A 72,089-nucleotide genomic window follows, 5' to 3' on the forward strand; every position below is an offset into this window, starting at 1 on the left:
TTGACTAGGAGCTATGAGCATCACTGAGCATTCGTGCCTCACGCCTCCGTGACATCACCGGTTCCTAGCAAATTGATAGGCGCCAGGTGCTCTTAAATGAATAATTTCATTATAGAGATTTATTTATCACTTTCATTATATAACAGTCCAAATGATGCTGTAGAATAATGTTATTTTGCAGTACCGATCACCTCTTCCCTTCAATCGCCTCCCAGCGTGGTCGTATCCCATGACACGGCAGCAGTTACCTCATTATCACATCAATACTGTGTTGTTTAAAACACTTGGATGAAGAGCTGACTCTCTAGGCGATGTGGGGCCGTCGCTCTCACTCTACTTATTCTACTCTGCGGTCTTCATGTTAGCATTTCCTACACTCCCTCTCCCAACTCGTTCCCAACAACATTTAGAATATGGACCAACATTGGGGCAAGGGGCGTGGCCACATTGCGATGGGGTGTGTGGTCACTCCCCAGAGGGCTGCCTATAGGCTCCTCGGGTCCCGCCACAGCCCTCCTGCCCCGCCCCTATACAGGGAGTTTAATGTATTTAAATATAAAATACAAATTCTGTTTTGTGGAGTATATAGCTATTCTGTAAACTAAATACATTATGTGATGAAGATGGCCGAAGCCAGTGAATAATACAGATTTTGGATGCCCTTGATCTGTAACTGGTAAATAGATTCTTTTTGCCTTAAGCTTATGTATATAACCCCGTAGACACATCAGACTAGTTTATGCTACAAAATTAGTTTTGTGTCACAAAACATTCCTTTTTTCATTTTGTAGAATCATGTTTATTTGACGCATCTGATTCAGCGGCTGCGACGTTGATTTCGCCACGTGATTTATCGCTAAGTTATGACATAAATCGGCAAAGCTGATTCTGTGGTTATAACATAACTGCAAGCTCACCACTGAGACAGAGAAGGAACCAAGTTCAGTGTCCGTCTAGGACCGACTCAGACGCTGACGCATAGACGCGTTCACCCAACTGAAAAACGTAATAAATGGAAAACATGCTAGAAAAAGTGCCACCTATCTCTCCCTACTTACTGATATATAACACAACACGCCATTTTGGAGGGTGGGAGGGGGCGGGGCGAGGCGAATCGCGTCATATTGGCCCCGCCCCCCGTGATGCAAATTACGTTTTCGGGAGTTGGCAAGTATGGTTAAAGAACTGTGATTGAACTTCTTACCAGGTCACATACAGGAATCTAGTCTTGACTAATGGTAACTGCATTATTTGTCTCCCGGTTTTATGGCCAACACCAGTCCAATGCCCCTAGTGCTAAGCCCAGGAAAAAGTGTACAATAACAATCACCCACCACTTCCTCCTACAGTCAGTTTAAGGAGCACTGTGATTGGGCAGCACGGTTGGTGGTTAGCACTTCTGCCTCACAGCACTGGGGTCATGACCTTATTTGTGTGGAGTTTGGATGTTCTCCCCGTGTTTCCTCCGGTTTCCTCCCACACTCCAAAAACATACTGGTAGGTTAATTAGCTGCTATCAAATTGATAGTATGTCTGTCTGTCTGTGTGTGTGTGTTAGGGAATTTAGACTGTAAGCTCCAATGGGGCAGGGACTGATGTCAGTGAGTTCTCTGTACAGCGCTGCGGAATTAGTGGCGCTATATAAATAAATTATGATGATTGGCTATGTATGTTTTTAATAAAAAAATTAATCATCTTGCCATCCTCACTATATTCCCCCTGGGGCCAAGGTGTTCTCCTTCCCTTGTGTCAAAAATGCCCTGGCACACAGGGCTAAACCAGCATGGAAAACGCTGCAAGTACAGGCGGCTGACTTGTGGACTGGTTGGGTGGCGAATCTTCAAATAAATCTACAGCTTTATTTATTTTATTTTAAATGTTAATAATACTAAGCAATAAATTATAGATAAGATTACGACACATGTTAAACATAAATGTACCGTATGATTCACAAAATGCACAAATAAACCTGTAGGAGCTGGTAGATTATCCGGATCACTCAGCGTTTACACCGTGCCAATTAATTAATGGTAAGTCGTCACTTTATTACATTTGTGCTATGTAAGTATGACACGTTGAGACATTTTCCAATGATGTAAGCTTGCGGAGGAAGTGAAATCTATTGCTGATCTGTATACATATATATTTGTTGCATATATCTCTATGTTAAAAAGCTTTTAAGCCTCTAGGGGAGTTGTGTCATTTTACTTTTGCAGCGATGCAGACTTCACTTTATAGGAGCCTATATTATGATGTATTATGTATCGTAGCTCTCTTGATTTTCTACAGTACAATGTCATACCTCCCGACTGTTTGGTTAGGCAGCATCGCAACGTTGTACAAACAACTCTGCCTTTTGAGGGAGCCCTTTCAACCGTCCCATTGCTTACACAGGGAATATATTGTTGCAGCATTATAAGGTGCCATTGATCTACACTGTGTTTTGTCCACAAGATCAGTTATTGTCGCAGGCAGCACAATGCATTTTGTACATTTTGATCAATACTTTTTTTCAATTAGGTCTACACAAAACAATTTTGTAGCACATAATCCATTTCGTTCTGCAAAATAGAATCATGTTGTAACACAAAATCAATTGTGTATTTACAAAATTGATATTTATGTCACGAGCCGCGGCGGTGGTGGTACGCCACATCCTGGCGTGAACTAGCAGCCGGACGTGTGCTTTGGTTTCTGTGCTCTGTTATTATCCTTGTGACATAGATGTTAGAGGGTGTAGGGACATCCTCCAACACCAGGGGGAGCTCTCATATGATTTAAACTGGTTCACTTATATTTTTATACATGCTTCCTGGTTATGTTATTACCTATGCTAGTTCTAGCCAGTAAATTAATTAGCTGCCTCCTGAGGCTGATTGTCAGCCCTACCCTCCTCTGTGTTGATTGGCTCTTTGTACTATTTAAGGCAGTGAGCTCTGAGCCTCACTGCTGGTTATAGCTGCCTGTTTTTAGTTCTGCTGCCTGCTACCTTGTTCCTGTGTTGGTGTTACTACCTCTGATTGATTACCCGTGTATGACCCTTGCCTGTTCCTGGACTCTGAACCTGTGCTTCTGACCCTGATCTATTGCCTGGACTCTTACGCTGCTGTTTTGCCTCTGACCTCGGCTTGTTTACTGGTTTCGCTGTCTGCTGCCGGCCCTCGACCCTTGCTTGCATTCACTCTGCTGTTTGCTCCTACACGCTATCACTGGGTTCTCCCCAGTCAGTGCACATCTCACGACCCTCTGTTTGTCTGCGGCCAAGTCTGTCCCCACCACTAGGGGCTCCAGTGAACACCAGACTTTCAGAGCAGACTCTGTGTTTTGTTGCACTGGCTGGAGGGTTTCCTAACAATTTAGCCTCAAAATGTTGTCAATTTATGACATAACATAATGGGGGGCAAAATCAATTTTGTTGCCACCTTATCAAATGAGCCAAATAAATGTAATCCTACAAAAGTAGATGTGTTGTAACAATTTATTTTGTGACATAAGATAATCTGTTATGTCTACAAAATAAATTATAAAGACATGTTTAAGCCAGTTGCAGATCAATGGCATCCAAAATCAATATTATTCACTGGTTTCTGCCGTATATCATCACATGAACAAGTGAATACATCAAATTATCAGGGATGTCTACATAATGGATTTGATTTGCAGAATAGCTATATAAAATAGAGATGAGCGGGCTCGGATATCTGAAATCCGAGCCCACCCGAACGTTGCCGATCTGAGCCGGATCCAAGACAGATCCGGGTATTCCCGCCAATTGCAAAACTGAAACTGAGGCTCTGAGTCATAATCCCGCTGTCGGATCTCGCGATACTCGGATCCTATAAATTTCCCGCTAGTCGCCGCCATCTTCACTCGGGCATTGATCAGGGTAGAGGGAGGTTGTGTTAGGTGGTCCTCTGTCCTGCTATATCTCGTGCTGTGCTGTGCTGTTCTGTGTCCTGTGCTCTGTCCTTCTGAGTTCAGTGGTGCTGCTGGGTCCTGTGCTGTGTCCTGTTCAGTCCAGTGGTGCTGTGTCCTGTGCTCTGTCCTTCTAAGGGCATAGTTATTTCCCCATTATTCCCAAATTATAAAAAATTTCAAAAAAAGTTATAAAAAAAATTACAAAAAAAGTAATTATAAAAAAAAATAAAAAAAATATCCCGAAACAATCCTGCAGTATAAGTCCATTGGTACTGCTATATTACAAAGTTCACTGATTCAGCAGTATAAGTCCAGTGGTACTGATATATTACAAAGTTCACTGATTCAGCAGTATAAGTCCAGTGGTACTGATATATTACAAAGTTCACTGATTCAGCAGTATAAGTCCAGTGGTACTGATATATTACAAAGTTCACTGATTCAGCAGTATAAGTCCAGTGGTACTGATATATTACAAAGTTCACTGATTCAGCAGTATAAGTCCAGTGGTACTGATATATTACAAAGTTCACTGATTCAGCAGTATAAGTCCAGTGGTACTGATATATTACAAAGTTCACTGATTCAGCAGTATAAGTCCAGTGGTACTGATATATTACAAAGTTCACTGATTCAGCAGTATAAGTCCAGTGGTACTGATATATTACAAAGTTCACTGATTCAGCAGTATAAGTCCAGTGGTACTGATATATTACAAAGTTCACTGATTCAGCAGTATAAGTCCAGTGGTACTGATATATTACAAAGTTCACTGATTCAGCAGTATAAGTCCAGTGGTACTGATATATTACAAAGTTCACTGATTCAGCAGTATAAGTCCAGTGGTACTGATATATTACAAAGTTCACTGATTCAGCAGTATAAGTCCAGTGGTACTGCTATTACAAAGTTCACTGATTCAGCAGTATAAGTCAAGTGGTACTGATATATTACAAAGTTCACTGATTCAGCAGTATAAGTCCAGTGGTACTGATATATTACAAAGTTCACTGATTCAGCAGTATAAGTCCAGTGGTACTGATATATTACAAAGTTCACTGATTCAGCAGTATAAGTCCAGTGGTACTGATATATTACAAAGTTCACTGATTCAGCAGTATAAGTCCAGTGGTACTGTTATTACAAAGTTCACTGATTCAGCAGTATAAGTCCAGTGGTACTGATATATTACAAAGTTCACTGATTCAGCAGTATAAGTCCAGTGGTACTGATATATTACAAAGTTCACTGATTCAGCAGTATAAGTCCAGTGGTACTGCTATTACAAAGTTCACTGATTCAGCAGTATAAGTCCAGTGGTACTGATATATTACAAAGTTCACTGATTCAGCAGTATAAGTCCAGTGGTACTGATATATTACAAAGTTCACTGATTTAGCAGTATAAGTCCAGTGGTACTGCTATTACAAAGTTCACTGATTTAGCAGTATAAGTCCAGTGGTACTGCTATATATTACAAAGTTCACTGATTCAGCAGTATAAGTCCAGTGGTACTGATATATTACGGAGTTCACTGATTCAGCAGTATAAGTCCAGTGGTTCTGCTATATTACAAAGTTCACTGATTCAGCAGTATAAGTCCAGTGGTACTGATATATTACAAAGTTCACTGATTCAGCAGTATAAGTCCAGTGGTACTGATATATTACAAAGTTCACTGATTCAGCAGTATAAGTCCAGTGGTTCTGCTATATTACAAAGTTCACTGATTCAGCAGTATAAGTCCAGTGGTACTGATATATTACAAAGTTCACTGATTCAGGAGTATAAGTCCAGTGGTACTGATATATCACAAAGTTCACTGATTCAGCAGTATAAGTCCAGTTGTACTGATATATTACAAAGTTCACTGATTCAGCAGTATAAGTCCAGTTGTACTGATATATTACAAAGTTCACTGATTCAGCAGTATAAGTCCAGTGGTACTGATATATTACAAAGTTCACTGATTCAGCAGTATAAGTCCAGTGGTAGTGATATATTACAAAGTTCACTGATTCAGCAGTATAAGTCCAGTGGTATTGATATACAAAGTTCACTGATTCAGCAGTATAAGTGCAGTGGTACTCTCCTGTGCCGCATATAATTTTTAAAGGCTTTGCCGAGTGTATGTGGCTTAGGGGTACGCTCTCTTGTGCTACATATAATGGAAAACCAAAATTTGGATTATAAAGTAGGGAAAGATCAAGACCCACTTCCTCCTAATGCTGAAGCTGCTGCCACTAGTCATGACATAGACGATGAAATGCCATCAACGTCGTCTGGCAAGCCCGATGCCTAATCTCCTAGTACAGGGCATGTAAAATCCAAAAAGCCCAAGTTCTCAAAAAGTAGCAAAAAGAGAAACTTAAAATCCTCTGAGGAGAAACGTAAAGTTGGCAATATGCCATTAACGACACGTAGTGGCAAGGAACGGCTTAGGCCCTGGCCCGTGTTCATGACTAGTGGTCCAGCTTCACCCAAGGATCTAAGCCCTCCTCCTCCCCCTCCTACAAAAATTTTTAAAGAGTTATGCTGTCAGCAACAACAACAAAACAGCAAAGAACTCTGCCTTCTAAACAGATGACATCACAAATCCCCACGGCGAGTCCAAGGGTGTTGGTGGTTGTGAAGCCTGACCTTCCCATCACTGTACGGGAAGAGGTGACTCCATCCAGCATTTGCAGCACGCCCTCTGCATATGCTGGAAGGATCACCCACAGTCCAGTTACAGATTTGGCTAATGAAGGTGTGAATGTTGTACACCGGGAGGAGGATATTGATGTAGCTGGCGCTGAGGATGTTGATGATTATGATGCAGACAGATACCAAATTGCCTTTCTCAATTTCTATTTATATTCTAGATTATATAACGGCTGAATAGTTTTCTATTTTACTCCTAGTGGAGAGGGGATCTGATGCAGACAGATGCCAAACTGCCTTTGTCCATTTCTTTGTATATTTGAATTTCTAGTTCTACAGTCTATGCAGGCTGCTTTTTTTATATTCAACTACAAATGTAGGGCGGGGGGGGGGGCATAGATAGCCACCAAAGTAACGTGGTCCATTTAATTTCACTTTCTAGCTCCACAGTCTGTGCAGCCTGCTTTTTTTTATCTTCAAAGTATTTACAAGCCTTGCAATCTAAATTAACTAGAGGTAGTGACGTGCTAGAACTCCACCCTCTATATGCTGCAGAGGATGGAGGAGCATCAAAAGGCCATTCAAGCCTACACAGCCACCTACGACATAGGAAAAGGAGTGGGGATGCGCCTGAGTCAAGCACACTGGAGAATGATTTCCGTGTTGTGCAAGGTTCTGCAGCCATTTGAACTTGCCACACGAGAAGTCAGTTCCGACACTGCCAGCTTGAGTCAGGTGATTCCCCTGATCAGGCTTTTGCAGAATCAGCTGGAGAAAGTGAGGGAGGAGCTGGTACACCATTGCGATTCCACTAAGCATGTAGCTCTTGTGGATGAAGCCCTTCGTACGCTTTGCCAGGATCCGAGGGTGGTCAGTCTTTTAAAGTCAGAGGAATACATTCTGGCCACCGTTCTCGATCCTCGGTTTAAAGCGTATGTTGTGTCTCTGTTTCCGGCGGACACAAGTCTACAGCGGTGCAAAGACCTGCTGGTCAGGAGATTGTCCTCTGAAGAGGACCGTGACATGCCACCAGCTCCACCTTCATTTTCATCACTACTTGTGCAGTTCCAAAAAAGAGGAACTGCCATTTTTATTGCTGCCTTCTTTCTTTCTATATTTAAAACAAAAAAAACCTGTCATTTCTATTACTACGTTAATTGTTTGTGCAGTCACAAAAAAGAGGAACTGCGCCCTTAACTGCTATGTTGGTTTTAGACGTCCATCCGGTGTCCGCCATCTGTTCCCTGAAATTCAGACCAGTTGAGTTTTTTTTTTATTATATTGTGGCCCCGGTATGAATTTGGGTACCGGGGCCACTCCACTACGCAGTCCAGATACTTGTTTGGTGGAATTCAGACCAGTTGAGTTTTTTTTTATTATATTGTGGGGACCACTCCGTCCACTACGCAGTCCAGATACTTGTTTGGTAGAATTCAGACCAGTTGAGGGTTTTTTTATTATATTGTGGGAACCACTCCACTACGCAGTCCAGATACTTGCTTGGTGGAATTGAGACCAGTTGAGGTTTTTTTTTATTATATTGTGGGGACCACTCCGTCCACTACGCAGTCCAGATACTTGTTTGGTGGAATTCAGACCAGTTGAGGTTTTTTTTTATTATATTGTGGGGACCACTCCACTACGCAGTCCGGATACTTGTTTGGTGGAATTGAGACCAGTTGAGGTTTTTTTTATTATATTGTGGGGACAACTCCACTATGCAGTCCAGATACATTTTTGGTGGAATTGAGACCAGTTGAGGGTGATATATTGTGGCCCCGGTATCAAATTGGGTACCGGGGCCACTCCACTACGCAGTCCAGATACTTGTTTGGTGGAATTCAGACCAGTTGAGGGTTTTTTTTATTATATTGTGGGGACCACTCCACTACGCAGTCCAGATACTTTTTTGGTGGAATTCAGACCAGTTGAGGGTTTTTTTATTATATTGTGGGGACCACTCCACTACGCAGTCCAGATACTTTTTTGGTGGAATTGAGACCAGTTGAGGGTGATATATTGTGGCCCCGGTACCAAATTGTGTAGCGGGACCACTGCACTATGCAGTCCAGAAAGCTTCCTCGGTGAAACGTTTTGGACTAAAAACAATATTGTGAGGTGTGAGGTGTTCAGAATAGACTGGGAATTAGTGGAAATGATTGCTAATGAATGTTATTGAGGTTAATAATAGCGTAGGAGTGAAAATAAACCCCAACAACTTGATTTTAACACTTTTTATGTTTTTTTCAAAATAAATCCGAATCCAAAACCTTAAATCCGAACCAAAACCTTTCGTCAGGTGTTTTGCGAAACAAATCCGAACCCAAAACCTCAAGCAAATCCGAATCCAAAACATAAAACACGAGACACCAAAAGGTGGCTGGTGCACATTCCTAATATAAAACAGAATTTCTGCAAAGTGTTTGTCAATCAATCTAAGCAACCAATCAAAAACTAAGTGGTGATCATCTAGAAAGCTTGCTGTCCCTCTCCTGGTTTGCTATTGGTTCCTACAATCTGTCACTCACATGCTCCTCCAGTCTATGAGAAATGACATTAATAGTCCCATTACTGTCTGCTGCATTATGTACTGCTGAATAAACTGGGATAAATACATGAAAGTGAAGTGAAACTGGAGATAAAAGTTGTGATAATTGAGCATATTCTGCAGATACATTGGTATAATTCCTCCCTAACTTAATTTTTTTTCTTCTGTATTTCACTTTCATAAATGGGAGCTTCAGATTCTGCATAGAATTCGGATTGCCAGGTCGTATGTGTATGTACATATCATCTATTACGATGCAAACATGTAGCATTTATGTAAACCAATTGCACAGTAACCATTTACCCCTGTGTAACTGATATGTGCCAGGATTTACAAAAAACAATATTTTGTAACTACCATGAATATCTTTTTGTGATACAAAATAACTTTTGTTGCACGCAAAATCATTCTTCGCCGCCCGCAAAAATGCTTTTGTGCCTCGACATAATTTTGCTGTATAAAATCTAGTTCATACCGGCAGAATCTGTATTTTGTACACCTGCAATAATTTTTGTTACAAAATAGATATATAATGGAGAAATTTATTTTGTGGCACGTCATCTGCGTTTACTCAGATACACTCTTAATTATGCAGACAAAATGATTGATTGACAAACGTTATCCCATAATGCAACAGTTCTACAAAGGGACATGGTGTCAGGGGCAAACGCAGGACTTGTAGAGGGGGGGTTTCCACACCATGTCGCCAGTGGGCGTGACCAGCATGCATGGGGGTGTGGCTATAATATTAGACAGTGCTTGGCTGCTCTCCAACTCTTCCTATCCCCATATTATACATGGGCAATGCTGCGTGCACTACTGTTAGGTGCACACAGCTCTCCCTTTTCAAGCAGAGCCATGTGAAGCGGGGGCAGGGTCTTGAAACCCCCCCTCGGTTTGCCTATGGGTGTCAGTCACTGACACTGCTGTGGGTTCATTGAAACTGTGGCACTGTCACGGCACTGGGCAGAATGTATTTACGTTTCCTATAAGAGTTTATGTTGTGCGCTATTTATTAAGCTCTCTTCAGGCATGACTAGTTGACCTGTACACTTGAGCTGCCTGGCAGTGTGAATTCTGTTCAGGGTTGTTTAGAGCGATCACGGGCCAGGGGATAGACGACTTCCAGAGGACCCTCTCCTTAATCATCTGTCACATCCCTCCTCTTAATCATCGATCCAGTTGGGGCAACATGGTGGCTTAGTAATTAGCACTTCTGCCTCACAGCACTGAGGTCATGGATTCGATTCCAAAACAAGGCCTTATCTGTGTGGAGTTTGTATGTTCTCCCCGTGTTTGCGTGGGTTTACTCCAGGTGCTATGGTTTCCTCCCACACTCCAAAAATGTACTACTAGGTTAATTGGCCCCTATCAAAATTGACCCTAATCTATGTGTGTGTGTGTGTTAGGGAATTTTGACTGTAAGCTCCGATGGGGCAGGGACCCTCTGAGTTCTTTGTACAGCGCTGTGGAATCAGTGGCACTATATAAATAGATGATGGTGATGAATATTCAGTGGTCGGCCCACCAAATGTTCCATGTTTGGTTACATGACTATTGATCTTGTGACATGGTCAACTTTAGCACATTTTTACTCTTGCTAGTTTACTGAAGGATAATTCTGCATCTGACACAATCCTTGGATGTTTCTTTTCTGAATAACTGGGGCTCACAGGTAACCCCAGAGTCCCTGCATCTACAATCCCCCTTTTGTCAGACCTGGTTACAGTGTATCTACAGGAACGGATACTTGACCTGAAAAAGAGAGTACGTAGTCTTTATGGGGAGTACAGAGTGTCTGAATGATGTCCCTGGTTCCTAGTGATTTGATAGGCTACATTCTAATGATTATTGATGCAGTCCAAAAAATTGCTGCCCCCACCGTGTATAGAAGATGGATCCATTTTAGATGTTTTGAAAAAACATCGAGTCAATTCCTCTAATCATAAATACTGTGCCTTAAAAAAAGCTAAAAGCCTCTAACTTGTGCTTGATAGACAGCTTCCCCTTGACCCTATAACCATATTTTTCTATTGGGGTTGATTGAAGATCCGGAGAGATCAACATTTTCATATCCCTTATTAACTCACACAATGCTTTGTATGTGACTACTGATTACACAATGACGACTGCCAGCCAACCAATGGAAGACACAAGTGTAGAAGGAATAATCTTTCCATAACGAGATTGCTTGGGAGCCATGGACACAAAGCCAGCACACAGTATAATAATACTTTAAATTTGCTCTAGTTAGAAGTAAATACCATGTCATGCTGCTGTAATTTGTACTTTATTTCACTATTTCGATCTCCATTGTATGTCATGGTAATTTGTACCATATTTCATTACTTCACTCTCATTTATACCTCATTTCATTATTTCATTTTTCTTTGTACCTAATGATGATTGAGTCCTTAGTTGCTTGTTTCATTATTCATTTCATTCATATGTCAATGTTCAATTGACTCACAAAACTTATTAGATATTTTTGTTAAAAGCAAACTGTAGAGCAGTGGTTGAAGTGGGCCGTTATTCATCGACTAACCGGAACCTAGCTCTAAAGCTCAGCTTAAACTTGTAGTCTAGTGAGACCTGGGAGACCAAGTCAACCTTCCAATTTGTCCCCCAGTCCAGATACCTGTCCCACAGAAGGACTCCACACTGGTGAAGAAGTTGGTTGGTCACCAGTTGGCGCAGAGGAGCCACCATCCAACCTCCATACACAGTAAGCCCCCCTGCCACTGATGCACACCACTACCGACCTGCCTGGTATCGCTGCCAGAAACCCCACATCCATCTGGAAACCCATTTTTTGGGGTGATGGTTCCCAACATATCAGACATGAAACCATCCAGGAAAAGTAGTAAAACACCTCACCAAGGGAGAACTCCCAATTAACATTTTACTGGGGACCTGGGGGACAATATCACACTAGGACCCCAAATCTGAAGCAATATTCAGAGAGGACACCTAGGGCTACCACTGGGGCAAACAAACTAGATGACACAAGCTGCTCCGCCCTAAACATACCCCCATTTTCACCTTACACCTACCTAAGGTGGGAGCAACACAGACAGTCTGGGGGTCATGTATTTAGAAGCACCAGGGGAACGGTATCTCAAAACTGAGCAAGGAACAGACGACGAGGGACAAAGGAGAGCAGGTGGGGAGTGAGAGAGGGGGGTAACCTGAGAAGAGATACATGGGGAGTGTGGACAGACAAAGGAAACAGAATAGGGAATGCATACGGAAGGCATAAAGAACAGGTGGATAAACACAGGGGAGACATTAGAGAGATATAGGCACACAGAAAAGGTAACGTGACATGGGAATAGGTGGGGGGCACCGGGCAGACAGCCTTACATCATGTAATAGGTTTTATATTATACTATACAGTGTTTAAAAGCATCTAAAACAAATTTCAGAGACTCAAAAATCCCTACAGCTTATGGGGGCCCGGACAGCCCCCAGGACCCCGGGCGAGCTCTTCACATTTCCACACCAGCGCTTTGCACTAAATTTGCACATTCGCACATTGACCACAGAACAAGAGCCTGTATCTATAAAACTCTAAGTTTAGGTTTTTATAAAAACTAATAAGCACCACTTTGAAATTATATAATGCACTCTACAATACATTGACTGACACTTACTTACAAAGGCAGGAAGGGCTGATGTTATTTATTTAGGGATGAATTCACACGTGTTTTTATTTTTCTCTTAAACATGCGTCAGTCTTCTCCCGATAGAAGGGTTTAATACAAACTATGGATATTTGAGTGTAATGTTTGAAAGGCGAAGATGGATGATCTGCTGGTAACAGGCAGTGAGGCTGTTTCTGCACATACCTGGAATGTTTTGTAGATATATTTTTGCAGATATATATTTTTTTTTTAGCTTTTATTTTTTAATTTTTATTTATTTAAGCCTTCACAATCTCCAAGTTCTGCGTTTGTTTTGCTTTTCCATGAAACGGCGTTCTGCAGTATATCTGTAAATCTGGGGTGATGATGGTGTCAGTTGATTCTGCTCCGTGATAGGTTAGGCAGGGAGATAGCAATCCATCGCTGACCCCCATAGCAAAATTTAAGGAGGGGGGGGGCAAAGCCAATTCATCTTCCTGAGATCTGTTCCGAGCAAACCCAAGGCCGGCAAATGAACAGTGAAGCCGCATTTAGCCTTCAGGTTGCCAAAATGGTTGTTTCTCAAGGGTGTTTTACCAACAGGAGTCTGTCTGGCTGAAGGGGAATTGCCCATCGGTAGTTGACATCCGCCAGTTCAGAGCTGATTCAATGGTCACAGTCTTTTGCTGGGTAGAAGTGGCTGTTTGCCCCTCTGCATAGGAAGGTCCATCCCTAAAAATGCATCCCTTTAATGCTTCTACCTACATCCTGTTCAGAGCCTCATTAAGGGTTCGGGACGCCCTAGGCTAATAAGCTTCTGCGCCAGGTTAATACGCGGTAGGTAAAAACGAAGTCATCCTTAATTTAAATCTGGCATCTTTCACCAATGTATATGTTGCTGCGTTTTTCCAAACACGGCTCTTTGATAAAGGACCATGGCAATCTTTGTCACAGAACGGTGCCACTAAAGACGCGCTACTGGGGGTGAAGATGTGAAGGGGGAGGGGATGGAGGATGTCGTACCTCCGCCTGTCGCAATCTTTGTCTCTCCCTCTCGCTGAACCTCAAGCGCCCGCCCAAGGATGACTCATTGTCTTCAGCCTTTACTATGCGAAAACGCCAGAATTAAACCTTAGTACGTTTTTCTTTTATGTTTTCTTTTTGCTTTGTAAAACAACCATCCTCTTATATTTTAAAATTAATTTCCGTTTATACTTCTCCGTCATCATTTTGTAACTCGTCAAAATTTGGCTCCCTCCCAAAAGCCTTTGCGGCCTAAGCTGCAGCCTAGCCAGCCTATTGGATAATCAGGCTCTAATCCTGTCCCCCAACATGAAGTTTCATTTTTGCTCTACTCCGCAAAACTTGCTGCACCAGAGCGTCTACTTACTTACTTAGCAAAGAGCACGTCACTCCGCCTGACCCCTCCCTTCTGCCTGTGCAAAATTCTGGTCCTCTGCAAACGTTAAAAGGAAATTGTTGCACGCCTGTAGAATTCGAGGCTTATGGTATCATAACAGAGGATCTCGCGCTTAGTAAATGAGGCTTGGTGTATCCGAGTCGAATGTCAGGTCTTGTATAGTGCAGTCCTGCTTCCCTCTGCAATAGATAGCTGCAATAGTTAAATGTGTGAGTGTAGGCGGAGAGGTGTGATACCTCAAGACAATGTTCGGATGCTACCTTGTCTGCCCTTTCTTGTTTCTAGAGTAATATTAGGTAATCACTGTTGTTGCCCAGGAGTCAGGACCGGTTGGCTTCAATTCAGAACCTGCAGCTTATTATTGATGACACATTCGCTTTGTGTACATGTTCTACATCGACAGTCTCCGCTGACAAATATGCAGTTCACAAGCTCAAATCCCCAAACCATCACTCACCCGCGGATGCCTTTGAGACATACACGCTGACTTAATACAGCACATTTGTAACGTGCATTGTGTGTACCAGGCTCTGGCTACCGACACATATTAATTCTTGGGTGGTTCCTTCTTTATGTTGGAAACTAAGGACGGTGTTTCTCAGTTGGGTCATTGCTGGAACAACGAGGGGGCTTCTGAGGTCGCTCCGACAAACTCAGCTAATAGTTAAATCACCAGAGCGGGCAGAAGGGTTGTGAGGCCCCCAGCCCCTGATCAGATGCCACCTAATCTGCCCTTTCAGGCACTTGAGACATTGAATGGTAGCAATGGATGGGATATATCTCCCAAGTGTCCTGGAATAGGGACAAAAGTCCTGATGTGTGGGATGTCCGGACAGTTCCCTCATTTCGGGACCGTCCCGCCTAAATCAGGACAGTTGGGAGATATGAGGCTCGTTTCCGAAAAAGTGGATCAAAAATCGCAGCACAAATGCGACCACTCCTGTATTGCAGGCCAAGGTTGCAGTTGTTGCAGTGGTGGAAAAGTTTTCACTGAATATGGATTAGATACGCAAGTGCGCCTAGTATTGCACCTACCTGCAAGGACGAGATTCTGTTTTACTGGACAAAATCAATTAAATGAGATGGGGGAGTTTGGGGCGGAGGGCAGGCGTTCCCTGCATTGAAGGAGGGTGCACAGCCCTTTGCTCCCTACAAAATGACTTTGCCACCTGCTGTAAGGATAGGTAATTGCCCATCATCATCTATTTATTTATATAGCGTCACTAATTCCGCACATCTTACTTCTAATACTACCTTTACTCTCACTCCTCTTTCGCTTCTCTTCCCTCATCTCTACGCCTTTCGCCTCACTGCTTTCTCTGTGCATCTACAAGGTCAGGAAGTGAATTAATAAAAGGATACGGAGTGTTTGCCAATCCTGGTTATATTTATCTGTTTTGGGGATTCATCAATCAAACAGCTGCAGAAAAGAATCATTTTAGGACAAATTCTATTACAGAAATAATCTCCATAAATGGGTTGGTGAGATTCTGTTGTTGTTGTTTTTACTTAACCAAATGTTAATGACATCACCCTGAAAGCAGCTGAGCGAGTGCCAAGCATCCTCGCTGAAAGAAAAACGCCCTCTCGCCCTCAGCACACGTGCCGACAGATGCACACGTTAACCCCGCTCTCCCTGCCAGAAGGTCTGGCTGACGGAGAGGTGATCACAGCTGACTTCATACCGCAAGAAGTTTCTAGTTTGTCTTTTACATATTTATTCTTGTCTCTTTTTACTGTGACTATAAATGGAAGGACAAATATTTATGTTTTAATAATAACAATTTTGTTTTGTAAGTAATAACTATAAAAATAAAGGCAATTTCTTATGTGACTTAGGCATCTGTAGTGATATAAGGAGAAGGTGCACTGTTGCACCTCATTTTGTGGAAATTAAACTTTCTTTTGCGGGTCCAGTTGATTGGTATTTTTAGGGGTTTCCTTGCAGTACTGAGGGGTGCCTGGTCATGTTCACTCTGCAAATGGATTTCAGTTTTGCACCATCTCAACTCAGGGGGTAAATGTAATAATTTTTTTCAACTCGCCGCTATTCGGCAAGTTTGCAGTGAAAATTTAAAGCGTCATTGGGTTTAAAGCCATTGCCTCATTAAATTTTCACTGCAAACTCTCCGAATAGCAGCGAGTTTAAAAAATTGGAGGTTAATACATGTGCACCCAGGAGGTTTTTTTTGGGCTCATCCTATACTAGAATGACAGCATTTCCAAAAAATGTGATAAATACTGCTAAAGATCAAGCCTGTTTCAGCTCTTTGTCATACGCACAATCTGAAAAGTGTGAATGCCATACTGATTGTGATGTCTGTCTTTATTAAAACGTACACGTAGCCTTCTAGAACTTTTAGCGGAGGTCAATAGTTGCAGTAAGATAGAGAATAAGGTTTCATAAAATATCTTAAAAGAATGTTATATTGAAAACAATATTCGTTGTTCTGAACTTTTAAAATCCTAAGTCCGGATTCCAATATTACACAAATCAGACATCAAGTTAATATATTTTATTGGTTGAATATTTTGGAATCTCAGTGTGAGCAGATTCAATATGTGTCTAAGAGCCATCAGGTCTCCTGCTCCATTCACTCAATCAGCATGACGCTCACTACCCAGTCTATAATCTATACTATGAGTTAGTTAATGACAATGTCACTTATTGTACAGTACAATGAAATGGGGCAAGCAAATGACAATGAAACAGAAAATGAATGACAATTGCTGTAGGTTCCAACAACAGAACTTCAGACTGGCATGAAAAATGTAGGATAGATAATGGTATGAAATAAATAACCTTTTTATTTTCTGTCAATGTACGATGAGCACTGCACAGTACTGGCGCCAAGGGACCCCTATGTCACATGCGTTTTACTTGGCCTATGTACCCACTCATAGGCAAACCGAGGGGGGTTTCCTAGTGTCTGGAAACCCCCCTCAAGGCCTGGGGCACTGTTGAGGTGGCTGGACCCTGCTCCCGCTTCACACGGCTCTGCTTGAAAAGGGAGAGCTGTGTGCAGCTAACAGTAGTGCACGCAGCATTGCCCATGTATATTATAGGGATAGGAAGAGTTGGAGAACAGCCAAGCACTGTCTAAAATTATAGCCACGCCCCCATGCATGCTGGTCACGCCCACTGGCGGCGTGGTGTGGAAACCCCCCTCTACAAATCCTGCGTTTGCCCCTGATACTGAAACAGACATCATTTGAGTCTAAATTATCATCAGGACACAAATCCTTTCACAGCAACTGACCGAATGATTCTCCCACCCATTGTTACTCCGACTATAAGTAGATTTTTTTTTATCAACCGTTTTTTGTGTTGATATAAAATTCCTTATTGCCAAAATTTAGCAAAAATCTAACTAAAATGTCAACGGGGCAGATTCTTGGGCGATACCGGCCCGTAGCGTTAATGTATTAAGGGGCTATTACTTCCTCTAATGTGGGAAAAATGTGGAACAAGAAATACAATAAAAAAAGATTAAAAATAAAGATAAAACTTTTTTATTCTTTTTTAAAAAATATGTAAATCTTCATTCATTAAAGAGATGTTATTGTTATTATTACGGTGTACAGGTTTGCTTCATAAGAGATAGCAGAGTATAACTAGTCACCCTCCTGCCCCAATATAATAATATGTGCTTAAGGTTATGTACACACTGCATGCAGACCCCGTGTGTATTGTGTTTGCGGCCAAGCGTACTGATCGCGGCTGGATTCCAGCTGTGTTCTCCTCTGGTATGAAACGTGTGGTTTATTTTTTTTCCTTTCAGTCTGAGCTCTGAAATCAACCTTTGAGAATTGTTAGTTTTGCAAGTTATTGTTTTGTAGAAGATGTTTTATGATGTTACACCAAGAAAAAAAATCTTTGAAGAGCTTTCAAGTGAGGCCAATTGTTCTGGCATGCTCAAATTAAGCCCCCGGGGGTCCTTCACAGTGTGGAAAAGCATTTTCAGCACCTTGGAAAAAAAAACACATCTTGGGTTTATGAATTCTGCTAAAGTACAATTCAGGAATCTTGGCCGCTTGGAGATCGATAGACAACATATTTTATGCTTTGGCAAATTAGTTTTCTTTTCTGGCAATCTTTGATTTGGGAGCTATCTGTATCCCTGGGTAAATATAGGTATTTACTACAAGACTATCGTTTTATAGTGGTTCTGCTTTATAGTATTTATATGCAATGTTTAGGTGCGTTTGGCTAGTGTTAGAACACCTACTGATTTCATACTTCAAAACTAGGGGCACACAGACGTAAATGGGTGAGGCTAAAACGACACGTAGCCATCAGATCATTATACTGTCAACAGCAGCACAGAGTATTTTTGCTCAATTAACTCTTGCACATCCATGTTTAGTTGAGTTTGAGGTTGTCAACATTCAGCCAATCTGATTATCTAAACATTAACAGCGGAAAAGAGTAATGACACGAGGCTTCTGTCCCACGTGTACCGGAAGACTCTAGAGCCAAATGTTTCTTTCTATGAAACAAATTTCAGACCTACTGGTTGTTTTCTGTATGGTTGAGGCCACGATAGGAAACATCAGCATTACACGTCCTTCCTCCGTTCAAAACCTCCTCCAGATTACCTGGGCCCAAGTCTTGGCAGCTTGATTACCTGGACCCAAGTCTTGGCAGCTTGATTCATTTCACATGAACGCCTGAGTGATGTACTTGTGGCTTCAAACATTTTCAGATACTGAAAACTCCCCCTGAACAGTATTCTATGTTCCTAACAGTAAAGACACCGGAAACATGGATTATAGTTTCTCATTTATTTCCAACAATAGACATGATATTCAAGCTGTTGCTCTTGGAATGAGGTCCCATGGCTTTCAGTCAGGAGTCGCTGTTACTGAATTCACTCCACAGAGAGACGTATGAAGTCAAACATGTTGAAAATATGACTTTACCCGACATAACAATCAGATCTCATCAGTGCCACCGGCACCTCCCACCACACAGGACTAAACAAAAGTCATTGTGAGAATCCTCATCTCCGAATAATCACATAATTGGGTAGATGATGACCATAAGGCGTTGTGGTCACCTCCATCTGTGTAGAAGGTGCATGATGGGTATTATCCTAATGTGAATAGATGCAATGTTCTGAATCTCTGAACCTCGATCCCACCTCCCTGTCCAATTACTGCCCCGTCTCTCTCATTCCATAGGCCTCTAAATTACTTGAACGGTTAGTCTACAGCCGTCTCACCAACTACCTCTCTGACAACTCCCTCCCTGATCCTCTTCAATCCGTATTCTGCCCCCTACACTCCACCGAATTGCCTTAGCTAAAGTCACTAATGACCTCTTATCTGCCAAATCCATAGGCCACTACTCCCTCCTCATCCTCTTGGACCTCTCTGCAGTCCATTGACTTTTCCGACACTGTCTTCTCTTGGTTGGCCTTCTATCTCTCTGACCACGCCTTCTCTGCCTCTACCTCTGGCTTCTCCTCCGACTCCTTCCCACTTTCCGTAAGTGTCCCTTAGGGCTCCGTCCTTGGCCCACTGTTCTTTTCATTGTACACTTGTTCACTGGATGAGCTTATCAGCTCCTTTGGCCTCCAGTACCATCTCTAATCTAACTTTCTTCTCATGTTCTCTCCCTTCCATCCTCAATAAGTTGTCCTGCTGCCTCTCTGACATTTCCTCCTGGATGTCCCAACATTTTCTCAAACTTAATATGGCCAAATCCGAGCTTATCACCCCCCCCCCATCTAGAGACTCCTCCCCTATCACCCTCTCCATCACTATTGGTTCTACCATCATCTTCTCTTCACCCTAAGTTTGATGCCTGGGGGGGCCTTGACTCCTCCCTCTCCTTCACCCCTCCCTTTCCCAATCCTGCCTCTTCCATCTCCACAGCATAGCCCGGATCAGACCCTTCTTCCCCTCGAGTCCACCAAAACTCTCATCCACTCTCTGATCATCTCCCACCTTCATGATCTCTGATCATCTCCCGCCTTCATTACTGCAACCTCCTTCTCATTGGCCTCCCCCTTACCCGTCTCGCTCCTCTTCAGTCCATAATTAATTCTGTAGCCCATCTTCTCTGTCTCTGACTTGAACCAAGTAGAGGTTGGCTTCATAGAATGGTAAACTTTCTAGCCATAGTGTAGGGCAGCGGGAAAACATGTCTAGAGGGCCTCTCACAATGCAAAATACTAAATGGTTTGTTTAAAGTCTGAAAAATCTTGTGTCAGTGATTTATTTGCAGTGTTACCTCCCAGGTAAGTGATTTATAGACATTTTTAGGTCATTATATATACTGTATATAGGAGGAGAGCCGCCATACAATGAAATCCTTTTTTCTGCATCTGTTCAGCTAACGTTAGAACATGTGTGAGAAAAATGTAGCCATCCTTACTTATGTCCGACATTGTAGTCATTTCTTCACCAAACTAGATTTGATATATCAAATTGGTTAATTTCGTAAATAGAAGTCACTATCTTTTTATTGGTTAGATACTTTAGCAGAGTGTATCTAACATTACTTGCCAGGAAAAAAATTATTAATTGGTAGGGGGGGAGGGGGGATTGTATGACCTCTTTTGCACTCATGATCGGTCAATGTCACCAATTTTGAAGTCCTAAGTTTGCAAAAATCTATTCTCTCCTGTGATGTCAACTCCGCCAGCGTTGGGCAGATGACTCCGTGTTGGATCGCGGGGGCTATTTTGCTGTTTCCAAATGATTCCCCCTCCCTCTGAATTAAAGATTATTTACATCCAGGTACCATTAGACACAATCTGCTGGCGGGTGAAAAAAATAGAGACTTCCGTTTGCAAACTTACTTTTGCGCTTATTATATCTAGTTTAGTGAAGGTGGATTTACCTTTTAAATGGTAAAACTACCGATCAATGTGCTACTCAGATGTATCATGAAACTAACCTCCTAGATTGTGCTCAAGTTTTTCATTAAACGAGCATACTTTCCCATTTCATATGTACAGGAAAGGCATTTAAAAAGGTCTTGAGGCAATCTTAGTAACTACTAAAATAGAGACCAGAGACTGTAATGTCTGCGGTTCTAAAGCAGACCGGGGGAATTTTCAGATGTGCTAAGTGATTCTTATCTCCTCTCAGAAATTCCATGTTGTGTTTTTTCCTGGAAGCCCTATAAAATGATGTGTAGAATGCAATACATCAAGAAAACACCACGTTGATCACGAAGGCAATTTTCTGCCCTGAGTGCAGACATGAGATGGAGAAGAGGAGTCTGTTTTGTAATGTGCGCTGTTTAAGTTCACGGCTGATATTTTTTTATTTTATGCTTGTTGAACTGTGACTTCAGATCTCTTCAGTGTTGGGGCCTCTTTCAGCTCCTGATTCCCAGAGGACAGATCTTGGCAGCACCGTCTCCTGTTTAAGAAATCCTGGCTGAGCTGCATTTGTCTGACTGGGAAGCCCTTATCGTTCCTTCTGTCGAAATCGCTTCCTAGGCAGTAACTTATAGCTTTCAATTCAATGGTACGGAAGACGATTGCTAGGAATGGATGGAGAAGAATAAGTAAGAAGGTGACTTTGTCAGTAGATCACGACGAGAGTCTCACAGATGTCACTGTAGCATCCTGACTCTGCACAGTCTATTTGCAGACCGTGCACCTACAGTATGGTCAATGGTGACATGTGGAGCAGATAACTATGCACAGGATGAGGAGAAGGTCCTGAGTGAGTCATAGATGTTCCTCACCTCCAATGCAATGGGTGCAATGTAGCAGTCTAAATGCAAAATATGCAACAAAACAACCAAGATTGCATCCTGTTGGACAAGATATTGCAATAAGCTTACAGGAGGGGGGATCGTGCATATATATGATAGCGCAGAGCTAAAAAGCTGCACAATATGACGACAGAGTTGCGTCCTCTCTGCCATGACTTAAAACAGTAGTGTTCTATATGTTTTAACAAAGGGGTAGATTTATTAAACCTCTTATAAATCAATAGTGGAGGTGTTGCCCATAGCAACCAATCAGATTGTAGAGTAATCATTTTATAGCAAATACTAGGTAAATGATAGCTAGGAACTAGGGGCAACACCTCCACTTTTCCTGTTTACAAGGTTTGATAAATCTACCCCTCAGTCCCTTATGCTATAATGTCAGGAGCAGACTGTAAAAAGAATTTGGGGATTTTGCTGGTTGAGCGCATATAGCGATACAGACCAATAGGAATCCGCTTGCAGCTTCTTATACCCCCATGTGGTGGACGTATTAGGTTAGATAACCATATTAACCAGCCAAATATTCAGGGGCCTGTAGCTAAGATAAATTAGTTCTCAATGTAAAACACATAAATGTAGGACCCAATTTAGGGGCGCTATTAGCAGAAGCGCCTTGACGAGGCTGGTGGCTTATTCTATATTTACTGTAAGGGTCCCGGACCCCTAGTCTGACCGCTGTCACTCTGCATCCCCGCACAATTCTGTCTCTCCCAGTCACTGATAGATTGGGAGTGTGCGGCCTGGTGACATCATCACTGTGCAGCGAGCTTCCTGTCTCAGTGCCTGAGGCAACTGCATTGTGCATATATTGTGAAGAGTGGGGAACGTATTGTGAATAGGGGGGAATGTATTGTGAAGAGGGAGGCATGTATTGTGAATAGGGGGGAATGTATTGTGAAGAGGGAGGCATGTATTGTGGATAGGGGGGAATGTATTGTGAATAGGGGGGAATGTATTGTGAAGAGGGGGGCATGTATTGTGAGGAAGGAGGGAGCATGTATTGTGAGGAAGGAGGGGGCATGTATTGTGGATAGGGGGAATGTATTGTGAATAGGGGGGAATGTATTGTGAAGAGGGGGGCATGTATTGTGAGGAAGGAGGGGGCATGTATTGTGGATAGGGGGAATGTATTGTGAATAGGGGGGAATGTATTGTGAAGAGGGGGGCATGTATTGTGAGGAAGGAGGGGGCATGTATTGTGGATAGGGGGAATGTATTGTGAATAGGGGGGAATGTATTGTGAAGAGGGGGGCATGTATTGTGAGGAAGGAGGGGGCATGTATTGTGGATAGGGGGAATGTATTGTGAGGAAGGAGGGGGCATGTATTGTGAAGAGGGGGGCATGTATTGTGAGGAAGGAGGGGGCATGTATTGTGGATAGGGGGAATGTATTGTGAAGAGTGGGGAACGTATTGTGAATAGGGGGGAATGTATTGTGAAGAGGGGGGCATGTATTGTGAAGAGGGGGGCATGTATTGTGAAGAGGGGGGAATGTATTGTGAAGAGGGGGGAATGTATTGTGAAGAGGGGGGCATGTATTGTGAAGAGGGGGGAATGTATTGTGAAGAGGGGGGAATGTATTGTGAAGAGGTAGGGGGAATGTATTGTGAAGAGGGGGGAATGTATTGTGAAGAGGGGGGAATGTATTTTGCAGAGGGGGCAGGTATTGTGCAGATAGAGGGGGCATGTATTGTGCAGGGGGGACATGTATTGTGAAGAGGGGGAATGTAATGTGAAGAGGTGGGCATGTATTGTGAAGAGGGGGGCAAGTATTTTGCAGCGGGGGCAGGTATTGTGCAGAGGGAGGGGGCATGTATTGTGAAGGGGGGACATGTATTGTGAAGAGGGGGCATGTATTTTGCAGGGGGGGCATGTATTGATAAGAGGGGGGCATGTATTGTGAGGAGGGAGGGGGCATGTATTGCAAAGAGGGGGTCATGTATTGTGAAGAGTGGGGAACGTATTGTGAAAAGGGGGGGCATGCATTGTGAAGAGTGGGGAACGTATTGTGAAGAGGGGGGCAGGTATTGTGCAGAGGGAGGGGACATATATTGGTTAGAATACGTACTGGGTCCCACAGTTTCTGATGGCAGCCCTGCCTGGGTAACAACTATCCAAGTTGTTTTCATCACATTACATACAGCTTAATAGATGCAGGACACACAGCTACAAAGTGTGATCTAGATTCTCAGTCAGTATGAAATGCATTTATCTCGTAACTTTTAGACTTCAAGGGATGACACACTTGGATCTCCTGGAAGAACTGGCAGAACGAACAGATCTTCCTTGCGAGCTGCTTTTGAAATATTACGTTTAATGTACTTAAGAACCTGCACCCATATTTTTTCCTCCGCGCTTGCTGCATTAATACAGAGATATATTTATATTTATTTGGGAAAGGGGACAATCACGTTTCCAGTGTAAGCATTAAACATGCATCCGCTTCTGTCCTTTCTGCCGTTTGTTGTCCCTGTTAATTTATTAATGTATCTTTTTGCTCTCATCAAGATATAAAAAGATCAAATGAAAAAACAAATCTTATAAAGCCTCGATCCCCCTCCCCTCTCCCCAATATGTTCCTGCATATTAAAGACGATACCTTGAAATTGTTTTGGAAATAACAATCCTCTGTATTCCAAGTCCTGAGCCGGGTATCTTAGTGATTTAATACATCTCCAGACCTTTCATCTTTCTTGGAAAATGTAATCAAACTGGCCCATACCTAAGTCTGTATTAAATCTGCATAAAAGATACAAGATTGTTGCTGTATGGGGGGGATTAACTCAATCAGCTTACATTGTAATTTCCTCTACCTGGGGGTGTAGCGCAGCAGACATAATATACAATACAAGACACTACAACAGAGTGTTTTAGGACTTAAATAAAGTGCTTGTATCAGTATTGGTGGTGGGGGGGGGCACTTAGATCTAGGGTAACTGGCTGACTTTAACCTGTGAAAGTGAGGTTTTAAATTCTGCCTACCGTGTAGAGTGTAAGCTCTCATGGGCAGGATCCTCTCTTCTTTATGTCTCATGTCCATCTACTGTCCTTCCACCTCCTATGTCCCTTGTCTTTTGCTGGATTTTGTGCGAGTGGTTTGCTGTTTGCTGTTTGTGGTTTGCTCACAGCCACAGGATCCACGTCCGTGTCCATAACTGTCCGCACATCTCTTACCTAATTGTCACTATATGTAACTGTTCTCATGATTCTGATCATGCTTATTGTGTATGTCATTCATGTATGTCATGTCTGTCATGATCGTCCAGCGCTACAGAATCTGTGGCACCCTATAAATAAATGATTGATGATGATGATGATGAGAAGGAGAAGGATGAGGATGATTATTTGTGATGATGAGGATGATGATTGATAATGATGATGATTAACGATGATGATTGATAATGATAATGATTGATTATGATGATGAGGATGATGATTATGATGATGAGGATGATGATTATGATGATGAGGATGATGATTATGATGATGATGATGATTGATCATGAGGATGATTGAGGAGGAGGATTGATGATGATGATGATGATGATGATTGCTAATGATGAGGATGATGATGATGATGATGATGATTGATCATGAGGATGATTGAGGAGGAGGATTGATGATGATGATGATGATGATTGCTAATGATGAGGATGATGATGATGATTGCTAATGATGAGGAGCATGATGATGATGAGGATGATGATGATGAGGATGATGATTGTTTATGATTGATGATTGATGATGATTGATGATTATAATTGAATTTGATTGATGATTGATCATGATTGATGATGATGATGATGATGATGATGAATGATGATGATTGTTGATGATGATTGAGGATGATGATGATTGTTGATGATGATTGAGGATGATGATGATGATGATGTTGATGAAGATGATGATGATGATGATGATATGATGATGATGATGATTGTTGATGATGATTGAGGATGATGATGATGATGATGATGTTGATGTTGATGAAGATGATGATGATGATGATGATGGTGATGATGATGATTTGCCAGCATTCACATTCTGACATACAACAGACTTTCTTTAGAAAATATCTCAACATTTTGCTAAGAATGGATAGTGTGTGTTATACGCAGAGGACAGAACAGAAGTCATACTGGTAGTAAACAAATAATGTAATATGCGAAAATCCCAACACAAACATAACATTTGAAAGTGCAAATCATGTGCGTACACAGGGTGTTAGTATATATATGAGTATGCCTATCTATCCACCTAGTGCACACATGGGCACACCCCAACAATCCAGTCTTTGGAACCCCCAGGCATATCGGGCTGTGTCTACTTTTGTCGGCTAGTAGGTTTGTGGAGAGACTGGAAACAATATTTCTAAATGCTACCACTTTAGGGCCAACCTTAAATTTTAAATACGGCTAATTCATGTTCAGACGTCCGCCCGTTTGCATAGCGTATTTTGCGTAATTCTACACTGGGCATGCCCAGAAGTCCACAGACTTTACACCAATTGCAGATAATTGATATCCGCTCACATCTGACGCCTACGATCTCTTGCAACTTGACATGCGGAACAGGGAAGGAAGGATCAGACTAATGTAAGTCATGTACAGTGAGGGCGAGGTCATTCCAAATCCTGTGTTTATTGACACAGTTGTTTTCAGTCATTTCTTTTACACCTGTTTGTGTCTCACAGAACAACTGTGTGCAATTAAGATTTACTATCAAAATGCATTGTATGCACTGTACACATTAAACAGTTAATTTGTTACTTACGTAATGTACAATAATTTATGGGGGGACAAAAATATATGGATGAATTATATTTGAAGTTTTTAAAATTGATATTGTTAACAGTTGTTATTTTACTTTATGATCAAACAGATAGTGCGTTCTGATTTTGGCCAATACGCCTGAGCGCATACTGCAGTCTGTTCTGTGTCTCTACGTACAGCAAGTACTGTTTATACCATTTCCATCCCTATTCAGACCGTAATGTATCTTAAGACACACTTTGATGTGAATACTGGCGGAACTGCGCATAAGTTGAATGCTCTTTTTAAAAACGGAAATTATGTCCAAGTTGCGTTCGGACAGGAATCAGTCCCTGCTTGTCTTAGCCTCATTTGTATCCTAAATAAATCAATGAGAGTTAGGAGACACCGAGGGGTAAATGTATCAAGCTGCCAGTTTCTGGCGGGTTTGAAAAGTGGAGATGTTGCCTATAGCAACCAATCAGATTCTAGTTATTATTTATTTAGTACATTCTACATAGTGATAGCTACAATCTGATTGGTTGCTATAGACAACATCTCCACTTTTCAAACCCGCCGGAAACTCGCAGCTTGATACATTTACCCCCAGGACGGTTTTCACTACGTCATTTTTTTTTGGTGTTTGGAAGTTTGTCTGCTTATTTCATTTATCAAAATGTCCCTTAGAGGGTGTAAGAAGCGTATTTATTACAGAATTACCCTATAAATAAACGCATGGAGATGCAGTTTTTATTTTCTAATTCTCTCAGTGTTCGGCCTGTTTTTTAAACACTGATTTTAAATTATGGGAACTCGCCCTACTTATTAGGAATAATTAATTTAAACGGTTACTCTGTGTACAAACGTGCATTCTCCAGAGGAACATTCTGCGTTTGAACACAGTCAGGAGCTACCAGGGAACAAGATAAGAGAAAGCCTCCGGCTTAGAGCTTCCTCATGACTCACGGAAGGGACGGGGAATTAGGAGAAGACGGATGTCTGAAGCCTGTGTATTGGCCTAAGCGACTGCTGTTACCCTGTCACGTGAAAGCGGATCTGGTGTTAAATGCTGCCGCGTTTTATCTTCATGGCTGGAGATTAAGGGACCGGATAAGGGGTTAAATTATATGGATATGTAGCAAGCTATTTGAAAGTGGTGCCAATGATCAGTTTAGCTATAAATGGAAATAAGTTGGGATTTAAAAGAACATTTATTAGCCTTCTTGGGACATTGCAAATGTTGCGTGTTTTTCCTGTTTTAGAAAGTTTGGGCTCCAAACATGAAATTCTGTCCCATGTCAACAAAGTCTTGTTAGCAGGATTTATAGAGAGGATTGAACATGAAGACGTGGCTAATCACAGCACAGTGAGCATGCACCGTTTCATTTGTCTTCTATGTTAAATCTATTTATTTGTAGTTGTATTTGAGAAAGTTCTAGGACGCAGCCATTAGAGACACTTAATAAGTTGCACCAACTTTGCAAAATTACACTTATAGCGGTTAGTTGAGTCTTCATGCCCACTGGTGTATTTTTGCGTCTTGCAAGTTGATTTTTTGTTTTTGGGGAGAATTTTTACCGGCGTTGTTTTAGCTCATATTTTTTTTAGCTCAAAACGGAACAAATAGCATTGCGAAAAACGCAACGCAAGTAAAACTGCCAATGGGTAGATGAACACTAGAAAGACGAGGGGCCACGGTTGTCCGCAGTCGAGTCCACGGTGCCACGGTTGTCCGTAGTCCAGCCCAAGGAGCACACGGACAGTTGTCCCACGTCCAGCCTGAGTTGCTTCAGATATTTTAGCAATTCAGGCTGTCAAAGTAAATTACCTGGATCTCCAACCCTACGGATGAACCCTCTGACCTGTCAGTGAGTTCTGAGAAAATTGCTCCACCCGATGTTCCAGCCACTATCTCACCCATTGCTATTAAATCCTCCAAGTGTCAGCAGATGGGTTTTTTTGATGGAGAAATTCCACAACTCACCGCTTTGATGCATCAGTGCGCTAATCATTGCGCTATACCACTAAGCAGGACTTTATAGTCTACATACTTAAGGGTTTTACAGAGGAGGCTGTTGGGTATGTTCTCTCAGAGACCCTATACTGCAAGACATTCCCGCTTTTAATGCTGCAGTAATCGATTTTGTCCATCATCAGTCCTCACATTTACTGATGCCACTGACAAACCTGCGTCCACTTCACGTCATAATGTTCAGCCAGAGGAGTCGGGTACCATTGATATGATGGCTTCATCGAAAGACTCGTCGGTAAAATATGGATAGAAAACTAAAAAGAAAAAAAGAAGGAAATAGCCTGAATCCTTTTGTAGCGTCTGAAATCTGCTCCTTATAGAAGGAACTAAGGGCTAGATTTACTAAGCTGCGGGTTTGAGAAAGTGGGGATGTTGCCTATAGCAACCAATCAGATTCTAGCTGTCATTTTGTAGAAGGCACTAAATAAATGAAAGCTAGAACCTTATTGGTTGCTATAGGCAACATCCCCACTCTTTCAAACCCGCAGCTTAGTAAATCTGGCCCTAAGTTTGGACTGTGTCTGAAACATTTTATGACATGCAGTTCCTCTGTTCGACCAGAGGTGTCGCTGTTTTGGACTTTGTGTAATTTTCTGATCATTGCTGGTCATTATTTGTTCCTGTGTACAGACTGCTGCTCTGATTTCCAGCATTATCCAGCCTTGGTCCAGTGTCCCACCAGTTTGTATTTCCGGTATCCCGAATCCCCGTGGGTTCCTGATATCTTGTTCTATATCCTGGACTGTTTGCTGTGTTTTACTCTCCAGCCTTTAAGGGCTCCTCTAACCTGTGATCACACGTGTTGAACGTAATAAATGCATAGCTGTGTACTCTCCCGGAATGCCCAGGTCTCCCGAAGTTTTTATTGTACTCCCGGGAGAGAAGGGCAACCTCCCACATCCAGCCCACTTCATTAGTGAATTGGATGCGGCGGGGCTAAATGCTTCATCCTGGCCCCGCCCCCTACTGTAATATAGTTCATCAGATGGGTGGGGCCAGGATGGCGCCATTCATCTGACCTCACCCCAGAAGATCTCCAAAGTATGAATAAACGTCATCGTTCTTTCACCTACTCTTGACTCCGCCTCCAATTGTTCAGTTAAAGAGACAGTGATTTATCACACTAAGGAGTGTAACTGATGTGGGGAAATTCTGGATGAAAAGGATGACAGGAAGTGCAGAGATGGAATAGTCTGTGTAATAATGTGTGGGTAGTGGATGGGGACAGAATTTGTGTCCCTATCGGCTCGGAATCAGTGGCGCTATATAAATAAATGATGATGATGATGTAAATATGGCTCAGATGAAAATAACTGTGTTTAACGGCTGTGACAGCAATCAGTTATTATTATAAGTATTATACTTTATTATTCACATCTGTCCCGGTCCCGATAGAGCTTATAATATAATTCTCTACAACAGGGACACACACAAGACAATTTTATTTAGCTACGTAACCTTCCCAGCATGCGTTTGGACTGTGGGAAGAACCCAAAGTACATAAACGAATCTGACGCAAACAAGCATCAGACATACATGCAGAGTTGGACCAACGGGTATATTATTTTAGGATAAAATCTGCAGTTCCATACTGAGAATGCAGAAAAAAAATGCGTCTGCTTACGCCCATATTCAGATTCTGTTACATCTTACACTTGCGACTTCTTAGACTTAGAGTGCCGTGACGGGGGAGATAGGCGACGGGTAATCATAGGCCGTGTACAGTAAGTGCGTGTTAGCGTAATTGAAATGTAATCAGATACGCCTGTTAGCAGGGGCGGGCTGGCCCGGGGGGCAGAGGGTCAGACGGCTATTAGGGCCGGGGTGTAGGCCAGCCGGCCCCCCCGATGCAAAATACATCCCCAAAATACATCCCCTGTCATGTGATGCGGCCGCCTGTATGCCCCCCGGGCTTTCCCCTTCCCAGCCCGCGCCTGCCTATTAGGAAGCTAGAACCCTGTTCTAGAACCTTGGTGCAAAGATCTGAGCTGATGGAGAGAAAAGATGGAAGCCCACCTGAATTTCCCTATAGTTCTTGCACCTGACTGTGCTCAGCTATTGACAGAAGAAGCCGAGCATACAGTAGCCAGAATCATTAACATTTTCCATTGAAATCATTTTCTGCGGTGTTACTTGGTATTGTCTGACTGTGTTACATTTGTAACTAAAAAGCACCCCCAGCTACCCCCAGAAATGTGGAAATAAATCAACGGCAGATAGCCCCTAAATTTACACCAACCTCCTGAGTGGTTCGAGTTTGTCCTGATTTTTCAGGAAGTTCGCTGTTAGATTTTCAGGTTACGGGAGGGAAAACGAGATACATTTGTATCAGGCACCTACATGTTTACTTTGCTTTGCATTAAAGTAAATCTAAGGCTATTTTTGCCCTCGAATGTCGCTGTGTTAGGACAATTTGGAGCTGCAGATCTGTGAGCTGTTACAGTCACCGCAGAGATCTGTCGGCTCCCTTTAAACATTTATTTGGATTTTTGGAGTAAAGTTACACACGCTACTATCTCTGTTTATGAGACTCTGCCGTCTGAGTCTTATTACACTAACTGTGTACAGATTAATGTACCACACTAGAAATATAATAAAAACCTTACTTATATATGCCTTGTTTACAGCCACCGAGAGGTGTTTAATACTTAGATTTGGGCTAAATACACAAATTCTGCAAAAAAAATAGTCAGTTACTGAAAGTGTTATGGAATTGCCCTATAAATAAATGCAGAGAGAGGCAGTTTTTATTTTCTAATTCTCCCAGTGTTCCGACTCTTTTTTAACCACTGATTTTAAATGATAGTAACTCGTCCTACTTTTTAGGATTAATTAATTTATACGGTTACTTTGTGTACAAACGTGTATTCTCCAGAGGAACATTCTGCGTTGGAACACAGTGAGGCGCTACCAGGGAACAAGATAAAGGGAGACATTGGAAATTAATTTACTAATTTGAGAAAGCCTCCGGCTTAGTGCTTCCGCCTGACTCATGGAAGGGATGGGAAATTAGGAGAAGACGGCTGTCTGAAGTCTGTGTATTGGCCTTAGTGCTGTTCCCATCACATGGAAGCAATCTGGTGTTAAGTGCTGAGAGAAGCCTGCTAGGCAGAATTCACTTTCTAATATAGCAGGTGCACAAACAGATGGGGGCAGGGCTGGTATCCCCTACCCAGTTGCCACCCAGGACCCCTCTTCTTACCTTGGGGGGTGCAGGGGCTGGATGGTATCCTCTCTTCTTGGGAGTGTGATCTAGCACCACACTCCAACCCCATAGGAGAGCAGCGTTCAGCTTTACTAGTAAAATGCCGCTGGCGGTTGCCCCTCCACTAGAGAGTCCCGCTCGCATTTAGAGGGTACCATGTGGTCAAAAAGAAAACTGAATCAGTGATATTAAGTGCACACCTAGGTTTGCCTAGTGGTAATGCCAGGGCTAGGTGGAGGGCCTAGGCGAAGCCACTGTTCCATGGCATTGTTTAGTCTCAGATCGAACGCCTGTTGGCCTGCTCCTTACTTGGTTCACAAGTTAAGACCTGTTGGGCGAAGCGAAAATAGTTCTACCCCAGTTTCTGCCTACTGCTCTTTATTGCCCAGTAGGATGGGTTAGAAATATGCAAAGTACTGGGTCAAGCCAAAGGGTATAGTCTACAGACAGACTGCCGCAGGCTAGCCGTGCCTTCTCTGGGCGCAAACCATGCACAACTTTTGCCTTTGTGATGGACAGTACACAGAGCCAATCACATTTCTATCTTGGGCACTCAGACTGCCCAATGGTTGACCCTATACTGCAAGGGCTACTGATACTGATAGCAAGACTATCACTGACATAAGGTTTATGTGAACACATTGACAATATCCCCGGGGGCAACTGACCAATGCTCAGCGTACCTGGCGATAATTTATTGATATAGTGATTATTTTGATAAAACAAAATCATACTCATCACCGCATATAGATAAATATGCTTCTATCTCTACAATATCCGATTCCTGTCGGCCTTCAGCGGCAGAGATCTGTGTATTGAGCGTAGATGGTTACAAGTTTAGTAGAGATGACAGCATCGAAATGGATGAAGGATTGAAAGCCAATCGGTGTCTCATCCCTCTGTTGTCTTCACGTTACAATGGACAGATGATACATTCTAGTGACTTCATTCACTCTCACAGTCATACAAGAGAGACGGGATCCATCAGCAAGATCAGAAACTATCGCTTTAATTCAAGAAGCATCTCGTCACTCAATGCCTTGTCAGTAAAACACTAAATCAATCTTAATATTACAAAAAAAAAGTCATTAAATAAACACCCACTTTACTTAAGCAATTTTCCTTATTCTGGGGAGATTTGGTTATTGTTTATTAAAAGGATCCTGAAACATTGTCTGCGGTTAAGAATTGCTGCACGAAGTGTATATAAGAACTTACATCAAAATCGCAAGAGAGATTAATTTAAAAAAATAATAATCTAATTTCGAAGAAACTATGGGGGGGCAGTTATGATAACTGCTGCACAAAAGTATCAGAAGAGGTGTCTTAAACAGCAGACAATGAGATTATAACTTATTTTTTATTTATTTTAAACGTATGATGTGCTGCACAGGTACAGTACCTGTAGAACAATTTTTATAAAAGTCCCAAAACACCGGACGTTTACGCCACAGTTGCCTTTGCACTATGCTTAATAAATATCCCAGTTTTGTTGGATTACTCTTATTAAGCAATTCGAACTATACTTCATTTCTATGTGGCCACTCCCCATGGTCACATAGCCACTCCCATTTTAGGCCGCATGTCTGCAATCTGTGACCAAGAAAATAAAGAGATCTTATAGCATTGAAGCTATATTTTTCTATGGAACACTAGAGACGGACTAATACAACCAACAATTTTCATTTTTTGCTTTCCAGTTCCGCAATGTATTTGTAAATCCCCCTTGCGAAATTTATAGCCTATTAATAGAGCTGGGAGGATGAAAGTGGATCTAATCTACTCTGCGGTTTGGTTGGGATAAGGATAGTGAACACTCTGTGCCACATTCCGCCTACGAAACGCGTGAGAATTGCGGAATGAGGCAAATATTTCAGAAGATGTTTGAAAATTTCTCCCGTGTCTAAAATCATGGGTCTCGACTTGGGTCATTTAAAGTTTGCAGGTAATGTGTGTCTTGTGGCGGATTTGCACAAATACAGTATATACATATAACAACATATAAACATTTTACACAAACCAACATACAAAAATAAATATTATATCTGTTAGTATTCCAGTAAATTGGCAATTGATCTTTGGTTCACTACCTGGCAGCAACAACTCTCTACAGTATACCCTTTCGCACTTACACCCCCAGTAAAGCACCACAGCAAAAATTGCACAAAATAAGCTGCCATCTCTATGTCTTTGTTGGAAAGACACAAATGTAGGCTATTGTAAGTGTGACATCAGAAACTGTATCATTGAAGAGTCCTATTGCTGGGAAATCTTGGTCTAACGTGTGGATTTAGCCGTACTGCAGGACACAGGGCTTCTCCGCTCACCGCTCGCTCAGGAGAAATGATCTCTGTGCCAGGATTTGCCATCGAGCTGCTGATAGTCCTCCGAGAATATTATCTGTAGGACAAAAGAGCAAAGGAACTAGTCAGGTATTTTTTTTTTAAAAGGTCTCGCTTCAGTTTGGGTGGAGGATAAAACACTGTTTTTGTGGGCGGGGCGACCAATGCCAGCTAGTTGGCCGGTGACTAGGGAGCTGAACTGTGTTTAGCTAAAGCGAGGGTCGCCTGATGTCATCTTGATAAAACTCTGCTGTGCTGTTTTGTGACGTGAACAATAAAATGCACAGTTTTTCCAAGCAAGAAGTTGTTAGTGTCATCTGCTGGGTGTCAGTATCATGATATAGATGGTCAGTTTAATACTTTTTTGTGAGTAGCTTCCTGGTCTGTAGTTACCTCATCGCACCCTGCGCAGCGTGGCCGTTCGTTCTCGCAATAATGCCTCCCGCACCACAGGCGATTATTCTTCCAGAAGTAGATTAAGTTCACCAGAGGCTCCCGGCAGTGGCAGCACACGAAGCAGGCTGGGTGCCACTGTTTCTTGTAACCTGCCCGCTCGGCATACACGGCCGGGGCATCAGCGGGCATCAGCTGCTGGCATAACTCACACAACTAGAAGGGAAAAGTGAAAGCAGCATTCAATGCATTGGTGGTAGTGGCGTATCATAATAAAGATAGGGGCCCAGGGTTATTAGGGACCCGAGATCTTACACATTGTGCATAATACGGATATGACCTTGACAATTAGAATATTGATTTCAGAGAAAATTTCTAGCAGTTTTATTGCTTGCAGGATAAGAGGGTTTGTGTAATTAATATGTAAAAGTGTGTTGATGTAAATATTCTTTCAAAATAAATAAGAAAGGGGCAAGAGGGCATTTGCCATAGTCTCAGAAACAGCAGTCCCACTATTAGAATTTCTAGTTTTGGTGCTTGAATAGCGAAGACGATAATATCGCTTCTATCTCCCCCAACTGTGGTCTGAAAATAAAGAAGGGGGGGCTCTTCTTTCAATGTAACTCTAAACATTGGCAGGGTCAGGGGAAAAAATGCCATCCTCGATTTTATCCTAATACTCAAATTAGTGGCTTCAATTGGAAGCCCACCATGGTTATAATCTTGAGAAGGGAGGGGATTTAGTACAGTGTTTGTGGAAATCCCCTTTAGCCATAGACCCAACATTAACCCAACGTCCATGAAGACTTAGTAATATTATCTTTGGACCAGGCCCACTGATGTCTTAAAGGGACACTGAATGGAACAGTTAAAAGCTACAAGTGATTGAGATTTTGTTGGTCAAATGTAGTATAATTTTGTATAATATACGGTACATCCCGAAACAGTGAAATTCTCTGGTTCCTCAGACTTCCCCTACGGAGCCATATCTGCCAAGAATAACGTGCCCAACGAGAATTTTGAGAGGCCAGGAAAGGTCAATATGGGGCTGCCCAGGTGGCAATATCTTTCGGAATCCCTCTGTTGACCTGTATACTCACATAGTCTCTGTTGCCAGCAGACTCCTCTCCGGTGCCATTTGTGGCCATTGTTGAGTTGGGGTCTTTCTCTTCCTTTTTGACGCTACACGGTAGCGCCACCTCTGCCACTCCCATGGCGCTCTCCTTGTACTGCTTCACAAATGCTTCCATAACGGGTTTCTCACCCCCCGACAGGCCCTGGCACTGTTCTGGGTCGTGGTCATAGGCGGGCAGCTGCCTCACCAACTGCAGGCGCCGATAATGTGCCCCTTCTGTGCCAGCAATGGGTCGCATCTTTTTAGGGATTAGCTCCATGTATCGCATGGCCTGAGGAAAGAAATATTATTATATAATGGGTCACTCTATTTGCTTATGCATTTATTTTATACATTGAACACAATTTGCAGCAACTTTAATGGACAAATAAGCCCAAGTAGAACACTCACAACAGAGATAGAGAGAAGTTTTTGGTTAGGTGTTTGCATGAGTGAAGAATGCAAAGGGTAAATCATTTGTAGCTTCACTGTTTATGGAGAGACCAATTACTTTGGCAATTCACCTTCTCTCTGGGACTGCTAGTTTGTAGGAGGAGGTTAGAGCCTAATTTCACAATGGAATTACATTTACCTATACAATTCTTCTAAGTGGTTGACCAAACTATTCACATAATTCTGGATTCGTCCACAAAATGTTGCATGTTTTACTGGCTGGATATAGCCTTAATTGTCACACACAGAATTAATTGACTGTTGTAATCACAGACTATAAATTCAGGAAAACTTACAAATACGGTATGGACTGCCATTCCGGGGAATGGCAAAGGAAAACTGAATCCTAAGATTGTATCATGGGAACGGTGAACCTCTGTGAGACGGGACGTTCTACCACAAAACTCAAATTTCGACACAATTTTGAAAAAAAGTCAAGCTGAAGTGTCTGGTTGAATAACTTAGACATCTTTTGGGGTAGTCTGGGAGAATGCCCCCTAATCATCATTCCTACCCACTCTGGAAGAGCATCTTTGCCTATTTTTACGTCCTCATCTCCAGTAGATCCTGGAGAGGAAGCGAAGAACGAATCTGGAAGGGGCAGGACTCCGTGAGTCGCGCCAAAATGACGCACCTTCACCAAGAAATGGGCGGAATGTGGAGGAAAGGTCGCAATTCAGGACATTCCTGGAGAGTGGACAAGTATGTGTGAGAGGTTTTAGAAAAGCAAAGCTTAAAGCAGGTGACTCACCGGTATTTGCATCCCACCATACTCCTGAACATCACCATTACAAACACCTGCATCTGCTGCCTTCTAATCTGGCTAGAGCACCAAATGGTTGGATCTCCCAGCTATGGACATACATGAGTTTATGGCCAAATCTGACAGAGGTCCTTCCACCTGGCACACACATGTTCATCTTTACACATAAAGCACCGCATAAGAGTAGATTACTTCTAACCGGCATTTGCGGAACGTACCAGCTTTTGGTTAAGTCCGGGAGGGGCCCACTCGTACGTGACGGTGAGGAAGGTGGGATCTTTGCGGGAGGTAATGGGGTTGGTGATGATCATTCGGTTCCTCTTGTAGATACGTGCCCCCTCACTGCCTTTCACACGTGCCGTCAGTCCTAAGTAACGGGTATCCGAGAGCAGCTGCCCAATCCGATAGTCCTCTTCACCATCAGTGGGCAGAGCGTGGTCTTCCTGGGGGCACTGGCACAGCTCACAGGATTTCCTGCAATGATACATGACGTAATTTACATGGACGCCCTTTTAGCATTGGTGGGCAACAGATGGCCTGTGGGCTGCCAGAGACACAGTTAACCTTCACGCAAGACCCCCCCAACCAGCTTCTCCCAATCCCACATTGATAAAGCAGACAATAAGGCAGACCATGGTCAGCCGGTCTCTGTGTCACGTGGTCTCCTCTACACATCACAGGGAGGTCACAGAGTACCAGAAGAGGAGAGGGGAATACAGGTGTTCTCCTCCTTCCCCCGCAGGCTGGTGGGACAGCAGGAGCTAGTAAAATGAGTGAGTAAAGTCGGGGAAGGGTAAGAGGCATGTAATGGAGGTCTGATGGGCATATGAGGTATGTGTTGGGCATTATTTTTATCTTTTATTTATAAAGTGCCACAAAACATCTGCAGTGCCATACATGACATTTACAGTAGTATACAAGACACAGAGAGCTATAATCCATAACACAATACATAAAACATGAAAAACAAAATAGTACCTGACATCTATTAATTAAACATATAAAACAAAGATAAATTGCTAATGCAGATAAAGTTATTTACAGGATAGTGAGTGAGAGTGATGGTAATGTCCAACATGAAGTCGGCCTGGGCAAGGGAAAACAGGGCGAGGGAAGCAGGCCAAGAGGTACAGAGGGTGATGGAATAGTAGAAGGAGAACACAAGGAAAGAGGGCCCTGCTCCTGAGAGCTTACACCCTAAAGAGAAGGGGAAGACACAAATAGGGTGATACCTAGTGGGGAGTGGAGGTGAAAGCCGAAGTAAAGGAGTTAGGAATAAGTTTTACGGGCACGCTTGAAGCCTTGGAGAGTAGAAGCTAACCTGATAGGGTGTGGGAGAGCGTTCTACAGGTGAGGAGCAGCCCACCTGTAGAACAAGTAAAATTCTGACTGCGGGAGTGGGCAGAGGTAATCTGTGTGGTATGAGGCTGTGCTCATTGGCAGAGTGGTGGGGGTGACAAGCCGTGTGGGTAGAGGTGGAGCAAGTGGAGAGGTCTGGGCAGCATGTGGGTAGATCTGAGGGATACGTGAGTAGGTCTAAGGGCATGTTACAGGCAGGTAGGGTGGTCTGCATGTGGGGGAGTTTTGGAGTACATGTGGGATCTGAGGGTTTGCATTCTGAGCCAAGTGGGGGTCTTATTCAAGTGGGAGGTCCGACTGGCATGTGGTGGAATTTTGGAGCAAGTGAGGAGCACGTGGGGGCTTTTTGGGATATGTGATGTGGACATATCAAGGTGGTTTTCAGGCTATTTTTTCATTCTTGAAATTGAGGGCAATGTGCGGGCCAAGGTCGCCCCTCACTGCGCTTGAATCTATGCTGTGACAACAGGTGCGCTACTTTCGTTTCCACAAAAGTTCCACTCACCATAACACATTGAATAGGCCTCTTACAATGACTGTTTTTAAACATCAATAGTGAATTAAATGGGAAGTTTGGAAGAGGAACATTTAGTGCCATCTGGGACGGTGTGTTGTGTGGTTTGAACAGCACATAAAAGGTAAGAGACGTTCTTATGTAAGAGATGATTTTCTACAGCATAAGATATAGGAGCAGAGGGGACGGTGACGGCTGTAACGTGTTCTGTTGGCTACCCCAGCAGACGGCTCTATGAAAACACAGACAGTGATATTTGGGGGGGTGACACAGAAGCTTTGTGCTCTACATTCCGGCAGCCACCCACCTAAGGATAGGGGGGGGGGGGGAGGGATACCAGCTCTCTGACATTTATTCTCTTCCAAAAATTCCAAACTTCAGAACTAACCATCTATTTTAACCCCCGCAATATTTGCCAGAGCGCGTGATTAATTCTGGGATTTCTCGTAGGCTCAGTATAAGACCGGACTTAGATCATCTCACTGCAGTTTTCAATAATAAACCTACTGCAGCCTCCCCAGGGGTAGGTTAGCGGACAATGTATCAGTGTGACGGTCACTGTGTATTCCTATAAGTGTTTACTGGGCCACGTAGGGATATTAAAAAAAAAAACAAAACACTTTATGCTGCGAGATCTAATTGTGAGTCATGTGAAATATTCACGTAGTGAAGAAAACAGTACTCAGTGTAAACAGAATTAGGATCGCACCATGTGTAACAGACACATAACTGTCCAGCATCGCACGTTATACAACCCAGTATCCAGCACATATAGTCTGATGTGCAGCATGTTACACTCTGGGACCGATACTCAGCGATACAATCTGTGCTCTGAATATTAAACTGCTACTTGGCTGTCAAATTTTTAGCAGTCAGTAAACTATAATCAGAGTTTTTTGTATCAGTAACATAAACCATCATCATCATATCATCACCATTTATTTATATAGCGCCACAGATTCCGCAGCGCTGTACAGAGAACTCACTCACATCAGTCCCTGGCCCATTGGAGCTTACAGTCTAATTTCCCTAACATACACAGATAGACAGAGACTAGGGTCAATTTTTGATAGCAGTCAATTAACCTACAAGTATATTTTTGGAGTGTGGGAGGAAACTGGAGCACCGGGGGGAAACCAACGCAAACTCCACACAGATAAGGCCATGGTTGGGAATTGAACTTATGGCCCCAGTGCTGTAAGGCAGAAGTGCTAACCACTTCGCCACCGTGCTGACAATAATAATATATATATATATATATATATATATATATATATATATATATATATATATATATTACACATGCACACACACGCAGACACACACATATTTATGTCTCCATCTATCTATCCAACAGACAAATTATGAACCAGTTAATTATTTTATCCATACAGACATTGCACCTCAGACTCAATAGAGGGGAAGGAAATAGGGACATAGGTATTTGGGTTTGTCCAAAAGAGGGACAGTTGGGACATTATTATGTTAATGCAATTTGGTGTCAGCAAATGTTAATGAAATTGTGAGCAATAAATATTTTAAAGTGTTGGGTACACTAGACAGGAAGCTACATAAGGCACCATTCTCACTTAAACACAAGGGGGCTCTGTCCTTCCCCAAAATCACTCCCCTTCCCACTCTCCCAAAAATGCTGAGAATTTTAACCGATACTAAATGCCAATGCCAAAATTTTATTTTAAAAAATTCTCTCTCATTTGGGCTGTCTGTTCATCAGTTTAAAATAAGACATAAATCACATTGGTGATTTGCAGACCGCAGAAAACACATCGCGGCAGAGTTTTTTCTTAAATCTCCGCTCACTTTCCATCATGTCCCATAAAAAATGAACAGAGATTCTGTACTGTATTGGCCGACGATGTCCACAGCCCGACATTGCAGCGATGTCCAGCAGCATATTGCCATCAATTGAATTCCCCCTTAAACCTGTAAATTTACGTTTTGCAACAAGTAAAGTCTATGAAGCCGAGACAACAAGGGGGAAGTCTTTGACTTCTCCTGCCATAAGATTATACTTGTCAACTCTCCCTAAATGTCAGGGAGACTCCCTGAAATAGGGGTGATCTCCCTCACTCCCTGAAGAGTCCGGAATTCTCCCTGATGCAGAGCCAGTACAGGACGTGGTTGGCTTCGCCATCTGTGGCATGATGACACAGTTCAGAAATTGTGTCCTATCTCCATGTATTGATGCCTATGGAGGTGGCCATTTTCTCTGAAGCCAACGATGAAAAGTTGGCAAGTATGCAAAACATCTTCATACATTTTGCGACGGCCTCTGCTGTTTTCTCCGTTTTATTGGCTCATTGCACTTTAATATTTGGACCCCAAAATGTCTTAAGAATATTTTGTGTTGTCTTATCCCCACTGTGTATCCCAGCCCCCTCTACCTTTTTCTTTTGTACCCCCCCTCTTGAAAACAAAACTTTAAAATAAAAACTAACAATGTTAAAAATGTTGCAGGCAAATGTCGAATGAACTTTTTGGAAAATGTAGCTGATCTTTAATTTAGATGCACGATACAAATATGTTATTGCATTTCAGCCATGCAGTATTTGTATTTCTGTATGTACATTTATTATGTTCTGTAGTTCTATCGGGCGGATCCTAATATAACATTCTTCACAACATTCCAGGAACAATCATCAGGACTAACAACTCCCAAGCCCATTTTCCACCAAGCCACATCCTGATCGGCTCAGCCATGCCCATATTTTGATAACTCAGCTTCTCAAGGATATAAGAGATTTATTGATGTACTCAGCAAAGCCAGTGAGACCGAACGTAGCTTCCAAAATAAATCATCTTTCATTACAATGTTGCTTTAACCCTAAAGACTAATGTTCCTTTAACCTTTAAATACATTCAGGTCCATTTGTTCAGGGTGTGAGACGAAAGGCCGGCTTGTCACACAGATTACGCCGTAGGACCGCGTCACATGTGGTCCAGTCAGTAGAAGCGGACACTGTCCGGCCAGCAGTTGTTTTTCTGAATACAGCTAGAAGAAATTAAGCCTTTTATTTACTGTATTTAATGTCAGTATTTTTTATTGTTAATAATGGTCTCTATTGTACCCTCTCTCCTCTCCCTCCTTCCACCGCCAAGGACTATCCCAGAAAAAGATGATTGCAAATTCCAGGTCTCATGAATTATTCCAAATTTGGCTTAGAAATTTTGCCAATGTCATGGACAGAATTTGGTCTTAACTGTTCCCAGTCTTATTCCAACCTCACCACGTGCAGAAAGAATTGAAATTTGTCTTCACAGCTCTATTCATAGACTGTAAATCATGCGAAATGTGAATTGCTTGGAAGATTTTGCACATCTTTAATTCCCGGTGATGCCGTGACGGTGGCGACGGGCGTGAGAAAAGTATCCAGGCTGCTTCCATCTGCCAGTGTGAGAATGGAACAAAACAGCACTACATGGAAAATGCCAACATTATAACCAGCGCCCATCTAACCAAAGGGTCATGGAGGTCAAAGATGCAGATGGGCCTGTAACCCCTCGAGGGCTTGTATCTGTAGTGAACCCTGGTTCAAGTTACTGAGTAAGTTGCATTAACGGAGGCTGGCAACGCAAGTCATTGGGCGGCATGATGGCACAGTGGTGAGCATTGCGGCTTCCCAGCACTGGGTGCTCATGGGTTCAATTCCTACCGGGGTTCATGGTTATAAGGAAACCAAGACTAATCCCTCAATGATACATGTATGACTGGCAGGGAGAGGAATAAATACACTATATATGTAGGGGTGGGACAGTATAGAAAATTTAGAGATGCCCCTCTGGCCTCCCAGACCACCCATTCCTAGGGAGGAAGGGCAACACAGCATTGCCAGTCACCTCTCCCTTGGGGGACCTGACCCTCCACCCTTAAATATGTCCATATATGAGTTTATGGAAATATTTTATTTAAAATATTTTGAGTTTGATGCTAGCCAGGGGCAAATGCAGGATTTACAGAGGGGGGGTTTCCGTACCACGACGCCATTGAGCATGACCAGCATGCAAGGAGGCGTAGCTATAGTTTTAATTAGTACTTGGCTGCTCGCCAACTATTCCTATCGCCATAACATACATGGGCAATGCTGCGTGCACTACTGGCAGGGTCCAGCCACCTCAATTATACAGTGCCCCAGGCTTGGAGGGGGGTTTTAAGGCACTAGGGTTTCCAGGCACTAGGAAACCCCCCTTCGGTTTGCCTATGCTAGCTGTCTACATTAATACACTTCTGGAGAGCATCTTACTCTGCGTCGTAATAAAAATTCAAACCGAGAACATGGAACAAAGCGAGGACTGTCTGTGTGTGTAATGAAACGTGAAAAGGCACCTGGATTAGGGTTCAGCGGCCTTAGAACCCCACAGGCCAGTAGGATTAATCCACCGCTTCTTGTTACCCAGATGGATTGCCCCATTCCACCTCATTATAATCCGCTGCCGGTCACAGGCTGTCAGACACACACAGAGACACAAATCCACACAAGTAAAAACTACCTCTTCCGGCTCTCACGGTTTCACAAGAATGAAAGTCTGTGAGTGAATTGAGCTATTTACATGCTGCAATTAGCTGCATCTAAGGCCTCGCGGTCTGTCTGCTCTCTCATTAGTTTGTAGTTCTGTGAGTTTATCGTTCGCTTTGCGTCAGTGATCAGCGGAGCGTGTAGGAGACCATCCAGACAGCTGGCTGAGTACTTAAACATACAGAGTGAGCGAGCAGGCAGGGTAGAAAGTCAATATGTTTCACTCGCTTTTTTAGAATTACTTATGAAGCCAGATACGCTCCATAAATTGCTTCATTATTGAGCTGCGTGATTGATACAGAATATTCATTTGTTGTACAGATTCATGTGCATGGTATTTATATTCCGACTGAATAGGAGCTTGTTCTAGCTCTGCTACAACCTATCATCATTAATAATTCACAAAGAGTCTGGAGATGTAGCACAGAATGGCTGGCTTTAATCCGCCAGCCCGCAATACGCTTCTTATGGTGTTTGTTTATTTCAGTTTAATTCCGTGCTTGATCTTCGGATTTATCTTGTTGCCTGTCGTGATCGCCTCTCTGCTTAGAGTCATTATTTTGCAGTGTCACTCCCCCCCCCCCTTCCTTGTGTCCTTTAATGTGTAGAAGCAACCTGTAGCTCTTTCACTCTTGTGGTACTACAAGTGCCAGAATTTCCTGAAACACCCGACAACTTTAATACCAATAATACTCTCTAATGTGTGACTTTTATTACTATTATTAGAATTATGTATAAAAACGGATGCTACACCAGGGTTAGGTAGGACTACAAGTTTCGGGATCTGTGACGCAACAGCTGAGTGTATATAGAATCCATTATTGACTGATGAACTACAAGTCCCACCATGCAAAGACAATAATAAGAGCATATGGGATGGAAATGCTTGAGTCTTTTTTTTTTTTTTTTTTAGAGTGTAAGCTCTCAGGATCAGGGCCCTCTTTCCTTGTGTTCTCCTTCTATTATTCCATCACCCTCTGCACCGCTAGGCTGTTTCCCTCGCCCTGTTCTCCTGAGCCCAGTTTTTGATAAATCCGTGGCTGCATAGCTGTTGAGGAACTACAATTCCCAGCATTCCCTGTCAGTAGTATTATAGGAAGGACATATAAATGACCTTTTCTATAAAACACGATGGTAGCGCCTACACACAAATGCAGCACCTATATGTTTAAGAGAACATTTACAGAGTGTAAAGTGAAATATCTCCCACTATGAATAAAATGTCTTTTCCCCTTAAAAAATCATCCAAGTGCGTCCAAGTGTGAATGCTCTCGGTAACTACACTTGACTTTGAAGCCAGAACATATTTCTAGATAGGAACCGGTAACATTTCAGCTTCCCGCTGAACATTTCTAAATGAGCCTGATCTAATCAACGCAGACAATTTCACAGTATAATCCATTTTACCTCCAGGAGTGCGGCTGGAATCCTGCGCAGGTCTCTCTGCATCGCACACACTGCGCTCCCCTCTCCGCAGCCGGCTGACCCACAGACATCTGGAAAAGAGGAGTACAGAGGCGTTGATTGATCTATTGTTTAGATAAAGTAAACGCTCTAATCAACCAATGGGGACTGACGTGTGTTTTACAATTATAGGCATGTTTGCAATATCTGGAAAAAAGGTTTTCATGCAGGTTACAGAAATCAATGTCAACTGCTAATTGCCATAATAATTATAGAAAGTGGTAGGTTATTCATTATAATACACATTGGGCTCGATATACGTTTGGACGCAAGTCTCATTACATGCCGTAACTTGCGGGATGTCGTTCTGCTCCGTAACGGAACTTACGTCATTGCACGCAATTCATTTCCCAATGCAAATGATACTTACAACTGCCTAAAACTTGAAGGGCGGAACGGGAGTGGGAGCGGGGAGATGAATGTAAGCCATACTTGCCAACTTCTTCTAGTTGTCGTCCGGGAGCTGCCGGGGCAGGTGGGCGTAATGACGCAAACGCGTAATTTAAAAGCGGGGGACAGGACCAAATGTCGCAATTCCTGGAGAATCGTGGCATTTTGGACCTAATTCTGCCCAGATGTGGGAGACTGCCATACACTCCCGGGAGTCCGGGAGACCCACCCGGAATCCGGGAGTCTCCCGGACATTCTGAGGGCGTTCTGATGCAGATTCAGCCAATACAAGTCCTGGGATTCTCTTAAGTACACCTGCTTTCAGGCTCATCATTTTCCCCAGCTACAGGGCAGGTGTAAGTGCCGACTGATAGTGATGACCGACACGACATCAGCTTTGTATTAAAAACTACACATAGATGGCACAGAACATTTGTATGCAAGTAAGAGACTATAAAAACACATTGTATGACCAGTAGGCATTACGAACATTCTGATTTATGTATTTAAATGTCATTTTTCTTTTTTAAATCACGTCTTTTTATTAATGATTATAGGGTTAAGAGTTGTTCATTTATTTTATAAATTAATTTTCTTTGTGGGTTCTGATGTGACCTTAGATTGCCCACAGGCATGTGTGTATACTACACCGTATTCTGTCTTCATACGGCCAGTAACGTTTAGGCCGAGAGCGCACTTATACCCAGGTGCAAATCGAAACGCATCACAGATCCGCTTTGACTTGAATACAGGTGAAATTATGCTCAAGTTCCGAGACCTTTTTTAAACACAAGTTGGCCCCGATTTTATCCTGGACAAAACCATATTACAATGCAAGGGGTGCAAATTAGTTTTTTATTTTGCACACAAGTTAAATACTGACTGTTTTTTCATGTAGCACACAAATACTTGATAGCTTTATATTTACACTGAAATTTAAAGTTGATCTAGGACATGCCCTAACCCAACTATAAATCTGTCCCCACATTTTAAATTTAGCTCCCCCTCCAATGCAACATGGTTTTGCCCAGGTGCAAATTTACTCCTTTTTTATACTTTGCTCTCCTTAATGAATCAGGCCGAGTTGTGTGCATGTTCCATTCAGACTTGAATCAGGCCCATTCTAAGCAACTTGCATATAATAATGTAATTATGTAATGTAAATACAGATGTACACCTAATGACCCTCTTTCTTCTTTGACTGTGGCTATAACATGTAAATCAGATAACGGTCATTGTTCTACATTAGGTGTAACAATGTAGCACTAAAGAGATACAGAATGTTCCACTCTGTCATGGGTGCTATTTTAATCTACCATCATGTGCAGATTAAGTGGGTACAAGATAACCAGTTAGGTATGTGCTAATCCGCCCCACCTGTCTCCCACTAGAGTTAAGGCACTATTGTCGGAGTGTATTGTGTTTTGCGGAAGGTATTCTGGCCTCGCAGGAGTTCACTCAAGTGCAGCCGGCTAGAAGCTTAAACAGCACAGTCCTATCTCCCCTTTAGGCTTAAACTGCTCAGCTGAGATCTGTTCTGTCACAAGGCATTCTGTACATCCGTCACCTCTGTCACAGCAGAGAGACATAAGTCTGTCAGCTTCTCGGAGAACCTTCACCAATCCAGGAAATGGTCAACACTCAGCCCTTTTACTTTCTAAATAGAAATTCCTAGGCATGTTCTTAATGCATTCCTCCCTTATCACTGAGCAGTAACACGCTCTGGAAAATGAAAGGAGGGGAGAGGGCAGGTGATAGCTGTGAATAAGCAAGAGGGGAACAGCAAATTCAGAGTGTCATCTACATACTGAATAAGAATGCAGATGGGCAGTCCAGGATTGATTCAGAAAAATTTGGGACCCAGCCTCTTCTGTTGATTAGATTATTAAGTTTTGCATGGTGACTAGTATACAAAACAGACTATGTTGGTGGCTGCAAACCTGAGTGTTGGCTTGTATGCCAGGAAGTCCATTCTGGTGGCCGATATACAAATCAAAGTTCATTCTGGTGGCTAACGAGCAAAGTAGACCCCAATATGGGTCTACTATGTAAAACAGAACCCCAAGCTGGGGCCATTGTATAAAATAGCGGATAGTATATAAAACAGACCTGCAGTTTGGTGGCCAGTGGGTAGTGGACCAGCAAACTCTGGTGGTTATTATATAGCAGACCATCAACCTCTAGTGGTACACACCGGTGAGGAGTGAATGACAGACCGCCAAACTTCTGACGCTCCCATGATGACCTCGATGGCCACCACTTGCTCGTTATTTGGGGAAAGAACCACTGGTAGCCATCAGTTACTTTAGCTGTTCCCAAGAGATGAGTTGTACTGTTTGTACAGTATCCAATCTAACGCTATGGAACAAATCAGCGTGCAGGGAGCTGTCAGACACATGTAACTGACAGCTCCCTCCTCTAATAATGAGCAAGTGGCAGAACAGTGGGGGGGGGGGGGGGGGTGACCTGGTGCCCCTACGGTTTATAGCACCAGGGCGCATCCCAGCACCAAATTCCTGCACTGTATAACTGGCTCCCCATTCCGTGGTTGTAATTTCATCTGTATGACCCTTTGCAGAACTGTGAGCCCTTAAAGAATGTGTAACACGGACAAAAGAAATACATCATTTTGAAGTCTTCTATACTATCATTTTTACCACCACTTAAATAATTTACATTTTATCCTTTATTTATACATTGCTGATTCTTTGATCCTCATTTATGTCTTGAATAAGTAATGAGTACATGGAGACTGGTTTTCTCTCTGTCTTATATCCTACTTTTGTACATTTCAGTGTTTTGTTTACAGTTGGGTTGTTTTTATTTTGTAAATTAATGCTCTGATCCATTTAAATGCACAATCACATGACCGATGCAACCTGCTAAATATGTCCTGACCCCCTAAATGTGGAGTATACACTTCTACTAGGTCAATAGAAAATCTCTTCCATCCATCTGAAATCTTGTATTGCTCTCGGGCACAAAGATCAGGTGAATGACTGTTACTGGCCTGTACTTATCCAGGAACGTTCCGATTCTCCCAGCTCCTTCATTTAGAGTTAGCATTTGAATTTGGCATCATGGCACACTAAGACCCACGCCTACCAGTGAAAATAGGTGTAATTGTAAAAACATTGGCGGATGGTGTCCGAAAATAAAAATAAAAAAGCATTTGCACTGCGGAGGGACAACATTTCCATTCATAAATCACCCAAAACGACTTGTGAGAGGTATTTGTGCATTGTAAATAATACAGACCTTAATGTCATTTAGCATAGAATTTAAATGGCAAATAACTGCATGTTGCAGTTCCACTCTTTCCCCGCAGGAGGCGCTCACACCTCATTGCTGAGCAGGGACTTACAGGGCTCTGACTTACAGTAAAGAGGTTGAGATGCGTTCTTAAGGGACGAGGTGGACATAATTATCCAGATAATTAAAGAATTATCAGGCAGTTGCCCAAAGGGATCATAAAACCAGCACAAATTTTATTTAATTTATTTTTAAAATATAGACTTTTACACTATTGTTTCTTAATATTTTATCTCTGTAGAACTTCCCACTTAAAGAATAATTGTTAGGCAACATTCCAGAATACAATCCCTATGAAATGGTTGAGAAACTGAAATTAAATACTTATTAACAACTTTGCTTTGCAATTGCAGCTTCAGCTTCCCTGTTATAATGGGATTATCTACGGCTGTAATTTTTTATTTCCCATTTGATATGCTTTAAATAGCAGCTCATATGATGCCGGGACAGTTTTGGCTCTAGGAGGAAATCATTTCTTTAGATGTTAGAACACCTAACAAATCGTAGACGAGAACTCAATAATTTCACTATATTAAAATCTCCTCTTGACAAGCAAAATGCAATGTTTGAGCCGTTCCCATTATTGGTTTGGAATTTATCAAAGTTTTTTTTTGCTGCAATTAAAATAAATCAAGAATTGATGAAAAGTTACTTTACAGGGAATGATATAATAGGTGAATGTGCCTATAACGTTTGTCTACATTATAAAGAAATATTTATAAAACTCTCAAAAGATGGTTTGAAAGTACGTTGTGAATCATTTCAGAGAAAAGTTGACTTTTGGTCCAAAATGACAGAGACCCCTAGGAGCGGGAGCAAAGAATGAAAACTTGTCAAGTGCAATGCTGTCAGTTCTTAGTAGTCACGTGCAAGGACCCTGACATTTGCAACATGGCAACTTCCAATCGTGTAATAAATGTAAATTTGCAGATGATTAGGAGAGAATTATTATTATTATTATTATCCTTTATTTGTTAGGCGCCACAAGATTTCCGCAGCGCCGTACAATGCACAAACAGTAGACAGTACAGGGTATTACATTGCTGAACAGTAAACAAAAAATACTAACACTTCAGGAGCTCTAAGCAGGCTAATGCGGTAGAGATGGAGCAGAAGAGCTGGTTAGGACACAAGAGGGAGGAGGGCCCTGCTCAATGAGCTTACATCCTAGGGGAGGGTGAACAAAACACAAGTACAGAGGGAGTGAGTTGGCGTATAAAGGAGGGGAGGCAGGGTTAGGTGGAAGGTGGGTAGGCTTTGAGGAACAGGTGGGTTTTTAGTGCCCAGAATAATGTGTGCACTTGCGTAACTCAATATATCTCCTTGTGAAAATACTCAAACCCCACTGCAACTTAGAATACTTTGATCATAAAATACATGATATACTAACATGCCCCTATGTTTAATGTTATTCATTGTGCATTTCTAACGGGATCTGGTTTGTTAAACATTTTGTTCTTCATTTAGAATTAGGAGCAAAGTTGTTTTTTTTTTTTAAAAAAAAGGTGCAAATTTGCACCTTGGCAAAACCATGTTCCCCTGAAGGAGAGGAGGGGACAAATTTAAACTGTGCTGACAGATTTAAACTTGAGAGGAGGCGTGTCCTAGCTCACCTCTAAATTGCAGAGTATAAATGTCCAATATTTGTGTGCTACGCAGACAGTATTTTCCCTTTATGCACAAAAAAATAAATGTATTTTCACCTCTTGCATTGCAACATGGGTTCTCCATGAGTAAATTTTCACCTTTTTTTTTTTGCTATGCCCGTTATGTCTAGAATGATCACACATGGACCGATCCTTTGAGATCCCACTTATATTTGCATGTTATCTAAGCCGACGTGTCACCGTTACATATTATTCACAAGAGAGACTGATCCCGTAAATAAGTGCTTACTATTTGTGCATAGTGACGAGCTCTTTGTCACCATACAATGGAAATCTCTGGTTCCCCTAGACGTGGCGAAGCTTTCAGTCGTATCCTTATACTATCCGGCTGTCAACACAAGTCTTTAACACACACAGCAGCCTGCAGCTCAGAGCCAGTCTGAAGCAGCACGAGGCCCTTTAAAAATAAACAACAGCTACAGAGATCAAAGTCAACTATGTGCTATGTATACTGGCAGCTAACTACTAGGATTTAGCCCTGGTGGAGAGTAGAGTAACACAATCCCAGAATCGTGTCCTAGGAAAGGTCCAAAGGCAGTCCCCCCCCAAAAAAAAATCATGTAAACTTTCTGGATTGTGACCTTCCTGCAGCATATTCCCAGTATTCTGACCTTATAAGAGCTGGTCTCCAGAATGTCATTATCTAACTGACCTTGTTCTCTGATAATTCCTTCCAGTCTGACCTCTTGTAGATGTTTCCGTGCCCACATCAGGCTCAGTTATATCGAGTCAAAGTACAACTTTGTTAAACATTAGCTTATTCTTATTATCGCACAAGTTTATAGATAAAAAGTGACTATTATTATAAAAAAAAAAAACAACTATCTATCGTTTGGTTACTAATAGATGGGGAATTGTAGTGTTTTATTAACTGGTTTGTTGTTTTGCTTCTCCAACCTCTTTAGTTAGGAAATATTGTTTAATTATTTAACAGTTTATTACAACATGGATACATTTGTTTTACTGTGTTATAAATATGACGCGAGTGTTCTGGTTTTACTTCCTTCTTGATACTTTTGTGTCTTGTACGACCCCCCCCCCCCCCTTCTTGATTCATTTCTACTCAGCAGCAATAGATGACTTGTAATAGTGATGTAACGTTTGCTGATGTTAATGTCAGTAATAGATCACTATTAATACGGAGAGGTCGGGGAGGGGGGGTCCTGGGGCTGCCCCTGGGCTGGAAGAAAGTCAAGATGATGTCAATGGATTTCTCTGCAAAAACCAGGTTTATATCGAATGTTATCTTTCTAGAAATTGGGTGGCTGGGACCCAAATAAAACGGCCCTGGAGCGGGAGGTGTTACCGACGCAGCGCCGTTGGGAGAGGGGCCCCCAAAACCAGTGCCATCTTTCTATGTTGTTTACAGACGGTAGCTAAAGCTTCCTTAAAGCCTGATCACCCAGTTATAGATGTAAATGGGGTTCAAAGGCTTTAATGTACGCTGTAGTGATAAATGACAATGTCAGCGGGTAACGGCTTACTTGGCAACTCTCCTGGAATGTCCGGGAGACTACCGAAATTCGGGTCGGTCTCACGGACTCCCGGGAGAGCTGGTAAGTCTCCTGCATGCCGCTACTGGCTTCCAAAAATGACGCGATTTGCAGTGAATCGCATCATTTTGCCCCCTCCCCGAGACAAAATTAAATTTTTGTCGCTGAGGGCGGGGCCAAAATGATGCGGGTGGCCGTGCCCCGCCCCTTCCCACCCTCCAGTCACGCCCCTCTCCCAGAAATAACTTCGCGAAAGTAGGCAAGTATGGGTAACGGCTGAACGGTATGCCGTCAGATCACGTCTACATGAGGGGGAAGGGGTTTTTACAGGGCATCACCAAGCCCCACAGCACAATTTGGGTAGGGACCCAGCAATATTGTTCTTGCCTCACGGGGCCCCAACTCTGGTCTCGATAGCTTCAGAGCAGGTACAGTCCTCCGCTCAAAAGACCCTCAAAAAGTATGGGGGCCTTTGAGGAGAGGGGGCGAGGATAACCCGGTATTGACAGAACCTCCTAACGTCTGGACCTCATAACTGCTCCTCCAATTCGTACACCTTTGTTGGGAACCGAAACCTCATGAATATAAGTTAAATATTATGAATGGTGATCCGGCAGTTTCTCCGAGATTCCACTGGTTCCAGTCAGGCTGTGTACTGGTCCATCCCACCAAATGATCGCCTTCCTGGTATCTAGGCGACAGGCCTACTAAATGCTGTTCATCCAATCCAGCCCTCAGGAGCCGCTCACAGAGTCACAAAAGAAATATTATTAAGAATCTTTTCTGTAATTAATACACTTGCGCTCCACCTAGAATATATAGCCCTGTTTATTACATTTTCCGACTAGAGGTAATTACCTAATCCCAACACTCGACGAGCCCTCCACGCCCCAGTCTGATCCTGATCGTGACAGCTGCTAACTAATGCAATTCCTGTCATGATAATCCCCTCCCCCACACTATTAATTACTGTAATGTCAATTGTAATACACTGCAAAATCTCTGAGCCAAAAGGCCCCACCTACGGATAATAACCTCCACACTTAGGGGGTCAATTTATCAATGAGCCCCTTTCTCCAGCGACAGGCCTGGTATTGTTTATCGCAGTAATTTATCGATGCAATAACAAAAACAAAACAATTTACTAGTTCCACTTGTCAAAAAGAGTATAAATAAGAGATAAAATTAATTAAAAAAAAATAAAAAAAATGTATAACTTTTTTCACAATTAAAAAAATAAAATAAAAAAGTGTTTTATTCAAAGAATAGAGCATTTATTAATGATTTTAAAGGATATTCTCCACTAATCACAAGAGCCGAGTGCACAGACTGGGACAGGGAGGCGGATAGTGTGACAGCACTGTGCAGACGTCACTAATAACTCTTCTGCGACAGATCTGGCAGCGCAATGCGAGTGAAATAACAGAGCGAATTATCTGCACACAGCCGGTTGGGCAGTTTGCATTGCGGTCATTAGTATTTAGTTATTTACCTAAGATGGAAGAGGAGAGGGAACTATGTACAGCCCAAGAATTGGCAAGACCTGTGATATTACTGTACTGTGCTGTGTTGATCTTTTAAGTGTCTCGGAGTAATGAAAGCAATTTTAACACTCAGAAAATATTATTGAAAGTGGACCTGTCACCTACATACAGCTTAGACAGCTATTCCTGGGCTAAACCACTGTTTCTGTACCGCTATCCTTGTTCTTTTATTGGCATCTCTATGAATAAAGATTTTTTTCATTTTTTTTTTATATATTTATTTTTACCTATTTTTCATCTTTTTCTTTTAATTGGTAGAACTGGAAGGTGGGAACTTCTGATGCTTCAACTGAGACAGGAATTAATGGTAGCCGGTTGGGGCTCTTATCACACAACCAAGATTGTATAATTCAGCGCCTGTCGTGATAAACGCAGCCCCAAAAACTGGGTACTGTTAAGTATTTTGAGGTCATATCCCCTGTTAGGTGCCTTAGGTCACTGAGGCACGAGGCACAGCATTAGTTTAGCCTAAGAATGGATGCCTCCACCAGATATCAACTGAGGTCAGGGAAATGAACGAAAGTCACCTGCTTAGATGATAAGAGATAGGATACGTTTGCGCTACGGCAAAATGCTATTAACCCCTTGATGACCGGGGCACTCTGTAGCTCTGTGACCCATTTCAGCATTATTGCTATGTTCCAGTTAAAGACAATAACTTTTTTATTGTTAGTGTATCAGAATGAATGTTCTATGGTCTTTTTTTTATGTCAGATAAGCTGAAGCTGAAAGACTTGTTCCAGTTAACAATAAAACAAACAGTTCCCATTTTTAGTATAAGACCCAATACCGCTTTCTCCAGCAGAGGATGTAACTCGTCCTGTATACACGGAACGCTGTGCAGAAATGATGGAGTCATTGACAGCGTGGCTCCAATACATACAGTATCGGTATCCAAACTCCACTCTTGTGCTCCATGTTTTTATAGAGAATAGGTTTAAAGCTGGTCGATATAATTAGGCGTTGAGCAGTGATATGCATGGGATGTCCGGATGCAAACAGCTCAGAACTTTCCTCATTCATTTCAGTGGGCCATTCATTTCAATGGGCCATTCATTTCAATGGGCCATTGAAACGAATGAGAGAAACTGAGACAGTGAATGAATGTCATAAAACAAAAGAGCATTCACTTTCTCCCATCTGGGAGATACTGGAGAAGGGGTCAGTTGACAAGTGTCTGAGGGGGTGGGGTTAACATAGCTCCACCCCCTGCTGCGACCTGTGGCTTTGCGCGGCAAGGTTGGGGCTTAATGACACGAATCGTGCCATTAAGACCCGTTTCCGCCCCGGGATCCAGGAGACTGTTCACAGATATGGCAAAATAAACAGTGGGTTACTCTGAAAATCCCCAAAAATTGTGCATCCACGATTTTTCGAGGTCTATGGTCTAACCCAGTGGATTCCAAACTTTTTCAATTCAAGGCACCCTTAGAGCCTCCATAATTTTTTCAAGGCACCCCTAAGCCAAAATAATTGCCAAGTAGTCCCCCACCTTGCTTACCACTGGCTCTGGCTGAGGCACCCCTGTGAGATCGCCGAGGCACCCCAGGGAGCCTAGGTACACAGTTTGGGAACCACTGGTCTAACCTGAGGTTACGCCGCCACTTCAAGCCACAATAGTCCTTCACTGTTTCTATTTTAAAGAAGTTCTGCAGCAGCTCAGGCCTCTGACGCTTCCATATTATTTATTTGTTTAGGATGTATACATTGGACAGTTACCTTTTTATTTTCATGTCCGCGATCCCTCATAAACAGTTGTCACCAAGTTACACACAAGAAAAGCACTAAGCATTATAATTACAAGCATGTATATAGAGACCGATACTTCAGAGGATGTCGATGGAATAGATTGACTTAGTAAACATTGCTCTGCAACCTTCTGCGAGAGCTATATGTACAAGCACAGCTTGGGCAGAGAGTGGGATTCAGCCTCAGGATTTACATCTGGAATCATTTTCTTGATAATAATTGGGCACAGTGAACCAGCCGACTCCATCCCGCAGGACAGCCCCCCCCCCCTCCTCGCAGCAGCCATAACACTGCAGACCTCTGTACCTGGATTGTGCTGCATTACTGAGAATATATACATAACTCATTGTACAGCGCCACGGAACTTGCTGGCGCTATGTAAATAAATTATGACGATGTTGATGACATCATGTATTACAGATTCCAATACAGTCCCCGTCTTATTTCATACAAAGTTATATTTCTTAGTGAGCATCCTACTCGCGGCTACTTTCCAATGTCATTTTTTGCATAGTCCGTGATGCATTTTGCTAAGAAGCCAACTTACACCGAAATAGACCAGAGTTTGGGACAGTTTACGTTTCCTGGGTAGCAGCAGCCTATCTGGAAGTGTTGGTAGATAAATATTAACCCTTTGTGTTTACCAGTAGGCACACAAATATCTTCTGAGCTGTTATCTAACATGTGTCTGTACAGCAGCCTCTGGAAACTCATCTCTCTTCAGCTGAACTATTACAGCCAGCATAGGAGCCAACTTTTTAAAATGTTTGGGGGGTACTTAAGGTACCCCTCCATTTAAGACTGAAAAATGCCAACACAAACTTTAGGTGTGTGCGGGCACCCACAGAGCTGGAACTTATGACGCCTAGTATATTTGGAGAAAATTTTTGTAGTTCATAAACTAGGAAACAGATTGCCTAATCTTGTTTTACAGTGTCTGACATGAGCTGTCAGGTGAATACCATTTATCGTGCCTGAGGTTGTACTTATAGAGCGGTCTGTATGCTGATTTATGTACTGGAATCACTGTGAAGTTTGCAGACTGGGTGTGCTCTCAATCACGCCCTGTACAAGCAGAGTATGCGCCAAGTCCAGTTTGTCTACATATTTACCAGTCTTGTGGTAATGGGAATTAGAGGAATGGATACCCAGAAACCATTAACACACCTGTAGCAACAAGTGCAACAATCCTGGTGTGGAAACTCCGTTTCCTGTGTGTAGACCGAGATAGTCACTGACAGAATATATTGCAATCAGTAACAGCCAACCAGACGTTTGCTTTCATTGTCTATCTTGGACTAGCTAGACGTAAGCTAACTACTGATTGGTTGCTATGGTGTACTGCATATTCGCACATCGTTAGTATATATCAGCCAATGGGGGACATTTATAAAATGTGGTGTATAGTATAGAGGTGGTGTTGCCCATAGCAACCAATCAGATGCTTGATTTTACTCTTCAAATATAAAAATCTGTTCTCTTTTATATTTCAGTGTTTGCACTCGCTCATTTCTCCAAGCAGCTTGGTACAAATTTCAGAATTTCCCCAGAGGATTGAACTAACTTTCGCTACACGTCTTGGTGCATAGTTGGCATTTGTCCCGAACTGTACAGAATATTTTCTCCCATTCCAAGTATTGGATGCCATTCTCAGAGGCTTTTCTTACTGTCTGGGTGTTTTTAGGGAATCAGAGTATTTAAAATGAAAAAATCGACATTGTATCCATATTTAGTGATGGTGCAGATTATAGACAGTACCACCTGGTTATCACAATACCGTTTTCTGTTGTCTATTCACCTTTCTAAGTTCCAGGGAACATGTTCAAAGTGCAAGAGCAAATCTACAGTACCTCACAGCAACTAATCAACAATAAGCTTCGTGAGCAAATCATCTACACTCTGCATTGTAGCCCCCCGGCCATTCAGCCCTTAAACAATATCTTGCTAAATCCTTTACAGAGAATCAGCAGATCCCCTGCGTTCGCTATAGCGTTACAATAACTCCTGAAAACACTGATTGTGACTTATTATTCCAAAGTCTAATTTCTTTGGGTTCTTACATATTTATTATATAATTGACGCTGCCAACTGTCCCTATTTTCAAGGGACAGTTACAGATTTTAAAGACTGGTCATTGCCACTTATTGTCCCTATTTCTCCAACTCATATTGGCAGCAAAATGCAATTGGTCTTATTCTGCATAGTAGATTGAATTTTAACTATTTTTAGCCTTATGCCTCTGTAACTTAATAACGATTAATGTGGGGTATTTGAACTGCAAACAAATGATAGATGAAGGTCAATAAACAACTTATGATGGGAATTGTAGTGTAGAAAGGTCAATTCAGACCAGAGGTGTCCAAGTTCAGTCCTCAATTGCTACCAACAGTTCATGTTTTCAGGATATCTTTAATCACGCACAGGTGAGTAAATCAGTAATTATCCCACCTGTTTCTACAAACAGAAATCCTGAAAGCATGACCTGTTGGTAGCCCTTGAGGACTGAACTTGGACTCCTCTGGTTTAGACAGCAACAAGGACTTAATAATAGCAAAATTGACTTTACAAAATACTGCACAATGAGCAATCATTTCCTCTGGCTGGCTGGCAGGGCATGCTGGGGTTTGTAGTTCCACAACAGCTGGAGAGCCCCCAGTAGCTCAAGGCAATGTTTCTGTCAGACCATGATGGGGACTTAGAGCAAGGTATCTATCAAGGTATGCTGGGACTTGTAGTTCCACAACAGCTGGATAGCCACACACAGTAATGTTTGGAATTTATAATACGAAAAGTAATACGTTGCAGCTTCCATCAGATATAATGATACAATGTGTCTGTATAGAACTTGTTACAATGTAACAAGGACCACACTCACCTTCTGAATCCCAGCGCTCAGCTCCATCTCCTACGTTGCAGATGCTGTGACTGACGTTAGTTACCTTGTTCCACTTCTGAGCTCCAGGAGAACAGACTGATTCATGCAACTTTAACAGAGAGCTGAAAACTCCTTGCAAAGCTCTGCCAGCCAATCCCTGGGCTCAGAGAAACTTGACAACCAATGGGGCTGTGGGCTGCGTGTGTGTGTTTTTTTTTCTCATTTAACCAGGGAACACCCAGGCTGTGTGAGTGAGATCAGCCAGCGAGCCCAGGAATGCCTGATTCACTCTGTCTGCCTCCATCAGCTGGACTCATGGGCTGTGCAGCTTCCTGGACCACTGACAGTTCTTCCTTTAAAGGAATTGGAATCACAACCATCTGCAGACAGGACCGTATAGTGATCAGTGTGGGCTACCTGGGGAATGACTGGCATCTCCCTGGCACAAGCTCATGGTAATGTTATATATAGAGCAGATCCTGTTGCTTACCTAACGTCCATCACTGTGACAAGTGTAAGACAGAGCAATGCTTGTATCTATAATAGACAAAGAGATACCTATTACCTGTATCTGTAATAGACAATGGGCTGCCTATCACCTGTATCTGTCAGCCCCAGAGACCCTGTTACCAGCCATTTCTGTATTTTAGAGCACCCACAATTTTACATAGAAATGTTCAGACACATTTTACTTAGAATCTAATATTTGCTGCAGAGAACTCAGGAATTCCAAAATTACTTACTAAGGTGATAGCAGATGGGATACATTTCTACACCATGCTTGTCAACTCTCCCGGGAATGTCCGGGAAACTCCTGGACTCCGGGTGGGTCTCATGGACTTCCGGGAGAGTATGGCAGTCTCCCGCATCTGCCCATTTTCTAGTGAAGTGGGCAGAATTTGGTGAAAAATGCTGCGATTCTCCGGGAATCACGGCATTTGGACCTGCCGCCCGCTGTAAAATGAAGCGATTTTTGGAGCCCCGCCCCGGCACGCCCGGCAGCTCCCTGATGCCAACTAGAAGAAGTTGGCAAGTATGTTCTACACTAATGCACTAAACTTACTGCAGATGCAATTTCTTTAGCGATTTCACCAACGACTGAAAGTCCCGATGAGCATGTAGATTCATGTGTACACACCTACATGATTTACCTTCAGATCTGTGATCTTCATCTCTCATAACCATCTGCAGAAAGATGATGACTCTGCACACTGTACAGATATCTGCCTACACTGCTGGTGGTGAGTGCCTACACACTGCCACATTTGCCCGACATCGTTCCATCGCTGATTGTGATTTTTAGGAAGTTTATAAAACCAAATCAACAGATGCAATGTGTTTTGGTGCGATAATACATGATAGTGGCCGTATACACAGTAATGCAATATGTGACCAGACGGTCGTAGATCATGTGATCTGCAGGATAATTGCGTAGATGTGTACCCAGCTTAACAGTTAGAGCCTGAAATTCCCCTGATGCCTGTTTTACCCTTATTACAGACAATTATTACGCTGCCTCCTTTAATATGGTTTAGTTTGATTTAGGGGCTATTTAACAGGTGATATTTAAGTATCCTCTGTACTTATAACTAGGGGATCACAGCAGACATCAGAGATATATGCTGCGGTCCTACAGTTATTGTATGTAAGAGCAGTCCCTATAGGTTTCTATGGAGTCAGCTATTTTTCGTAATTTAACAAGTTCTGAAAATCTAAGACGGCGTTAGCCATTGAATCCTACGTGGACAGCATTGCGGTAGAGGGATCTTCGGATCTTCGGATCCGCGTCTTACCTGCTCTCCCTTCCGGAGACTAAAGGTGGCCACTTTGCCATAGTGACCGTAGAGAAGAGAGGCGATTAGGAGGTTTTCGCAGGAACAGCAGTTTTCGTAATTGCTGTCACAAAAGAAGAATTTTCACAAATAGTCACAATCTTCCATTCTTTATCATTGCAATAAGGAATTAAAACGATTGTGTTTAAAAGACGGTTCTTGTTAAATTCGCCCCTTATTATGCTAATTTATGACCCTTGAGTTGACCTGGTTTGTGCCAATAACTTCCTTTTACTACTGGAAAACAGGTGTATGAAGGGCAAAGGGGCATCATACACCAGCGACATTTCTGGATGTGAAACTATTTAAATTACTGTAGAATTCTGAAATAACTCCACCATGAGTTTGAAGTGGAGAGCTGAATACAAGACATGTTTGCACGAGTTCTGATTGGTACATTGTAATGTTTTTTAAGTGCAAACTTCACATACAGTATTAAAAACATTTGTTAGGGTTTAAAAATAAAAATATTTTAAAATGCTAATTTTAATGTGAATGGCGACCGAGCAGCGGACCTAGATAGAGATGAACAAACACGAGCTAAAAATGTCTATCCGCAAATTTTGAATTGGGATTTATTAACGATTGTACTGAGAACATGTTCATGGTCATCGAACCGGTTTTAAATGTTCGAGCCTCTCTAGTTGGAAGGCGTGCAGAAGCTCAATGTCAGCTACGAAAGTGCAAAAAGTAACCCTCATGCAGAGCCTATGTCATTTGTATATGTGTGTTCATGAGAACACCCATTTATACATGGAAGTGCATGGATTTGTGGGCCAGGATGGTGGAATCTGTGGGGGCTGAACAATTAAGCGATTTCTATGAAATGACAGACGGCATTCTCATAATAAGTTATTTCAGCTTACGCAAAAACTGCCTCCACTACGTAAGTGACAAAGGGCACGGTCTAAACCAATCATTACGACAAACTCCTTTTTAACACAAATATGCTGGTAAATTGGAAGGTCACTTTGTGTCTCATCTCTCCTTAATATCATTAGTTCCCATCTGAATTGAGAGGGCTCCATAACCACTGATATTGGTTCCATAGGCAAACCGAGGGGGTTTTCTAGTGCCTGGAAACCCCCCTCCAAGCCTGGGCCACTGTATAATTGAGGTGGCTGGACCCTGCCCCTGCTTCACACGGCTCTGCTTGAAAAGGGAGAGCTGCGTGCACCTAACAGTAGTGCACGCAGCATTGCCCATGTATATTATGGGGATAGGAAGAGTTGGAGAGCAGCCAAGCACTGTCTAATATTATAGCCACGCCCCCATGCATGCTGGTCACACCCACTGGTGGCGTGGTGTGAAAAACCCCCTCTACGAATCCTGCGTTTGCCCCTGGGTTCAGTCCCAAAAAATGTCTTCACAGCGTGCAGTTGACCGGGTACACTCTAAGTAAGATCAGGTGAGATTATTGTTACGATGTCTGAGACACCGGTAGGCAGAGGCCAAGCGTAGAAGTAAATCGGGTGATCCCATAAGTTAGTTGGTGTCAGACGAGCAATGCTTGTCTGACACCAGCTCGTGTCTCTGATAATACTCAGAGCACCGGTCTAGCTGAACGCTTACTAGTGTTGAAGAAGGATTCCCTGGAACATGAGAAATGCTTCTAAGACTTGAGCAGGACCAGCATCGAGAACAGATGCCAGGCTCAGCGGAGACTGCACAGAATCAAAATTCCAAGCATCAATTCACACATTCACACTGCAGCTGGGGGTGGATGTTGGCCGCTGCTAGAAATTAAATACGGTATTATAAAGAACTCTGCTAACGGGATACATCGCTTAAAGAAAAACACAGGCTAGCTTGTGTTGGCTGCTACAGCGAACTGGAATCTTGTTTTTAATTTATCAATCATCAAACCCCCTCCTCCTCCAATTCATCACCCCCTCCTTCCCCCCCCTCCTCTCTCCTCTAATGCCAGGTGTATACAGAGACATTTATAACGTGTGAAAGATCTCGGCACCTTTAGCCCACAAAGGGTTAAACAGCACACTGCAGCCTTTGTCCAGAACCTCGCAGACTGCTCCCAAAAATCTCTCCTCCATGCTGCCCCTCCATTGCCTCCCCCCCACCCTTCTTCTCCTGTTACAACCTCAAGGGCCAGACGGAACCCTGCCAAATTTAGGAGCGGACTCCAGGACAGGGGGGAAAGGAAAAAAAAACCCTGGAGCGTTCGTGAGTCAGCGCAGGGAATAAACACGGACATTGTGTCTATCTCACACCCGGTATTGTGCACTTGGCATTAAAGAGTCTCAATCCAGGTTCACATTGTACCTGCATAGTAAACAGACTTAGCTCTAAGGGGTGGATTTATCAAACCTTCTAAAGAGGAAGAATGGAGGTGTTGCCCATAGCAACCAATCAGATTCTAGCTATCGCTGTTCTAGAATGTATGAGATAAATGATAGCTAGAATCTGATTGGTCGCTATGGGCAACACCTTCACTTTTCCTTTTTAGAAGTCTTAGTAAATTTACACCTTACCGTGTAAAAATAACAAGGAGGATTCGGCAGTAAGTGAGAGAGGCATTACATCTCCCTTTAGTGATTCTGCTATTGGGCTTAGGGTGTTTAGACTGTAAGCTCTTGGGACAGTGATTGTAAGGTTTTCATCCATTTGCGCACATTACTCCCATTATATATTGTCTGAATAAGGAGCTGTGTTCCGGTGCATGGAATCAAATACTCACCTATATACACCACACACCTCCTTCAGGACACAAGTAGCGCAGAAAGTATTAAGTGTCATAATCAGCTACAAAGTTGTAGATTTTTAAAAAATCAACCTTCATTATAGGAAACCCAACATTATTGTAGCATAATGTAATTAAACCATTTAGAAAAACAAGATGGTAATCGAACCCCAATTTCTTTTCCTGACATTTAGCTCAGTCGTCCCTCGACAACCATCATTACATATAATTACCGCAGGACCTACAGCAGGGGAGGGCTGGCAAATTTTAGTCCTAGTGGGGGCTAGACTGGACTCAGCAGCCTTTTATGACCTACAGGCATATTTATCAAAGGGTTAAATGCCCATTGCTGGTGAAAACGGGTGTTTACTAAAGATTTTTTCTGCTTTATCCGATATAAGAAAGGGTTACCGTGGGCGCTGTGATAAGATCCGCTAAGAGCCTATTTAACAAGGGACGAGGCCGTACATGTACCGTCGTAATACTTGTTCTGTTATCACTGTCTCAGGACAGAGATAACTGATAAAAATCATGGAAACAATACATTGTTATTGAATAAAGATATAATTTAAATACCAATGATTACTAATATAATGGTATGAATCCTCCATTGAGCCAAACAATAGGGTTCAATTTTGCCTACCAAATCTCTGATCATCAGGAAAAGGGATTTTTCACTGAGAAGAAATAATTTTAACATCATTTATTTATATAGCGCCACTGATTCCGCAGCGCTGTACAGAGAACGCATTCACATCGGTCCCTGCCCCATTGGAGCTTACAGTCTAAATTCCCTAATATACACACACAGACCAAGATCAATATAATAGCAGCCAATTAACCTACCAGTATGTTTTTGGAGTGTGGGAGGAAACCGGAGCACCCGGAGGAAATCCACACAAACATGGGGCGAACATACAAACTCCACACAGATAAGGCCATGGTCGGGAATTGAACTCATGACCCCAGTGCTGTGAGGCAGAAGTGCTAACCACTGAGCCAATGAGCCACCGTGCTGCCCAACTTTATATTGGAGAAGAGCTTTAAACCGAGAGCAAAATTACATTTTATATCTTGGATTTTGGATCTTAAGAAGTTTTCTTAACTATCGTATAAATAGCCCATGAGATGTAAGTTCTGGTGCCCACGTCCAATGACAGAGATGAATCATTAAGAAGTCCCATTGAATCAATTAGAAGAAGCTGTGTATTGTGACATGTTTGTGGCTTTATATAAAGATAGCAGTTGGTGTTGTCATCTTCCATGTCCATCGCACATTAACAATCCTCAGTGAAACATGCGTCCTTTGTTTAGTATAAACAACCCAGTCTGTTTGTATACTGTTTGTGTATGTAACGCTAGCCAGAAAATCTCTGATGTGTTTACATACGCCAGCGTTTCATCTCACTGATTTCTCTCGTAGTCACTATTTCGCAACCCCCCCCCCCCCGTAGGTTTAGCCTGATTGGCGCTCTCTTCACCCCCCTGCAGCAAACCCCTGTGAGCGTCAGCTGTGCGCATTTACAAAAAGAGCTTTGTTATAAAGAAACAACAGATTGGGTGAAATAAAATAACCCAGGAAGTGAATGAGCTGTAAGTGTTAGACGACGTGGCGAGAGTGGGATCTAAAATGTAGAATAAGGGGAAATGTTATTTTCTTATAGTCGTTAATCAACAACGGGGACTTTTCCAGGGACTAAAACATTCTAAAACCTGTGAATAAAATATATGGCCCTTGGAAAAGTCCCCGTTTTGTCCGAAAATACTGCCCTCTGCTTTATTCCTCACATCCAGCCTCTTAGTCCTGTTGCCTCCACCTTGTAAATATGCCCTTTTATTACCCGTGATGCCAACAAAACTCTTTTCCACTCTCTTATCATCTCCCACCTTGTCTACTGCAACCTCCTCCTATCAGGTATTCTCTTCACCGCTCTATCCCAGCTTCAGTTCATCTTAAATGTTACAGCAAGTCTGCCATCTATATCTCACATGCCAGCCCCCGCTATCTCATTCACCAGACCCTCTATGCCGGTCTCCCGAATTGTGCTCACATGAGTCTCAGTTTTTTCAGGATAGTCCCTCTTTTTTCCACTTGGAATCTTGTTTACTTTTCCATAGTGCCAGCTTCTGGGATCAGGACAAGTGGTTACATATTGGAATCTTTTCCTTTGCTTCTTTTGTCTTCCTGGTTCATCTGTTGTCATCTCCCTTTGCCACCTCTGTACACGTCTCCTAATAATCCCAACTTTGGTGAGACTGTCCTGATTCTCGGACCCTGACCGGAGTAGGGACTGTCGGAACATGGGCGAGGCTCTGCCAGATTCCGTGCCAGATTGTGCAGATATGGGAGAGGTCTGTGAGGATCTGGGAGAGACTGAGACAGTCAGAAGTGGGTCTTACATTCCACCAGCCCTGGTTCTTAGGATCCACTATTGTCATTTATAACGGAATACTTCGCAACGCTCCACAATTGGATGCATATAGCTGATATACTCAGCATGACGTTAGTATTCTTGAGGTGTGAGCTTTCCCCCGTCTCCAAAACATTTGCCCACCTATTTAACGCACAGATTTGGGGAGCAGAGGGGTGACCCTGGAACGCCAGCTCCTAATTACACAGCGACAGAAAGCAGTTCACATGAATCTGCTCCTAATGGGGAAAATCCATCAAAGATTCTCATTCATGGCTGAGGGGCTGCTATGACTTCACTTTCCACCTGCTCCCCCCTGGGGACGCCAGCGTGGTAGAGTGATTGATAAATAGGACTAGACGTAGGTTGCGTTATTGAGGGCCTGCGAGACGGGGCAGCTATTAATCAGTCCCACCTGTGACAAGCAGTGAATGGTTGTGTGTTGTCCTGTATACAGCCTGTCTGTGCGATGCTCTGCCTGCATGTGAAATCTACACTGAGGGTTTGCTGGCGGCTGTGTGGCTGCAACGCTCTGCAGGTAGCTCAGCGCTAGTTATTATACTGCAGGTTAAAGTATTAGGTGTTGTGCAGTTTTATGCAGTAAATGGTAAGTAATTGGTAATTGAGCAGCACGGTGGCTCAGTGGTTAGCACTTCTGCCTCACAGTGCTGGGGTCATGAGTTCAATTCCCGACCATGGCCTTATCTGTGTGGATTTTGTATGTTCTCCCTGTGTTTGCGTGGGTTTCCTCCCACACTGCAAAAAACATACTGGTAGGTTAATTGGCTGCAATCAAAATTGACCCTAGTCTCTCTCTCTCTCTCTCTGTGTATGTGGGGAATTTAGACTGTAAGCTCCAATGGGGCAGGGACTGATGTGAATGAGTTCTCTGTACAGCGCTGCGGAATCAGTGGCGCTATATAAATAAATGGTGATGATGATGAAGTAAGCTTCTCAAAGCTGTGTAGTTAGAGGTGTAATAGTCTGCACCTCTCTAAATACCCCCAACTCTGCAGTGTTCCATGGACCAAAACTCTGCCATATCCCATCTGTTTTATTGTAATTAGTGATTTGATTTTATTATTAGTTCCTTTTGCTTGTACATAGTTGAAAGATAGAGATATATCTGGTGGAGTGTGTGGATTTTCTTTCATAGTAATATATAATAGGTCTTATTTAACCACTTCCTGTCCCTAGGCCCTCACACCACCTTGTACGCCACAATTTTATACATTTGTATCTGTTCTGTAAGAAACAAGTGATGCTGGCTGGTTGCTATGGACTACAGCACATGGTTGCTTCCTGCACCATGTTATATGTTATAACATTTGTGTTTCTCTAGATCATTACTGACCAACTTATTGGGTATAGAGGACCACATTTTTGGGGACCTCTATAATAGAGAACAGGGATGGGGGCTGGGGAGCAGGAACGAGCTGGATGGCAAAGGACTAAAAAAAAATCAGGTAGCCCAATGACCCAACCCCAAGGTAGCCCACTATGGGACCAGCGTCTGGGTTACACCTTAAGGTGAAATAGTTAATTGCACCTGCTGTATGGTGACAATGTCTATATAAAGTGTTCCAGGCAGAAAGTGAGAATTAAAAATACTCGATATGGTGAAAATGTACGTGGTGAAAATAAATTAAAATAATGCAACACTGTTAACAGATGAACAGCCCCCATGGATGCACTCTAATTTTATCCAATGAAACTGTGATTCTTCCGTCCAATGAAAGCACAACGTTGTGAAGCCACCTAGTCACCACCAACTGGCCCCCAGGGGCCCCCACCTCAGTGCCCCTTGCAAACAGGTTATACATTTCAGCTGACATGTTTCTACGTTCCCTTCTCTACAAAAGAACTTGGCCGGCAGTCAGACCTACTGTTGTTATTGCTTTCTGCAAAACAGTTATTATTATTATTATTATTATTATTATTATTAATAATAATAACATTAATGGTTATTTATATAGAGCCTACATATTAAACATAGTGCCGCTTAGAAGCCAATCACTGTAATTGACGTTTCTACCCGCAGGGCAGCATAACAAAAAAACAATAAACGTTTGCAAATCATCTCATCACTTGGAGGATATGAATGCAGAAATAAGTGGACAAAACAGACAGCATTTTAATGATTCAATTCCTAGCGGTTTGTGTATCTTTGATTAAAGCCTCCAAATGTAAAAAAAAAACAAAAACCAACAACAATATTCAGTGCTTTGAAACAACATTGAATACTCTGACATCTCTCCATTGAATGGTTTAAAAGGAGGAGAAAGCTAGTCCCAGATTCTGGATCCGTGCCCTCTGTTCGTTGTGATCACTACAGGATGCACAATGCAATCTACGCCTTCCCCAGGAAGCCAGAGTCAGCCTTTATTGCCCCTTCCGTCCACTAATCTCTCGGCACATTGTATATCTCAGCTTAGTAGTTCTGCTTCATAAAAAGACTGTAAACTGAGGGCCCAGCAGCTGAATAGTGACAGACTGTTATAAAGGAATTGTCGGCTCGGTCTCCGGGCACCGATGTTGGCAAGTGTCTGCTCTAATTATAGCCGCATTCTTCCAGGCCCTGGAATTTGGAGAATAAGACTAAATATCCAAAATAAACTTTCTCCCTGTATTATCTCAGCAGGGACTGAAAGAAAACTGTTCCTCCAGACCCGTGACATGTGCGAGGGTGAAACCAGGGGCTGAGGGACAAATGCCCCCTGGGCCGGACCCATGGTGGGCTACCTTGGTCTGGGTCACTGGGCTAACAGCATTTTTTTTCCTTTAAAATGTTCCTAATAGGCTGCTGAGCCGAGCCCCACAGGGCTAAAATTGCCAGCCCTCCCCTGGGTGTAATAATTGCAATAACAGTCCATGTAACTGCTATGGGCCACAGCAGCAATTTGGGTGTTGAGCCCAAAGAAAAAAAGTTCCTATGGGTTTATTAAGGGACAGTCACAGTCCCCTTGTGATGTGTAGTTGTTGGGAGGTGTCCCCACTCACCATGGTGATCCAGAGCCACCTTCATTATGGTGAGGTAGGTTTGGGAGTAGTCTAGCGCTTGAGAAGTGTCAGGTGTGACCTGTGAACGTGATGTAGCCACACCCCATTTTGATTTCCACACTGTGCCGACTTGCAAAGGATTAATGGCAAGAGGTATGACATAGCGGCCGGCCCTCTTAAGAGGGGTTTATATCGGCCCTCTTGTGAAGTGTTGCCGTCGGCCTTCTTGTGAAGCTTTGATGTTTCCCTTCCTGTGAATTGTTGCTGTCGGCCCTTTTGTGAAGCGTTGCCATCGGCCCTCTTGTGAGGCGTTGCCGTCGGCCCTCTTGTGAAGCGTTGCCGTCGGCCCTCTTGTGAAGCGTTGCCGTCGGCCCTCTTGTGAAGCGTTGCCGTCGGCCCTCTTGTGAAACAATAATGTCGCGGCTCTTGTGAAGCGTTGCCGTCGGCCCTCTTGTGAAGTGTTGTCGTCGGCCCTCTTGTGAAGCGTTGCCGTCGGCCCTCTTGTGAAGCGTTGCCGTCGGCCCTCTTGTGAAGCGTTGCCGTCGGCCCTCTTGTGAAACAATAATGTCGCGGCTCTTGTGAAGTGTTGTCGTCGGCCCTCTTGTGAAGCGTTGCCGTCGGCCCTCTTGTGAAGCGTTGCCGTCGGCCCTCTTGTGAAGCGTTGCCGTCGGCCCTCTTGTGAAACAATAATGTCGCGGCTCTTGTGAAGTGTTGTCGTCGGCCCTCTTGTGAAGCGCTGCCGTTGGCTCCCTTGTTAAGCGTTGCTGTCAACAGCGTGACACGTTATTCACAAGAACTTTTGAGAGCGATGATGTGGGCAGCATGGTGGCTCAGTGGTTAGCATTTCTGTCTCACAGCCCTGGGGTCATAAGTTTTATTCCTGACTAGGGTCCTGTCTTGTGGAGTTTATATTTTCACTCCAAAATCATACTAGTAGATAATTGGGTGCTGACAGAAATGAACCTGTGTGTGTGGTAGGGAATTTAGACTGTAAGCTCCTGTGTATCAGGGACTAATATTCTCTGTACAGCGCTGTGTGATTGGTGGAGCTATATAAATAATAATATTAATTTACAGCTCTGATTGCACCATTGTACGCAGTCGATGTGTTTTCCACCATAACTCAAACATTTCTTCAATTAAAAATCTATCTGTCCTCCTTCCCCTGCCACACACTGCGGTCTGAAGAATTGGTTTCCTGAAACGAGGCCTGCTATTGTGTTGTACTGTTGAGGAAATACTGGAATTAGTTTCACATTTTAGATCTTCAGCTGAAAGAATAAGCTACATTAGTAACGCGTCTCTTCATACACAGAGGATGTACTATATTATCGTAGGCTCTTTCCTCTCAGAGGCGATAGATACACACAGTGTAACTAATTAACACTGTCTGGATTTAATAACTTTCTTACTATAATTTGAGAACAAAACATTCATCACATGTGGAGTCAGAACTAGGAGCTCATTGTACTTTTCAGCCAAAGATAGAAAATCTCAATTTTTGCATTTCTGAAAAATCTTTACTATAAAATGACTTTTGCAGCAATTTAGTAGCAAAACATTTCATTCTTAGAGGATTAAGCCGCGAAACCTTCATTTCAGCTGATATAAGCAGCATTTTATAGGAAAACACAGATGAACTTTCATTGGCTGTTTACAATCATTGTTTTCTCAACTCTGGGAAAGTAAGATGAAACATTCTAAGTACAGTAATTACTGTCCATCAATTATGTTATAAATGCTGTTTGTTTCAATATGAAATATTATGAGTTAACGCACAATCCAAATGTGTTTGAAATTGCATCATTTAATTATTAACTCATTAATTTTACATAAGAGACCACTGGAGGAAATTTATATTACTAATGTCAGGTCATATATAGCATTCTGCACATGGCATGTGTCTCTCCGACTGTGGCCGAACTACAAGTCCAAGCATAACCTCGATGCATAGGGCAGATGTTTTTGATCCCACCATGTGCTGTATAAGCCCACTCTGACATGCTGGAAATTGTAGTTCCACAGCTGGAGAGCCTAATGCTGCTTTTAGAATTTTTTGCAATAGGTGAGGGTGCGAGTTGTGGATGGGATCGCGCTCAAAGCACTTTGTTCCAAAAATAGTAAAATGTTTTAAAAGTCAATCGTTCCCCAAATCTCTATGTTAGTAAATTCGCAATGTGCTACAGATTAAACGGCTTAGTAGTAAACGATGAAAATGATGCAAATCCGTTTGTCAACGTACGAGCAGACAAAGGGTTAACACAAGCAGAATCATGCACAGTCCCACCACTTACTTAATGCAGAGTCTGAACCAACAACAAGGTGATAGAGTCTGTCCCCTAGAGGCTGAGAGTGGAACTGCACACAAAGGCTCATCTGTTTTTCTGGTACTCTTATAGGATGTAGGTGTCTGATGACTTAAACAGGTAAGTAGACGGGAAGTCATTAGACCAGGCAGCAGACCTGATACCTGCAACAGATATAAAGTAGAAAAGCAAGAAGGGAAATAAACATTAGAAATATGAGCAACACTCACTTATAGACCACACAATATATAGATTTATTTCTTGCACCACTCTGATCGAGTACGTCAATGGTTAAACCCTGACACGTGATAACAAATCTATATTTTAGTATGAGTTCAGCAATGTAGCTGCATAATAATATATTTCATAGTGTTTTTCTTCTCCCACTCAGTCTGCTCTGTATAAAGAAGACACTTTAGACGCTGTAAAATTCCGAGTATCCTAATTAGTGGCTCCGGCGGGTGCAGATGTTGCCAACCTCTGCAAAGTGTCATATGAACAAAAGATAATAATGCAGCACTTGAATCACTAATAAAATGCATAATACATACTGTTCAATACATACAATGTAGAGCTTAGAATAATAATAAAAGTTTGTGGATTGCTAAAACAATTATTTATATATTCAATATCCCTATAAAATCTCACTCTGAAGGACCTTTGATCATAATGCACTCAGCTAAGTAAGAACAAGCAATGTCAATATGCAATTCTTTAGGACATATACCCCAAGTGTCAGCCGTGTATCATAGTAATACATAGTAATACTAATGAACCCCAGAACAGTCTATCTAGAAACAATGCTGGCTGATGGCGATCAATTCAATAGTAGCAACTACTCCTAAATCCATAAAGGAAATGCAACATTCCAATGGCTGTTACCCATTCAAGTTTCTCTGAAAGGGACGTCTGTCCGAGATCTGTTAGCAAGATAACTTGCAATGATGTCCTGGTCACACCGGTTTTCCTCGGATATAGGGATGTTTGTAAAGGTCTACAGATCAAAATACTTGGGTTAGTAGTAGTTAATGGTCCTAAGCAAAAGACAGGTCCAGTTTTAAAAGTCCTGATGCCTTTCGCTGCACCTAGCAGGGAACTTCATCAGAACAAACAAAATCCATAGATTATTTTATTTAGAAAGTGAGACAAAACTGTTATGAGTTACTTAATGTAGTTATACAGAAATATATAAATAAGTACAAGTTAAATGTCTGTACAATAACTACCAGTGCCTGCTACAAACAGTAGACAAGTAACTTACTTGAAGCACCACAATTGTTCTAGTTGTCATTTAAGAAAGATGGGGCAATCACCACAATAGGACGTCTGGCATGTTGACAAATATATTTTTCTGACAATTGACTCTGGAGAGGTCGCTGCCGGGGGATTATCAACCTAACTACATAATTGCACCGCGGCCGCCAAAAATTGTGATGCTCCAAAGGAGGAAGTTCAGTACTGGACATGAACAAGTGGTCAAGCTCACTCCAAGTGCAAGTAATATATCTATAAGAGTATTTCATGCAATATACAGAGGGGAAGCAGATTAAAGAGATATTGTAGCAATGCTGTTTATTGGGGCTGCAGCTAGGCCGAGTGGGGTCCTGATGTTGTCAAATTAAAACTGGTTAAAATCACCTGTTTTTTGCAGATCTGAGATCTCAGAGAACCATCTGTCAAAAGGAGATCATTGGATTGGAACCAAGGCAGACAGCAGTGTGTCTCCCAAAGGTCCTCATTTAGGTGGAACAGTCCCAAACGTGGGACCCTGTTCCACCGTATTAGACCGTTCTGCTGCTCGGAATGTTGTGAGGTTTGTCCTGCTAGATGCTGCTCTTCAACAATGGAGAGGAGACTCCAGGGAAGGGGCTCTTCAGAAGCAGTAGACACACTGCTAACATGTTGACTTCATGCCCCCTTTCTGGAGACAGTTGCTGCATATTTGTCGGCTGCTCATTCATGCCATGAATCTCTGGTTCTTATGGATAGAGATCAGG

At 42.6% G+C, this 72,089-nt stretch overlaps 1 protein-coding gene across 1 annotated transcript; it reads right to left on the reverse strand.

The window, feature by feature from the left end:
• Nucleotides 1–32,601: 32,601 nt before the first annotated feature.
• On the reverse strand, nt 32,602–57,932 carry LMCD1 (LIM and cysteine rich domains 1). Its single transcript, XM_075183744.1, has 6 exons — nt 57,846–57,932; nt 44,759–44,847; nt 37,162–37,417; nt 35,714–36,019; nt 34,614–34,829; nt 32,602–34,278 (listed from the first exon to the last, which is right to left on the reverse strand). Exons 1-6 carry the CDS (start codon nt 57,870–57,872, stop codon nt 34,213–34,215), a joined length of 960 nt encoding a protein of 319 aa, XP_075039845.1. The 5' UTR covers nt 57,873–57,932; the 3' UTR covers nt 32,602–34,212.
• Between the last annotated feature and the right edge of the window lie 14,157 nt (nt 57,933–72,089).

Source organism: Mixophyes fleayi, chromosome 8 (genome assembly GCF_038048845.1).
Source record: "Mixophyes fleayi isolate aMixFle1 chromosome 8, aMixFle1.hap1, whole genome shotgun sequence".
Taxonomy (NCBI): Eukaryota; Metazoa; Chordata; class Amphibia; order Anura; family Limnodynastidae; genus Mixophyes; species Mixophyes fleayi.

What these genes read in the sequence shown, in the direction of transcription:
- LMCD1 (XM_075183744.1), bottom strand. Translation starts at nt 57,872, where the DNA reads ATGGAGCTGAGCGCTGGGATTCAGAAG. An exon ending in CCGGACTTAACCAAAAGCTG is followed by an intron (nt 36,020 to 37,161) that starts GTACGTTCCGCA and finishes TTCTTTCCTCAG; the next exon opens with GCCATGCGATACATGGAGCT. An exon ending in CTGCTGGCAACAGAGACTAT is followed by an intron (nt 34,830 to 35,713) that starts GTGAGTATACAG and finishes TTTCCCTTCTAG; the next exon opens with TTGTGTGAGTTATGCCAGCA.